Raw genomic sequence first — 72,089 nt, 5'->3', positions numbered from 1 at the left:
GCTCCCTCTGAAAAATAACTGTGTCTACACTTGAGAAACTATACTTCTTATCATTACCCATCACTATGAGTATCTGGAGATCTTTCTCCTCCAAAGTACTGAACAAACTCTTGTCGTCGGTCATGTGGAAAGAAGCTCCACTATCAAGAAACCAACCACTTCCCACCATGGACGAAACCATGCATGTGAAGAGTGTGAAATCCAACTCAAACTGTGAAGCAAGTGTTTCACCTTCAGATCCGTCCCCGGATCCCTTCTTGGATTTCCTCCATGGACAATTTTCAGCATAATCGCCCACCTCATGACAACGAAAGCATCACACTTTCTATTTTTCAACCTTCTTCCCATCATTGGAAGAACTGGATTCAGAAAGAGAAACCTTCTCCTTCCCCTTCTTCGCCTTACTCGCTAACACACAGTTCTCCTCATCATGCATGGATGAAGAACTATCTCTGGTGCTTCGTCTGATCTCCTCCTGCATCAAATCCAACCATAGTCATTCCCAATCTGGCTGTTTCTCCCTTCCATTCACTGAGTCCTGGTAGCTATGCCAGCTCTTAGGAAGGCCAAGGAGTGCTAGACTCACCATATCCTCATCTGATGCCACGACACCTACACTTGCAAGCTCATCCCTGCATGTGATGAGCTTGGTCAGATACATAGAGATCGTCTCATCCCTTTCACACTTGATTTTTCGAAGTTTTTCCTTTAGTGCCAGCTTCCTCTGATCACTGTTATTCTGATATAAATCTTTCAATGTTTTCCACATTGTATGCGGAGTATCCTTCCCATGGAGGCTCGAGACAATGTGATCTCACACTCCCTCCAAGAGAATTCTCTTAGCTCTAGCCACACACTTCCTCCATTCCACCTGCTTAGTCTTGTTAGTAGGCTTAGGGATTTCTTGGTCAATGAAATCCTTAACACCATTATCTTCCAAAACTGCCTCCATGCGATCCTTCCAAGCTATATAGTTTGAGCTGCCATCAAGGGCATACTCAAGCCTCAAACCATAGAATTCCATTGATGAAATAGATGTGATAAGAACTTGAGATCTATATCTCGAATAATAAACTTCGAATTTTCTCTTGCTAGTATATTGTTCTTGCTTGATCACTTGTGCTCCGATACCATGTAGAAATTTCACCTGTACAACAAACCGATATATGCAATGTCCTAAAGCATAATACTTGTTGTACTTCTACAAAACATTAAGCAGAAGCATAATCGAATTCATAAGCGACATCAAGTAGAAACATGCATAAATGATCAAGAGAAATAATCACACATAACACAAGATATATCCAGGGGAAAGCACCAGCATAAAACCCCAACCACGTATTATCAATCAATTGTAGATCCTCAACAACATACAAAAAGAATCAGCTCAATAGCTATCCTTCTCTCTCTGTAATCAGAATATCCTTATGATCTTCAATCAGAAGATGAAAATCATTGACTACCTAGGCCTCATTATATAGGCTAAAAATTGGCCTAATCATACTTTTTGTCACCTCAGGTCCAACCACGTAGTCATATAAGAAAATAGATTTCTTCCTCATGCAAGGAATACTTACTAGAAATATCCTAGCATCTAATAGTACATTGTCCCTCATCTGCTCTCAACTAGGTCTCTGACAGAACCGGCATGCAACGTTTATCCATGAGTGAATTCTCAGTTATCTAAAATAATAGTTGTCACATGCATGCAAGCATTAACAAACTATATTTTATTATTTTAACAACTTGTTAAAATAATCTAACTGGACTTGACTAGTTAGAACTAAGTCAACTGATTCTCTCATTATAGAACTCATACTTATTCCCTCAATCAGTGGAGGAAATTAAGGATAAATTCCTCAATCAGTGGGACAACTCATGTGCATGCTCACAAAGACTTCAAATTCGAATTCCTTTAACTAATTAACTCAACTGAATTAATTAATTAATATTTCCAACTACTATTAAGACCAAAATTAATTTTACTTCCTATAGATAGACTAGGGACAACTATAAATAGGAAGGTACCCAGAAATGCTATTTTTAGAACTTTCTATTTTTAGCAGTTTCACCTCTCACCCAATGTGGCCAATGACCTCGCTGACCAAACTGCTATTTTTAGACATGCTATTTTTAGCAAGTCTATTTTTAGCACATTATAAATTTAGCATTTCTTGTTGCACACTTTTCAACACTCGGCTTCTTCTTCAAGTACACATGTATATCATGAGGCATGGTTTATTGACTCAGGTGCATCCTTTCACTTCACTCCCCATAGGGAGTGGTTTTGCGAGTATTAGAAATATGATGGTGGTGATATCTTATTAGGGGATGACAAGAATGCTAGAATCATGAGACGCAAAAAGGTCAAGCTGAAGTTGCAAGGTGGAAAGATTAGAACACTTCCTGGTGTTCTACATCTTCCTGCATTGGCCATAAATCTGATTTTTGTAAGCAAGATGGATGATGCAGGTGTAAAAATATTGTTCGAGAAAGATACCTGCAAGATGGTTCAGCGAGCACTGGTATTAATGGAGGGAGTTCGAATTGGAACTTCGTGCAGGCTTCTAGGTAGCACTTTTATTGATTGGTGCAATAGTTTTGTAGTTCCTAAAAGTGGAACAGAAAATCTAGTGGCCTATGGAGAAAAGACCATGTTATGGCATCAAAGGCTTGGACATAATGGAGAGAAGGACCTTCAAATACTTCATGGTAATGGTATGGTAGAAGGTATGTCTAATTTCTCTTTGGATTTCGATTTATGTGAACATTGTGTATATGGGAAGCAGAATCAGGTGAGTTTCCCCTTTGGTGCTAAGAGGGCGAAAGGGATATTATAACTTGCGCACGATGATGTGTTTGGACCTGTGTCGGTTCCATCACTGGGTAAGTATGTGTACTATGTATCATTTATATATGATTTCTCAAGGAATACATGGATATATTTCCGTAGGAAGAAATTATAAGTCTTTGACATGTTTAAAGAATTTAAGGCTCTGGTGGAAAACCAGACAGAGAAGAAGATAAAGATGTTGAGGGCAGATAATGGTGGAGAGTTCTACAAGAAGGAATTTGAAGAATTATGTAAGAAGTGTGGCATAGCACAACAAAAGACTACTCCATACACACCTCAACAAAATAGAGTTGCAGAAAGAATGAATAGGATGTTGATGGAAAAGGCAAGAAGCATGCTCAATGGTGCCAGGTTAGGGCAGGAATTCTAGGCAGAGGCGGTGGAGACTGTATGTTACCTGGTTAATAGATAACCTTCATCATCGTTGGAGGATAAGTCTCCACAAGAGGTATGGACTGGTAAGAAACCCTCTCTTTCACATCTGAGGGTATTTGGCTGTGATGCATATGTACATGTTCCAAAGGAGGAAAGAACCAAGTTGGACAGTAAATTTGAAAGGTGCATCTTTACTGGGTATAAGGATGATTTAAAAGGTTATAATGTTTGGAACCAGAAACAAAGAAGGTTGTGTACAGCCAAGATGTTGTGTTTAGAAAGGTGAAATATGTTATTAAACATGAAGTCCTACCAAAGGAACTTGACAAGGTAGAGTTTGAGCTAAAGGAGGAAGAATCAGACTCTACAGCAGAAGCAGAATCAGAATATGAAGAGCCACAAACTCCAGCTGTGAGAAGACCAGTCTAAGAAAGAAGGTAGCTAGAAATTTATAGTCCATCCACATTTTGTTCAAAATTTGATTTACTATTATTGATGATGATCTGAGAACTATCAGGGAGGCACTATATTCAGAGGATGGAAAAGTCTTGAAAGAGGCCATGGTTGATGAAATGGCATATTTGGACAAAAATAAGGCTTGGGATCTGCTAGAGTTGTCGGTGGAAGGAAACCCATTGGAAGCAAATGGGTGTTTAAGAAGAAAATGAACGCAGAAGGCAAGGTGGAGAAATATTGGTAGAAAAAGGTTATTCCCAGGTGTCAAGAATTGATTTTGGTAATATTTTTTCTCTTGTTGCTAAGGTAGCTTCTGGTATATTACTTTTATCTATTGCTGCTGCTTTTGATTTTGAGGTAGACCAAATGGATGTGAAGACAACATTTCTTCACGGGGATCTAGAAGAAGAGATCTACATGAAACAACCTAAAGGCTTTGCGATGAAGGGTAAGAAAGAATTGGTATGCAGGTTAAAAAAGTTTATGTATGGGCTAAAACAGTCACCAAGGATGTCGTGTCAGAAATTTGATACATATATATGGCAACTTGGCTTAACCAGAATCAAAGCGAATCACTGTGTATATTTTAAATTAATTGGTGATCATGTTATTTATTTGGTCTTGTATGTGGATGATACATTGATATGTCGTTGATTGGAAATGACAGAAATTATCCAGGAATTGAAGACCCAATTATCCTCCAAATTAGACATGAAATATCTTGGTGTTGCAAACTATATTTTGAGCATGGAAATTAGACGAGATCGGGCAAAGAGGAAGTTATGGTTAAACCAAAGGAAGCATGTAGAGACAATAATGCATAAGTTTAATATGCATGATAGTAAATAGGTGAAGGTTCCTATTCCTGTAGGTGTAAAGTTATTTGTTGAACAGTGTCCCAAGACACAAGAAGAGGAAGAGGACATGTCCCATGTTCCATACGCAAGTGCAGTCGGTACCCTGATGTATGCAATGGTCTGTTGATCCGAAAATCACTCGTGAGTGATCTCAGTTAAATGATTAATGAATGAAGGTATTACAGACTCATATGCTAGTGTGTGTCTATGTTATTTTAGTCAACGGATCAATAAGATTACAAAATACACAAACACTAGAAAATGGAAAACAGTAAGGGAAACACAGTAAGAAAATACAAGAACACAGCACATTAATAAGGAGTTCACCCTATTCTCCAGGGCTACGTCTCCGTTCTAGCTTTTAGTGGTGGCCTTCTTTTATTATGTCTTAAAGTAGAAATTTACAATGAGGAGCTCAACTTGAGTCTCCTCAAACAAATAATGCTTGGTAGGGTGGTTCTTGGATTTCCCAAGCCACTAGAGTGCACAAACTCTTTCCTTACCAAATCTAGACCTCTCTGGTCTTCAATGGGATGAGTCCAATGTGGTGCTTAATTCCCGACGGATGTCCTAATAGGGATCGCTTGAACCTCTCAAGCCTTCTGTCTGCTCGATGCTGCCTTAGGCTGTAGGCTGTAGGTCATCTCGGCTCTCTGTTTCTTTTCTGCCTCTTGCTTTACTGTCTCTCTCTTCTTTTCTTCCATTGTTCTCTTCTCTGATTCTTCCTTGTTCTATTTTCTGTATGTTCATGGCTTAAAGCCAATCTATTCTTGATTGTTCGCTTCCTCTTCTGCCCCTTCGGATTGCCTGTTGTTGTTCGTTTGGAGTTCCCTTCCTCTGCATCATCACCAACGTCCCACAGGGAAGTGGCCACTTGTCCTCTCACGAACTGCACTAGCTCTTCCTCAATGGTTCAATATTTCAGTTATGCTGTGTAATGATTCATATGCCAACTCAGCGGTCAAATCGAACTTCAGACTTTTATATGTTGCGGCTTAATTCTTCCTCCAGATCTAGTCATTCATCGGGCACAATCTCCACTGTTAGATATGGGGCCCTCAGATCCTACGGTTCTCGCTCATATCGCACGGTTGACTTGCTCGGACATTGGCCCATGATGAGAGGCATTTTTCTCTCTCATCCGTTGGACACGCATCGTGCAATGTATGGAATCGCTCGTTCTCCTGCCAAATATGCTTACCCCCCAACATGCCTCTGATATTCCACCGGTTTTGGAGCACGGGGCCCGCCTTTTGCTTGAGCGCTTTTCCCACAGTTTTTAGCTTTTCCTTGTGACCAAGCGCTCGTGGCCTTTCCATTTCGAGGGTTTTTGCCCAGCGATGCGCGATTAGCACTTTAGCGCTAATCACACATCAGAAATGGCCTCCGTTTTCTGATCCGGACTTCCTAACTGCCAGTTTGCATCCTGCGCGGTCTCCATGGGCCTCAGTCAGCATGCTTTGACCGAGGTCCTTGTCGTTCCTTGTTGGCTACAAATTGCCACTGTCCAGAGGTCTTCCTGATAGCTCTTCATTCACAAGTTTTTGAAGTCTGTCCTGATTTGATATAGTCATAGAACTCTAATAATTTTCATGGATCCAATTCAGATCATGGCCTTCCCACTGAAAAAGCTTTTGGATCACCAAAAGTTGGTTTTCAAGCATCGACTAAGTGAGGGTACAATTGTCTCACTTGTCCAATCTCTATCCACTTTTCACTGCTCGGCTTTGAACCCTTGAGCCCAATTCTGAGGTACTCAACATCTTTCCTGCGCGTCATCCTCACCTTCCTGTCCAAAACTGTGTCTTCCTGAAATTCATTAAGATATTCAGATAGCAAGTCATCAATAGAAGGCAATTTACTCTACTCTTCAGGATCTTCAATCAGCGAAGGTTCAAACAATCTCAAGCAATCTGAATTTACAATTGAGTAGATGTGCATGTAAGCTGGTAGATCAAGGTGAAAATCATTCTCACCAATCTTCTCAAGTATCTTCAAGGGTCCATACCTGATAGGCTTTAGCTTTTTACCTTCAAATTTCATCCTGTCTTTGCTGATATACAACTAGACTTGGTCACCAACTTGGAAACTATGCTTCATCCAATGCTTGTCATGCCTTGCTTTATATTTGGCTTGGCTCCTTTCCAGCTGTTCCTGTACTGCCTGGTGGATCTCTTGGATCTATTCAATGAACCTAGTTACCCTATCCACATCACTATGTCCCTCAAATTTGGTGTCTTAACCAAAGACAAAATCCAAAGGAGACCTTGGTGTGAAACCAAAACAGGTCTCAAAAGGAGATCTCTGTGTAGAAGAATGTTTTGCTCTGTTGTAAGCATGCTGCACATAACATAAATGTTCATCCCAAAGCTGAGGATGCTTGTTGCAATATCCCCTGAGTAATTGGATCATTGTCCCGTTAACTACTTCTGTCTGGCCATCAGTTTGTGGATGATAAGTTGTGCTTTTCTTCAATTTGGTGTCCATCAGTTCCCACAGACTTGACCAAAAATTCCCCACAAATCGGGTGTCTCGATCAGATACAATGGAAGTGGGTAATCCAAAATGAACCCATACATGTTGAAAGAAAAGTTTTCCAGTTTGTTCAGCTGTAATCTGTTTATTACAAGGTATCAAAATACACATTTTGTTGAACCTGTCCACAACAACATATAGATAATCATGACCTTTCCTAGATTTAGGTAGTACTCCAACAAAATCCATGGAAATAGTTTCCCAAGGGTGAGAAGGAATGGTAATGGAGTGTACTAGCCTAGTTTTCTATTGTTGGGCTTGCTTTTAGCACACATAGTACAGCCTCTTACATATCTAGAAACTGTCTCATTCATTTTTGGCCAATAACAAAATCTTTGTAGTTGTGCAATTGTTTTACTTACCCCAAAGTGACCAGATTATAGAGAAGTGTGTGCTTCTCAAATTATCTTTACTCTTTCAGTTTGTGGAATGCATAACTTCCCACAATGATATAAAAATCGATCCTTTACATGATAATCCAATTCTTCTACTCGTTTTCCTTGATTTAAAGTTGTATATACATCTTTAAAGTCTATATCTTGAGCATATTTTTCAATGTAACTCTCATGTAACAGAAAATTATGCTTAAGTATAGTAGATGCATTTGTAATGGGTCTAGATAACATATCTGCAACTTTGTTATGTATGCCCTTTTTATATATGATGACTAAATGAAACTGTTGTAGAAAACCCATCCATCTATAGTGTCTTGATTGCTGCAACTTAGTTTGGGAGTGTGGATATTGAAGTGGTTGATGATCAGTATGTATTACTGTCTCTTTGCCCATTAAGTAATGTTTCCACTTATTCACACTCTGTACTAATGCATACAATTCTTTATCATATGTAGGATAGTTAGCTACTGCAGAATTAAATGTCTCAGAATGGTAACATATGGGTTTACTGTGCTGTGTCAAGACTGCTCCCATGGCATAGTCATTGGCATCCGTTTGGACCTCAAATGGTTTTTGAAGATCAGGCAGTGCTAGTACAGGTGTTGTACTAATCTTTTCTTTCAAGGTGTCGAAGGCTTTCTGCTGTTTGCCTCCCCACTAAAACACCTTGTTCAATCCTGTTAAAGCATGTAAGAGAGCTTCAATTAAGGAAAAGTTAGAAATGAACTTTCTCCAATATTGTGCTGCTCCTAAGAAGCTTCTAACTTTTGTAGCAAATTTGGGTTTAGGCTAGTTCACAATGATTGCCACTTTAGAGGGCTCTATCTTCAATTCACCACCCCCTACTATATGACCCAAATAATTCAGAGATGTTTTGCCAAATTCACATTTTGAGAGTTTAACATAAATTTTTTCTCTTTTCAAAACATCTAGTGTCTGCATAACATGCTTTAAGTGTTCTTCCCACGTTTTGCTAAATATCAGAATGTCATCCAGATACACAATAACAAAATCATCAAGAAAAGGTCTGAGTACATCATTCATTAATCTCATGAAATTAGCAAGAGCATTAGTTAAGCCAAAAGGCATAACCGGCCACTCATACAATCCCTGCTTTGTTTTGAAAGCAGTCTTCCATGCATCTTGTTCTGCAACTCTGACCTGATGGTATCCACTATGCAAGTCTAGCTTGGAGAAATAAATAACTTCTTTCAATTGATCTAAAAGATCATCGATGCAAGGAAGGGGATAACGATTTTTTATTGTTATCTTATTCAGTGCTCGGTAATCAATGCACATTCTCCACGAGCCATCTTTCTTTCTCACCAAAATGATTGGTGACCCACATGGTGATGCACTAGGTCTGATGAACCCCTTCTTGAGCATCCCCTGCACTTGCTTCTTGATTTTTGCGGTCTCTAAAGCAGACAACCTCTTATACCTATGGCTGCAATAGTTGTTTCATCTCCTGAGTTTGACCCCAAATATTTCTGAATAGCTGCAACAGTCTTGTTCTTCTTGCCCTCGAACTTCTTAGGTCTCAACTCCGAATGCAGAATCTAGCAGTGCTCATCATCATGCCCATCCTTTTTACAGTGAGTGCATGAAGCCTTACTTTTCTGTGCAATGTTAGCCTTCCTTGCTTTCCATTTTTGCTTTATTTTCTCCTTATTCTTGCTTGCAGTGGGTTGGGATGATCCCCCAACTTCTGGAATTCCATTATGTCCTCTAGCGTCTAGATGAGTAGCTTGTACAGATACCTCATCTATACTAGTGGGATTAAACATGAGGATAGTGTGCCTCATGTAGTTGTGTAGACCACCAATGTACTTCAACAGAGTCTTAGGTGAGTCTAATGAGATTCCTAGAATCAATGCTCTCTTTCTAAATTCTTGAGTGTATCCCTGTACACTTTTTCCCTTTGAATTGTCGAAGAGTTTGCCAGCTCATCATGGCTTGCTGCATGTAGGCCAATGGATAGAACTACTTTTTGATTGCAAAAAAAAAATCACTCCAGACAGAGATAGTCTTACCATGTCTTTTCATGTCAGCTTGGGTCCTGCCTTCCCACCAAACCAAGGCAATGCCTCCAAGGCGTAGGCTTGCCAGCTGAATCTTGCTCTTGTCTGAATCGATATTTTGCACTCTGCAATAAACATCAATTTGTCTAATCCAATTGTCCAGCTTTTCTGCATTCAACTCTCCATCATATATAGGTAAATCAAATTTAACATCCAGTTTAATCAAAGATGCCTTCTTTTTATTTTCAGGGCTATTAGGAGGTGGGAGAAAGCTTTCTTCTTTCCCCTTGCCTTTTGAGTGGTCATGGAAGTGAGACTCATCTTCTCCTTTATCCTGTCTAGAGCCTCATGAATCTTCATCCTTATGTTTTCTAAAGTCCCTATACATTTCCTCCACCATGGACCTTATGGCTAGGAAACTATCTAGGAATTGAGGGTCTAGCCCCATAAAACCTTCCTCTGACATTGTCTTCTGAGGATAGTGTTAGCCTCTTGTTGCAACAGGTGTTCATTTTTCATGATTGACAGTTTTACATGCCAAATATGTCATTTTTTGCATGCTGCAATGCTCCATATTTCCAGATGGCCTGAGAAGTATCCATGAGAGTGTGCTAGTCTAAATGCCACCGTTGTATTCCAATTTTGATCAGTTATCCATTTTGAAGAGTTTCAGTTAGAGGGAAGGCCAAACAGCTTAATCTTGGCCTCCCCAGGTTTCAATTTCCTGTTGTAGAATATAGAGAATCATTATCTGTCCAAACAGTTTAATCTTGGCAGATTTATAGATAGGTAGAGAAGCAAGGGTGCTCAATAGCTTAATCTGAGCCCCTGGATGAAATAAGTGTAGATGTAGATAGGAGGACAGTGAAAGAAAAAGTTGAAAAGCTGGGTTTGCTAGTTCAAGCGCACCCAAACCAAAAAGAAGAAAAAATGCTAGGTAAGTAGGCTGGGTAAGTAGCTTTGTGGTTGCAGAATCAAGTTATGTGATCCAGGTCATGTTTTCAAGTGTCATATTTATTCAGATCACAGTTTTGAGGCATTTTTCAGCTGGTTCAGATCAAGCGAGGCATGTCTAATTCCCCTTTCTTATCATTTCCTGAGTCACTTACTAACTTCCCCTAAAGAGGTCAAGATCTGCTTGATACCTCTCAGTCTCATCATCTTCACATCAAATTGCCTTGGTAAAGATCTGCTTTACTCAAGAAATGTTCATACTTCCTCTACTAGTCTTATTTCTTCCCTATAGCCTAAGATGTTTAAAGCTTAGCGCTCTTTCTTCATAAATTCATATTAAACCCTAACTCTATTATCTAACTCCCTAGATTATTCCCTTATCCCCTATTATGCAAAAGCTATATAAAAATCCAAAAATATAATAATACCCCCCCCCCCTTGGCACTATAGCCATATCTTCCTAAGTCTGGGAAATAACAGTCCATCTGGGGCTGTTATTGGCCCATCCGTGTCCTAACTGGAGTTAGTATGACATCTGGTCAGACTAACAACCTTTTCCCCTAACCCTAACCCTACAGTACCCATGTTCCGCCCTTATTCTAAAGTCTCACATGTAAGTCCCGCTCGCATATTAACCCAAAACCCATTTTCCTAAAGTTCCTCCCCCCCCCCCCGTCGTATGAATAAATTAATTTAAAAAACGCGTGGGCCCCGTCCCTTATCCCTCCACCGCCTTACCTATTCTGCCAGCCGTCCGATCATCCGCGCCCGAGATCAATGGTGGGCCGGCCTTTTCCCCTCCGGACCTGCCGATGGTTAGCGTCCGGGAGATGGGCGATTTTCCCGTCGTACTCCCGCCACGCGTCACCCTCTCGGTTGTGGCGGAGCCCCCTCCTCCCAAACCGCCTTCTGCTCAAAGGTGGTGCGACGCAAACCGGAAACCACCCTCCGTACCCTCAAGCTAGCGTGACGTCACCCTGCCACGTCATCCACCGTACTGGGTCCCACTTTTCTGCGTCATGCTGACGTCACCGCAAAAAAATGGCGTTAAAGGCGAAATCGTGACTTAGGAAGCCCAGAATCAGATTCTGAGGTAGTTTTTGATGCGCGCTAAAGGGCCAAAATGGAAAGCCCCTATCCAGTGCAGGTTTGTAGCAGTCGTTTTGCCCGAAATAAGACAGAAAGCAGCCATTAGCAGTTTTTGAATACCAGAGAAGCAGATAAAGCCAAAATTCGTGTCAAAGAGTATCAGGATGCGGCAAAGAGTATCAGTAAGGATTTTTTCAGCGGCTCGAGGCAGATTGAACATTAAAGAGCCCCCCAGCAAAGTCAATAAAACATTAAAGGCCATTTAAAGGCTCTCAAATCACAGTTAATGCACATCAAAGTCACATGATATCAGTGGATCAAAGCTCAAAGCATAGTTATTGCAGAAGCATTACACCAAGCCACCAAAGGACGACATATTAACTCATTTTTGCGGCTGCCTCCGGCGCAGCTCAATAGATATTTTTGGCATTTAATTTCAGTCCAAGTTTAGATTAAAAAGTCTTTTTCCCGCGGACCTGTTGTAGGTCAGATGTAATAAATATTTTGATGTTTTGTTCTATATAAACCACCCGAGTTCATTGTTTAAGGGTTGGTTGTTGGTCAGTTGGGTAACGCACTCCAAGAGAGACTCGCTCTGTATCTGATATGTTTACTTAATCAAAGATTGTTGAAAGCTTGGAGAATGGACTGTTGATGTGTTGTTAATGGTTGTAATGAGTGAATGATGAAATTCTTGTGCTGCCACATGAATCAATAAGTGTTTCTTCCCTCTGTTATTTCAATTTCACATATGCTCAAGTCACAGAACGAAAGTCTGGTTTAGAATTTGCATAAATGCACTCTATGCTCAATTTCTGTGGTTTCTTAATGTTTTTTTCTTTGATTTAGGCATAAATATGGATTCCTTATGGCTCATATTTGCCCTAATTCACCTATGAGTGACTGTTATTTAGGAATTCTTAGCTGCTCCTAGATAGGGCTCGTTCATTTTCCCTCTGCTAACCTGATTGAGAGATTCTCTGTTGCCTCTCATTCCTTAGCATTCAATCCATCTCCATTTAGCTTGAATGTTGTTTCCTAAGTAGCTACCTTGCTTCCTATTCCTCTTGTGACCAAGAAAACGCATCAGCAGTCCTACTCCTTGACTCCATGCCTAATGGTTTGAAACTTACCTCACTATGCATTGCCTCTCTACTTGAAAGCATCCCCTCTCCACCTTCCCACCAAAACATAAACAAAATCCCGTGAACCCAATAACTAGCCTAAAATCATTATCAACAAAGCTAAATCCTAAAGAGAGAGCCCTCTCTGATTGCAGGTGGGCTAGAACCTACAGTCCAAAGATTGGTCTATGGTTACCTTAGCCGTATCCCTTAAGGAGTTTAGGGACAACCTGAGTGATAACATTATGGTGACCCCACTGGGGACCATCCTAATATAATCTCACGAATCAGGTGTAAAACTCCACTAAGGAAGAATTTGACCCTGCAAAAGTTTCTTTCTAATCCATATATTCTTAGAAAAATCCCCAAAAACTAGCTAGAAGTTGGCTCCCAAGAAGAATTCACGTTATACAAGATCAAATCAAGACCCACGTCCTCCAGCTGTTTTTGAGAACCCAAACTTAATCTCTAGAAATTTTAACAAACAAAAACAAGAAGACTGTATTGCTTCTAGTCCTGAAACCATTCGGCCTAGTTGTGTTCCAACCCCTGTCAAAGTTTTGTTTCGTTCAAACCCTACTTCCCCTTGTTCATCATCCACTTCTCCAAGCACCGTTTCCACACCCTCATTCACTCCACACACTACCACCACTACTCCTATTATCTCAGTTGTTCCAGTCGTTCCATTTATCCCTGTTGTTCCACTTATCCCTGCAAATATGGCTAACATATATGCACCTTTGCAATTGCCTGCTAATCCCAGGGCTATGCCTCAGGATTACCAGACTAAAATTGTTGGCATTATGTTTTCTGGTATGACTGTATGTTACAGATGTTGTACTTGATGGCAACTCCAATGGTAAGGCTCTCAGTTTGTTGGAAATTAAGAAGGACGCGGGAAATCGGTTTAGAAAGTGCGTCGCCGCAGGTATACCATGCAGAACCCGCGTCCAGGGACGCCGGCCAGCCGTTCAGGGGGTGCGTCTACCCAGTGCACACATTTCAAGGCAGAGAAAAAGCACGTGGGGGTTTCTTGTGTGATATCTAGCCGACGGTTTTGTGTTTCTATGGTGTCGGCTCGTGGTATTGTTCCATGTTTTGGGGAGGAGCTTGCCTATATAAAGCAAAGGAGTTCATTTGATTTGAGCATCGTCTTTGGTTGAATATCTTATTTGGTGAGATCTAGTCCAGATCTAAGAGGGCGAATCTTCTAATGGACTGTGATCTCTATGGCGCATTATCAGATCTGTAGATCTGACTGTTTGGGTTAGTCTTGAAGTCTTCATATCATTTATATCTGAAGGGACGCAGGTTCAGTAGAAGAAAAGTGCGCCGGGACGCAGGTACTGTAAAGGGCAAGTGCGCCGAGACGCAGCACAGTAGAAATAGACCTGCGTGGGGACGCAGGGCGATCAAGGTTCAGGTGCGTCTCTGAAGTAGAAGGACGCGGCGCGATAGTGTTTTCAGGTGCGTCTCTGTAGCGAAAGACGCGGCGCGATAGTATCTTTGGGTGCGTCCCTGAAGCAACAGAACGCAGAGCAGTCAAAGGAACAGTGTGTGGGCACGCAGCGGAGCAGAAGGATATCTGCGTGTGGACACAGAGTAGCAGAAGGTTAACGGCGTCTGGTCGCAGGCCACAGAAAGAAAAACTGCGTCTCTGTTTTTAAGATGTTCTGTTGATTGAATTTCTCTATTGATAAGGTGTTCTGGGTTAGTTCTGTTGTTGCTGATCTGATATCTGTAGTGATCTATATCTGTTATGTACTTGTTGATTATCTGATGCTTTATAAAAAGAAGTAGGGGGTTGTAGCTCCCTTCCAGGAGTAGACTGGAAAACGAGAGAGAGAGAGAGAGTTGTAGCTCTCTGCAGGTTGCAGCCTGCGTACTGGTAAAGGACTGCACCAGTACAAAATCATTGTAAAAGAAATTTCTAAATTGAAAGAAGATAGAGACATATTGCAGCAGGTGGTTTTCACCCACATTGGGTTTCCACCTTACATCTTGTGTTCTTTGGTGTGACTATCTGTTTTTCATGCTCATTATTTTATGGTACTGACATGCAAAAATAATTCAAAGATCAAATAAGGAAGATTTATTAAATTGCTAGATAATACTGATTCACCCCCCCCTCTCAGTATTATTTCCAACAATTGGTATCAGAGCCGGTCCTTCAGAGAAGCTTGATCGCTTGAAGGTAGATCGTTCATCATGAGCAACTACGAGAGAGAAGCATCAATCAGGCCACCGATTTTTGATGGGACAAACTTCAATTATTGGAAGGTAAGAGTTACTGCATATCTTCAATCTCTTGGTACAGAAGTTTGGGACATTGTAGAAACAGGCTATGCTTTTCCTTCAGCTACTCCTACAGATCCAGCTGAGAAAAAGAAGTATGAAACAAATGCAAAAGCAGTCAGTACTCTATTAGGAAGTATATCCCAAACAGAATTCATGAAGGTAATGCACTTCAAATCAGCAAAAGAGATATGGGACAAAATGGTCACGAGCTATGAAGGAGATGAACAGGTAAAACAAGCCAAACTTCAAACTCTCAGGATTCAATATGAGACTCTCAAGATGTATAATGATGAAAGTGTTGCTAATTATTTTCTTCGGGTAGATGAGATTGTTAATTGTATGAAAAATCTGGGTGAAGAAATAAAAGAGGCTATAGTAGTTCAAAAGATTCTAAGATCATTATCCCCCAAGTTTGAATCTAAAGTATCTGCAATAGAAGAAAAGGAAAATCTCCGTGTTCTCACTATGTCTCAGTTACATGGAATTCTAACTGCTTATGAAATGAGAAAGGGAGGTCCATCAGACAGAAGGGAAGCTGCTTTTAAGGCATCAGGCAAAGAAGATTACTATGAAGCAAGCCATGTTCCAGAAGAAGAGGAAGAAGAATCAAATTTCGTCAGAAATCTTCAAAGGGGTTCTGGAAGGTTCAGAGGTAAGCTACCTTTCAAATGCTTTGCTTGTGGAAGAGTAGGTCATTATGCTGCAAAATGTCCTTATAAGGATAAAGGAAAAGAACCTGCTAGATGGAACAGGAAACAAAGTGCAAATAAGAAAAGCTACTACACCCATGAAGATAGTGATGGCTTATCAAACAGTGATGAAGATGAACAAGGTAATAAATATAAGTTGTTAATGGCATTTGAAGATGATGATTATGAGGATGCTGTAAATGTGGATAATCTCTATGATGAAATTACTAGACTCAAGAGATGCATAGAAGAAAAGAATGTGATCATTGATACTTTGCAATTTCAAATTGATGAAAAGGAAAAACATCTTGAAAAACTAGAAGGTGAAATTGTTGGTCTCAGAAAAGAAATTGAGAAAACAAAAGCTATTAATCTTAAGTTTGTCAAAGGATCTGAAACTTTGGATGAGATTATCAATGTGCAGCGGTCTCCTCTAAACAAGACAGGTTTGGGCTATAATGGAGAAACCTCTCAAGCATCCACCTCAAAAAGTTATCTTGATGCAGCAAGAAGAAATGAGCAGAAGAACAATGAAGATAATCAGATAAAGCAGGGACGAATTACAAACAGAAACTATCAGGGACAATCCATCCTAAGGGTGAACCAGCCACAGGTAAAATCTTCTCAGTTTGGTTCAAGAATAGATGAAAATAGAAATTACAATCAGTTGGCTGGTAGATTCAATAACCGCAGAAGCTTCTTCAATGGACAATGCTTTTCTTGCCATAACTTTGGTCACAAAGCAGCTCAATGTGTTGCATATAAAACAATCATGACTAGGGAAGCTCAAAAACAAAGAAGTATGACAGGGATTACAAAGAGGACCTATAACAACTTTTCGGTTCTTGAAAATGAAGTTGAATGTTCTATTTGCAATAATTTTGGTCATGAAGACTCTGAATGCAGGAGCAGGTTTCAGGAGAAAAAGGAACAAGCCACAAGCACCAAAACATGGAGAATAAAGGAACCTCAAACTGAAAGATGTGGGATAGCATTTTATGCAGAAGGACAGGAAAATCTATGGTACATTGACAGTGGATGTTCGAAACATATGACAGGTGATAAAGAAAAACTTGAATCTTATTCTACTTTAGAAAAGGGAAAGAAAGTTTCTTTTGGAAATGATACTCCTGCAACTATAAAAGGAAAAGGTATTGCTCCTTTGAAAGAAAAGGTCAAGGCTGGAAATGTTTTGTATGTTGATGGATTGAAGCATAATCTACTAAGTGTCAGCCAGATGTGTGATCAAAAAACCGAGGTTATTTTCAGATCGAATGGATGTCTTGTTCGTGATCTTGATACAGGTAAAACAGTACTCAAAGGCAAAAGAACTCCAAATAATCTGTACATATTTGAAGAAGGAGAACAACAATGCTATCTTAGCAAGGATGAAGAGCACTGGTTATGCCATCGAAGGTTGGGACATCTAAGCTTCTCACAAATAAGGAAAGCATGCAAATATCAGGCAGTTCGCGATCTTCCAGATATCAAAATTCCTGACAACACCATATGCAGATCATGTCAGTTTGGAAAACAAACCAGGACTAACTTTCCAGAGAAAGAGGGATCAACTAGCATGCCTCTTGAGCTAGTACATACAGATACATGTGGCCCATTCAGAAAAAGAACACCTAGAGGAGAGGAATACTTGATATTATTTATTGACGATTTCTCCAGGTTTGTCTGGTTAGGACTTATGAAGCACAAAGATGAAGCATTCGAAAAATTCAAGACCTTCAAAGCCTTGGTTGAAAATGAATTAGGTCACAAAATTAAGTGCCTCAGATCCGACAGAGGTGGGGAATTTACTTCAAATGAATTTTTCGATTTCTGTGATGAACATGGGATAAGGAGAGAATTCTCTACAGCTAGAACTCCTCAGCAAAATGGAGTTGTTGAAAGAATGAACAGAACAATCCAACAAATGGCTCGTGCTATGCTTGATGAATCAGTAACTCCCGCAACTTTCTGGGGTGAAGCTGCACATGCTGCGGTTATTATTCTCAACAAAACAAATGTCCGGGTGAACAGCACTCAAACTCCTCATGAGCTCTGGAGTGGTAAAACTCCTTCGGTAAAGCACTTCAAAATCTTTGGGAGCAAATGCTATATCAAGAATACTGATGAGCAGCTTGGCAAACTTGAACCTAGAGCAGATGAAGGCATTCTTCTTGGCTATTCTCCACATAGCAAAGCATACAAATGCTACAATAAAAGACTTGGCAGAATTGTTGACAGCATTGATGTAGTGATTGATGAGAAGGGATATATTCCTAGGCAAGTACATCATGAAGATATAGAAGAAGATGAAGGCTACCCTCAAAGACAGAATGATGAAGAAGAAGAAGAACCCCAAGGAGAACCTCAAGAAGAACCAGAGGAGCAGACAAGAATAGAAGAGAAAACTCCATCTAGATATGTTCAGAAGAATCATCCAGAATCTCAGATTGTGGGGCAGAAAGAAGCAGGTGTACAAACAAGAAGAACAGTTGCAGAAGCCTCAAGCTATTTGGCATTACTCTCCTCTACTGAACCACAAAATGTGAAAGAAGCATGCAAAGATGAATGTTGGGTAAAAGCAATGGATGAAGAACTTGAGCAAATCGAAAAGAACAACACTTGGGAGCTGGTTCCTAGACCAAAGGATAAGAATGTTATCGGAACAAAATGGGTCTTCAAAAATAAATTGAATGAAAATGGAGAAGTAATCAGAAACAAAGCCAGACTTGTTTGTAAAGGGTATGCGCAGCAAGAAGGAATAGACTTTGAAGAAACTTTTGCTCCTGTTGCAAGACTTGAGGCCATCCGAATGTTCCTTGCTCTCTCAAGTTTTCAAAACTTCAAAGTATTTCAAATGGACGTGAAATCAGCCTTTCTGAATGGAGACTTGGAAGAAGAAGTGTACATTGAACAGCCAGATGGGTTCATTCTTGGAAATGATCCAAATCTTGTATGCCGATTGAAAAAGGCTCTCTATGGTCTCAAACAAGCTCCAAGGGCTTGGTACTACCGGTTGGACAAATATCTTCATCAACAAGGCTTCTCAAAAGGTTCAGCAGATAGCAATCTGTATATAAAAATTGAAAATGACAAATTACTAATACTTGTTGTGTATGTAGATGACATTATTTTTGGTAGCAATGAAGAAGCTATGAGTCAAAACTTTGCCTCGGTCATGCAGAAAGAATTTGAAATGTCCTTGCTAGGAGAACTGACATATTTCCTTGGTTTGCAAATCCAACAAAAGGAAGGAGGAATCCTTTTATCTCAAACCAAGTATCTCAAGCAGATTTTGAAGAAATATGGCATGGAAGATGCAAAACCAGTATGTACACCCATGGTCACAGGATGTAGTCTCAGTGCAAATGATGAATCTGCAGCAGTACATCAACCAACCTACAGATCTATGATTGGAAGTTTACTATATTTGACAGGTACCCGACCAGACATCATGCATGCAGTTGGAATAGTTGGAAGATTTCAGGCAAATCCGAAGGAGACTCATCTTCAGGCAGTAAAGAGAATTTTCAAATATCTTCAAGGGACTCAAAATTTTGGCTTATGGTATCCTAGAGATACAGATCTTACTCTTCATGCTTATACAGATGCAGATTGGGCCGGAAGCGTGGATGACAGGAAAAGCACAAGTGGTGGTGCGTTCTTTATGGGTTCCAGACTGGTATCTTGGTTCAGCAAGAAACAGAGTTCGATTGCCTTGTCTACAGCTGAAGCAGAATATGTTGCTGCTGCATCTTGTTGCACTCAACTCCTTTGGATGATGCAGACTTTGCAGGATTTTCAAATCACTTGTACACCACCTATCCCCATCTTATGTGATAACACAAGTGCAATCAGCATCTCAAAGAATCCGGTTATGCATTCAAAAACCAAGCACATACCAATCAAGTACCATTTTCTCCGGGAACAAGTGCTTGAACAGAAAGTCAAGTTGGAGTATGTTCCTTCCAAGGAACAAGTTGCTGATATTCTTACCAAACCATTGCCCAGGGACACGTTTGAATACCTCAGGCAAAAGCTGGGGGTTTTTGATGCATCATCTTGTTGAACTTCTTCTTATTGGTGGTACAGGCTCAGGGGGAGCACATAATGCATTGTTGGCATTATGGAGAAGGAGATCTTGGAAATAGCTGCAATATGTCTCTATCTCTTTCATGGTGGTGCGTTGCTGCAGATCTGGTTCATATTCAGGGGGAGCATGAGCTTAGGGGGAGCATACCCTTTGCCCTTGATGTCAAAGGGGGAGAATGAAGTTGAAGTTTGTAAGGTTGCCATCAAGTCCAAAGGGGGAGATTGTTGGCATTATGTTTTCTGGTATGACTGTATGTTACAGATGTTGTACTTGATGGCAACTCCAATGGTAAGGCTCTCAGTTTGTTGGAAATTAAGAAGGACGCGGGAAATCGGTTTAGAAAGTGCGTCCCCGCAGGTATACCATGCAGAACCCGCGTCCAGGGACGCCGGCCAGCCGTTCAGGGGGTGCGTCTACCCAGTGCACACATTTCAAGGCAGAGAAAAAGCACGTGGGGGTTTCTTGTGTGATATCTAGCCGACGGTTTTGTGTTTCTATGGTGTCGGCTCGTGGTATTGTTCCATGTTTTGGGGAGGAGCTTGCCTATATAAAGCAAAGGAGTTCATTTGATTTGAGCATCGTCTTTGGTTGAATATCTTATTTGGTGAGATCTAGTCCAGATCTAAGAGGGCGAATCTTCTAATGGACTGTGATCTCTATGGCGCATTATCAGATCTGTAGATCTAACTGTTTGGGTTAGTCTTGAAGTCTTCATATCATTTATATCTGAAGGGACGCAGGTTCAGTAGAAGAAAAGTGCGCCGGGACGCAGGTACTGTAAAGGGCAAGTGCGCCGAGACGCAGCACAGTAGAAATAGACCTGCGTGGGGACGCAGGGCGATCAAGGTTCAGGTGCATCTCTGAAGTAGAAGGACGCGGCGCGATAGTGTTTTCAGGTGCGTCTCTGTAGCGAAAGACGCGGCGCGATAGTATCTTTGGGTGCGTCCCTGAAGCAACAAAACGCAGAGCAGTCAAAGGAACAGTGCGTGGGCACGCAGCGGAGCAGAAGGATATCTGCGTGTGGACGCAGAGTAGCAGAAGGTTAACGGCGTCTGGTCGCAGGCCACAGAAAGAAAAACTGCGTCTCTGTTTTTAAGATGTTCTGTTGATTGAATTTCTATATTGATAAGGTGTTCTGGGTTAGTTCTGTTGTTGCTGATCTGATATCTGTAGTGATCTATATCTGTTATGTACTTGTTGATTATCTGATGCTTTATAAAAAGAAGTAGGGGGTTGTAGCTCCCTTCCAGGAGTAGACTGGAAAACGAGAGAGAGAGAGAGAGTTGTAGCTCTCTGCAGGTTGCGGCCTGCGTACTGGTAAAGGACTGCACCAGTACAAAATCATTGTAAAAGAAATTTCTAAATTGAAAGAAGATAGAGACATATTGCAGCAGGTGGTTTTCACCCACATTGGGTTTCCACCTTACATCTTGTGTTCTTTGGTGTGACTATCTGTTTTTCATGCTCATTATTTTATGGTACTGACATGCAAAAATAATTCAAAGATCAAATAAGGAAGATTTATTAAATTGCTAGATAATACTGATTCACCCCCCCCTCTCAGTATTATTTCCAACAAAAATAACCTATTTTGATGGCACAAGTTCCTGCACAACCCTTCAGCATACAAAGAAAATGCAGGATTACTTTGAAATCTATGAGATTGATGATGATAGTGTCAGAATGAAAATTTTTGTCCAAAGTTTGACCGATGATGTCAAAACTTGGTTTAGAGCACTCCAAGCCAATTCCATAGCAGACCCAGAAGCCTTGTACCAGTCGTTTATCAACAGATGGGAGAAAAAGAAAGACCCCTTGCACATAGTAGCTTAATATGATACAATTAAAAGAGGCCCCCAAGAAACTGTTTTGGACTATTGTGCAAGATTCAATAACGTCTATAACACAATACCTCAGAACTTAAGACCTCCACCTAACCTAGCTTTGTATAAATTCTCTGATGCATTCGACCCAAACATGGCCTACCAGTTAAAGGAAAGGGCCCCTAACAACCTTGCTGAGATGCAAAATTTGGCTGTTACTGTGGAGGCAAATTTAATTGCCAAAAGAAACAGAGCTAGAAATGAGAGAAGAACCACCTTCAAGGAAGAACCCTCAGCCTTACAACAAAAGTTGGATGCTATTATTAATGGCATGCATAGGCTGGGAGACAGAGTAGAGAGCGTTGAGAGGAAATCATCATGGGAAGGACAGTAGCCAAATACCATAAGGAGCCCCAATTTCAGAAAGAATCAAAACCCAAACTTTGGGAGGGCTAGTCCCGACCATGATATTAGGCCTCCTTTTCAAGAAAACTACACAGAAGCATCCACATCTAGTGAGCCAACAGAAGAGACTCACATGAAATTGATAGATTTGAAGGGTGAGCAACAAGTTTTTCTGACCCAAGAAGACCAAGATAACCATGAGATAAATCAATTTCAGACTAATTCTGGAGAGTCTTTTGATTTTAAGCAAGGATATGATCCCGCTGTATATGAGGTCCACAAACAGTATAAGCTAAGAACTAGAACCATTGATATCCCTGCATCTAGCAAGCCAAAAGAGAATAAACATCCCAACAAGATTAAAGGCAAGGCTATTATAACAGAACCAGTTGATATAACTGTCCCAAGCCCACATCAAGTGACTGTAGAGGACATAACAGACATGCAACCTTCTATTGATCAGCCTCTGCCTCCCTCCTCCTCAGAAGAAAATTTGAACAACACTCCTAAAAACCTTCCCAAAACAGAAATACCACAGACTACCATTCACCAAAACGCTGATGATCAAAAGGAGAACATAGAAAATACACTTGAAAAGGAGAAATCTACTACTGCTAACACAAAGATTTCACTGGAGAAACCATTTAACTTAGAAGCAGAGATTGGAAAACTCAAGATATCTATCCCCCTCTCAGAACTTGTAAAACATGATGTTTATAGGCAGCAAATTCAAAAATCACTTCAAATGCCAGAGCTCAAAGACAGTGTAAATGTTTTAGATGATATCCTTGAGTTGTTGTTCGATCCAGAAGTTAATGGAAAATCAACATGCGGATCTGTTCTACCCTTTTATGTTAGTGTGCACATACATGACAAAATCTTGCATAATGCTATGTTTGACTCAGGTGCCTCGCACAACCTTATGCCCAAAGCTGTAATGGAAAAACTAAATCTTGATATAACAAGACCCTACAAATATCTATTCTCCTTTGACTCAAGTCAGGTCAAGTGTTTAGGCTTAATCAAAGACCTTTGTGTGTCTTTAGTCCAATTTCCCAACAAAACAATCCTAATGGACGTAGTGGTTGCTGACATTCCAACAAAATATGGCATGCTCCTATCAAGATCATGGGGAGGAAAACTTCAAGGATCTCTCCAATTAGACCTCTCTTATGCCACTATATCTGTCTTTGGGCAACCAAAGAGACTGTATAGGGAAACACTGATGAAATATGTAGTAACCAGTGAGGAAATGCCCCAAAACTTCCCTATCTACTCAATCCATACTGATATGGATTCATTTATTTTGTTCAATGATGATAGTTGCTCTTTAACTGATGACAAGCCTTTGGCTTTAGAGCAGCAAGTACATATCAATCAAGAATCGGTTGCACACACTCAACAAATTGTCACAACAACCAATACAACCAGCATGCAAGAAAAACCTCCCCAAATAGAACATTCAAATCTTCCCAATCCTAAAATGACTGAAACTCTCAATACAAATCCCAAGCAAGAAATCACATGGTATTTAGAGTTTGATGGTTCTGCTAATAAATTAGGAGCAGGGGCAAGTGTATGGATTCATAATTCTCATAACAATCATGCAGAAGGCCATGCCTATAGACTAAATTTCAGATGCACCAATAACATGGCAGAGTATGAGGCTCTCCTTCTAGGCCTCAAATTGCTCAAAGTTCTAGGGGCTACAAAAGTGTCCATCCTGGGTGACTCTGATTTAGTCATACAACAAATGAAAGGTAACTTTGTTACTAACGACAGTAGAATGAGAGCCTATATGACTGCAGCCACTAATATACTCAATGCATTCACTGAAACCAATCTGGCCAAGATTTCAAGAGATCATAACATTCATGCACACATCCTAGCCACTTTTGCTAGTACATGCAAGCTTCCCTTCGACCCAAATCACCATTTTACTGCTGAGAAAAAACACAGGGCTACTATCCCAAACAATGTTAAAGATTGGCAAGTGTTCGAAAATGATGCCCAGATTAACAATTTTCTCACTCTTGAGGGTGAGCTTTCAAATATAAACATTGACATGGATGCCATGGATGATCCCCTACAACAAACAAATGAAAATCAGCAGGCTGTAACAGCTGCAACAGCAAAACAAATCCTCCACCCAACTGTTTTTGACAATGCAAACATAGAAAAGCTGAAAAAGACGCATTTGGAGGAAATAGCTAAAACAGAAGCCGAGATCATTGATCTGAAGGATAACTTTCTCCCCGCTGGCCTAACTCCATTAGAAGATATGTTTGATGCCAATGACATCCCTAAAAAGCCTAAAATGGAGCCTTTGAACGCTGCCATAGAAGAACACAACATAGGGACAGTAGAGAAGCCCAAAATGATCAAATTGTCCAAAAATCTGCCACCTGATCAAAATCCAAAGTATATTGATCTATTCAAAGAGTTTCAAGATGTATTTGCGTGGAGTTATGAGGACCTGAAGTCCTATGACACCTCAGTGATTCAACATACCATTCCCTTAAAACCAAATCAAAAACCATTCAAGCAGAAACTTAGAAGAATTAACCCAATGCTTCTTCTTTTGATTGAGAAGGAAGTAAAGAAAATGTTTGAAGTAGGTATCATAGCACCCATCAGATTTTCTGAATGGGTATCCAACCTTGTTCCCACAAGAAATAAATCAGGTGAGATCAGACTGTGTGTAGACCTAAGAAATCTAAACCAAGTCTCCCTAAAAGACCACTATCCTTTTCCCAAAATGGATCACATCCTACAAAGAGTAGTGGGGTCATCTAGAATCTCTTTGCTACATGGTTTTTCAGGTTTCAATCAAATACTTGTTCACCCAGATGACCAAGACAAGACAGCCTTTACCACACCATGGGGAACATTTAAATATGTTAAAATGCCTTTCGGACTAAAGAACGTTGGTGCTACCTTTCAAAGGGCAATGGATATTGCATTTGCCAAAGAATTACATGATTTCCTAGTGGTCTACCTCGATGACCTCACCCCTTTCTCCAAATCTGATCAAGAGCACCTCAAACACTTAAGGCAAATATTCATGACATGTAGGAAATATGGCATTTCCTTAGATCCCAAGAAATATCTGTTTGGCCTTGAGGAAGGTAAACTATTAGGCCACATCATTTCAAAAGACGGTATCAGAATTGATCCGGAAAGGATCCAAGCCATTCTCCAAATACCCTATCCAAGAAACATAAAAGAGCTGCAGGCATTCCTTGGAAAGATCAATTTCCTAAGGAGATTTATCCCAAATCTAGCTGATCTAATAAGACTATTAAGTAACATGTTAAAAAAGGATGCCAAGGTAAAATGGTCTCTTGAAAACAAGCAAGCTTTTGAGACTATCAAAACTGCCTTGACTCAAACGCCTGTCCTCACTAGTCCATAGTTTGACAAAGATTTTATCATTTTTTCATTTGCATCTGAGCACACCATAGCTGTTGTCCTTTTGCAAAAAGATGATCAAGGAAATGAAAAACCAATTGCATTTTTCAGCCGAGCCTTAAGAGATGCACCATTGAAGTACCAGATCATGGAAAAATAGGCCTATGCCCTGGTCAAGGCCATCAAAGACTTCAGAGTTTACATTCTATACTCCCATGTGATTGCGTATGTCCCAAACTCTGTTGTGAAAGACATATTAACTCAAGAGGGACTTGAAGGCAAGAGAGGCAAGTGGATTGCCAACATTCTTGAATATGACATAGAAATAAAACCCACCAAGCTGATAAAGGGACAAGGTTTAGCCAAACTCATGTCCGAAACAAATTTTCAGGCCTTAGACATTAACCAACTGGACAATGAACAGGAGCTGGCGACTCCACAGATCAGTGAAACCTTTTTGCAATCCTCATGTTATGTTGATATTTGCTTTGTATTGTAAAACCTGTGTGCTCCCCGAGGATTGTCTAGAACCAAGAAAAGATTTTTGAAAATGAAAGCTTCAAGGTTTTGTGTCCTAGACGGTGCCTTATTTTGGAAAAATCATGAAGGCATATTAATCAATTGCTTGACTATGAACGAAACTAACAGTATCATAAAATAATTCCATGCTGGAGACTGCGGAGGGCATTTATATTGGAAATCCACTGCTGATAATATTTTAAGTGTTGGTTACTATTGGCCCTCTCTCTTTGCAGATGTCAAGAAATTTGATGTTTCATGTCACAAATGCCAAATCTTTGAAGGGAAAAGAAAGCTTTTGCCTTTGCCCGTTAAGCCCATCTCAACCGAAAAGCCTTTTCAACAATGGGGTATTAACTTCATTGGAGAAATCCATCCTTCTTCTTCAGGCCAACACAAGTGGATTCTAATAGCCATCGACTACTTCACCAAGTGGATTTAAGCCATCCCATGTAGGCAAGCCAATGACACCACCATCATCCAATTCCTTGAGTGCAATATCCTTTCTAGATTTGGCTGCCCTGAGAAAATCATCACTGACAACGCCACTGCCTTCAAATCCAAAAAGATGATCAATTTCTGCCATAAATTCCACATTACCTTGGGCCACTCCACAGCCTATTACCCTCAAGGCAATGGCTTGGCCGAGTCATCCAACAAAAGCCTCATCAACATCATAAAGAAAATGCTGGAAGAAAACAAAAAGAACTGGCTTAAAAGACTCACAAGTGCCCTATGGGCAGACAGACTTTCAACCAAGAGATCCATTGGTATGAGCCCTTATGAGCTAGTATATGGCATGGAGGCCAGATTTCCTTCATCCTTGGGATTTCCTACTATCAAGCTGTTACAGGAGATTCAGGATGAACCAAATGACATTCAACGAAGAATCAACCAGACCATCTATCTTTAGCAAACCAGAGAGCAAGTGTATGATAGAGCTCAAATTTTGCAAGAGAAGCTAAAAAAGATGTTTGATAAGAGAGCTAAGGCTGAAGATTTCTGCATTGGCAACAAAGTTCTAAGGTGGGATTTGGTGGGCTCCAGTATTGTAGCAATAATGCTACAACTCCTGGAGCTTCCTTCTCTAATTTTATCAACCCGGTAGTTCGTAACAAACTTGGAAGCGACGGTGCTGTATGCACAAGTACTAGCTCTTGCTGCAGCTATCACTTGGTCAGCTGGCACAAGTCCGCTAGGAGCTTAAGCCAACTTCTATGAGCTCTTAGAAGAAGCTTTTTAATTGATGGATGAAAGCTAACTCGAAGGAAGCTAATCTAATTGCGAAAAGAAACTGAAAGCCAAAAAGAAACGCAAACCCTAGCAAACCCTAATTCTACCAGCTAGTCCTACTGATGCAAAGGAGAGAATGCAAACTATGAAAAGAGATGCCATTACTTCTAGGAAGGTAAAATGCATGTGTCTAAGTTATCACTATCTGAAGAAAACATCTTTTTGTATTTTTGATTAAGTTATTAGAATTATCATGCATGTGCTTTTAACTGGCTTTTCACTGTGCAGAGGTGGATCAAGGAGGAGAAATGCATGGAAGAGGTCAGGAAGGTACAGAGAGGGTCTAAGGGATCCCTAACATTCTTTCCGAGAGTTTCACAAAGTTTGGATGCCATGCAACCGTGTTTATGAACTTCTACAGGAAGTCTGCAAGGGTTTCTACAGGATGTTCTGTAATTCTTCTACAGGATGTTTCGAAATGGGATTTTGGAGCATGGATGGAGGGAAAAATATGGAGGAATGAGTATGGAGGTGAAATAGGGGTGTGAAGAGGTCTAGGACTTGGTGGATGAGGCTAAGGAGCGATTGGATTTGTTCAAGGATGGATGAAGCGATGTTGCACAAGAAGATGAGTATCATGGCAAAGTAAGCGGATGAGGCAAATGTAAGGTAAGGTTTATAAGTGAAGGATGAAGCAGGTAGGTTGGATGGAGTATGGGCAGGTAAGGAAGGATAACAGGTACTCTGCAAGTGGTTTTTCAAACTGAACAAACAAAGACATGCAAGAAAACAAAGATCTAGTTATGCTACCCTAATATGATCTAGCTAACAGTAACAAGAATGGACAGCAGCTTTATTTGCAAGGAAACCATGTACAACACGTGAGCAAGAACAGTCCAAAAGATCTGAATGCATGAATAAATCCTACCACTCTATTCCAAACATAAAAAGCTAGTTTAACCATCAAAAGAAATCTAAATAACAAAGAAAGATCTAAATCTAGATAGCAGATTTTATTTTAAGAACGTAGCAAAACACATAAAGATAAACAAAGGAGGTATTGGGCGCTTGAGATGGGCCCAACCCCAAGAGCTACAGCCTCCCAAGAGAGATTTAGAGCTGGTGCAAAGCTGGATTCATCTTTATCAATCAAGAATGAAGAGTTACATCAAAACTGTCCACAAGGAGAGTTTGAGAATGAGCTGAAAGCAAAGCTAATCTATTGCCTACAAATCGAATTACAAAATGACTACAACAAGGCTATGAAATGACTAACTACTAGCTACTATCTACTGGCTAACTAGCTAACATCCACTGGCTAACAAAATGACTAACTGGCTAACCAAAATGAGGCCCTAAGCCTTCTTATTTATACAAATTGAGGACCCAACAGTCCTCCTAAACTTTAGGGACTCGGCTGCCCAAAACTTGGAGTTAACAGCAGTCCTACTTGACTTGCTTGGCTGCCCTTGTGTTGATTGATTTGGTGGCCTTTGAACTCTGAGCTGATGGTGGAGAATTCGAGGTAAGGGCCCATAAATGAAGGGGACACCTTCCTACAAATCCTCTAGCTTGTTCTCCCACGAATTTGGCTGCCAAGTGCTCGTTAAGACCTTCAATTTTGTCTCCAAGTTGACCAAAAAGGCTACACAAAGCACCCATTAGACTTGTTGGCATGATGACTAACCAAATTCACTCTATTAACATAAATATAATAAAAAACATGCAATAAACTAATGAGAATGGTGGATTAAGTCAAATTAGGAGGTTGAATGAGCCCAAATAATTGTCCATTTTTGGGGCTCATCATCACCCCCCTACTGAAAGTGTTGCTCATCCTCTGAGCAACCAATCTCTCTCCTCATCTTTGATGGCCCTGGTGGCCTCCTTGGCTAAAATCTCGGCCGATTTCTCCTTTGGCTTCCCTCTTTTCAAACTTCCTGTAGAAACAGTTCGCTGGCTTCCTGTAGAAACAGTCCTCTGTCTTCCTGTAGAAACAGTCTGCTAACTTCCTGCTTGGCTGTGGGCGATTTTCCTTTCAGCTTGGCTGTGGCAACCTTCATCTTCTCCCCCTTTCTGCTCTTCTTCCTCACTGTCTGCTGCTTTTCCTAGTGAATTCTCAGCCTTGTTATGAGTGTGCAAGTATATGCAATCATATGGAAGAAATGGTGGCCTTGGCATTTCCCAAAAACCCAATGACGAGGCTCATCAATATGCTGATAGGCCTGATGGATATGCTGAGAAACAAATTGGTGGTGGTGCAGAGGCTGGTACTTGTGGCCTTGGACTATGATATGAGTTCAGGCTTCGATAGTCTATTCCATAAGTTGTCTGCATTTGTGGAGATACTACAGGTTGTGATGATAAATTGTCCTTCTGACCATCAACTGCAAGTTTCACAGTAGCAATCCTTCCATCAATGGTTTTGTTTGGTTCCTTACGGGCTCACTTAGTAGCCTCCACAGTCTTAAAAGTCACAAATGCAAATCCCTTGTTGGTGAAAAATACATACAACATTAACCAAGACAAATACAGCCAAACAATCTAGGCCTCGGAAAAACATGCATAAATCTCTAAGAATAGAGACATTTTAAACTGCCCATCATAAAGAAATCTGATGTATCTTAGATTTGTAACCTAGATTTGCTGGTATTCTTATCATATGCAACTGAACCTTCTTCCATCTCTCCATATTTGGAAGAAAACTTCTAGAATATTATCATTGGCCATGTCATATGAAAAACGACCAATGTAAAGTTTCCTTTGAGCTTGATTTGCACTTTAACCAGGACCTGTTCCCACCACTGACTAATTTCTTAGAGTAATCCCGCTCTTTCTTCAAGCTTCGAACTGGATGAAGAAAAACTTGGGCTTCTCTGCTCTGGAAGACTCTGTTGTACTTTCATGTAAAACATCTTCCTGTAGAAACGCCTGTAGGTTGTGATAGGTGGGAGATTTTTTTAAAAACGACAGAAATCTAAGAAATCAGGAAGAAAACTTGTAGAGGACCATTGGTTAACTGATCTGGAAGTGGTGGATGCGTGCTCCAGTTGTAACTGCAGTTGAACAGAGGGTGTGAGAGTCAGCCGAGCGTCATTTAATTTTGGCGTGATTCATGGTGAGGGAGTGCAGTGTCCAAGCATACGTGGACACATGCAGACGGCAGTGCTGTGATGAGCTGCATGGCCTCTTTCCGTTAATCAGTTGCACTGGAGTTACCACTGTCTGTTTTTTTTATTTTATTTAAAAAAAAAAAATTAATTCCCCGTGACTGACTACACACATGCGTTGATGATCCCTGGATGAGTGCAATCAGACTTGCTACCTTTCTAACTGAATCTCACCATCTCATTCATTCATGCAATGCTTTAGATTAGATCTATGCAAACAGAGGAACAAGTTTAGTCAGGTACCTGCAAGTCGTGCGTGGTTGCTTTGCTGCATGCATGTGTTGATCTTCATTTGCTGCATGCATGTGTTGATGTAGTTGCATGGTGGCTTGATTGATGATTCATGGTTGTTTTTTCTTGTGCAGGTGTCCTCTGACCAGAGCTAAGCTGCATGCATTTGTTTCCACATTCAAATCTGCACCTTCAAGCTACTGCTGCTGCAATGTCACAGAACCAGAACTTGTTTTCGCCATTTCTCCCAAACGGTAAAGAGGATTGGTCTAAAACTTGCTGAGCATGTTTCTATCATCATGATGCATCTCCCATAGCAAAATCGTGATCAATGGATGCACGGATTTCGAGAAAAATGGAAAATGGCTGAAGATTTCAGAGATTGATTTCTCGGAAACCGTGCATCGGAATCGGCTGAAACTGCTTGGGTAGGTTACCATCACTCATATTCATTTTCCCATGAAACAAGTTTTGAAATGGATGCACGGTTATGGAGAAAATGCAAAAATGGCTGATGGTGATGGAGGCTGATTTCTTGGAAACCGTGCATCGGAATTGGCTGAAACTGCTCAAGCATGTTGCCATCACCCTTGTACAATTCCCCATAAAACGGTTTGTCAAATGGATGCATGGTTTTCAAGTTATGGCAAAAACAAATTTTGTTCTATGTGTTTTTGCTTCAAGGCACTTTGCATGTGTTTGCATGGAAGGGAAAACTGAGCTTGGGCTGTGATGGAGGTATGGAGATGATGGAGGAGGAGTTGGAAGATTGCATGAGGGCTTCTAAACCCTTGAGGAAGCTACAATTTTCGCCAAACCACTTTTTGAAATCGATGTCTAGTTTCCCACAATTTCTACAGGAAGTTCCTGTAGAAGCACAATGAGAAGCACAATGAGGTGGAAAAAATGATGGAGAAAGGCAAGGGATGGACACACAAGTGCTTGTAGGCCTAATCAACAGATTCCCACCATCAGATTCCATTTTAGACTTGAATTTGGTTCGTCCAAAGGTTCTACAGGATGTTTCCTGTAGAAATACAGAGCTTCTTGTAGAAGGCACAAGAAAGATTCCTTTAACCTTGATTTGAGTGCTCCTCCTGTCATGAAACGTCCTTCTTGCAACCTGCAATGTCATTGCTGCAACATGAAATTATTCAATGGAGATTAGCTTTATTTTTCTTTTCCTTTTTCTCCTTTTTTTTTTTTTTGAAAAACAACTAGGGCGCCTCATGGAGGTTTTCACCCTAATTGCTTGCCTTAGGCGCCTCCAAGGGAGGTTTTCACCCAAAGATCTTATTCTCTTTTCTCTTTTTTTCCAACCCATTGACCGCCTCATGGAGGTTTTCAATCAATGAGCCAATCTAAGGAGCCTCCGAGGAGGTTTTCACCTTAGATTTCTATTTTCCTCTTTTTCATTTTTTTTTATTTTTCTTTTTTCTCTTTTTTTTTTTCTTTGTTCTACCCTACCCTACTTGAAAAACAAAATCATTCTCAAGTATAAGAATACTTCCAATGGAGCCATGTGCACATCGAGATTAGAGAAAAAATGATGTGAAGACTCGAAATGCATGCTTGGACAACTATCCAGATCTCAGAGGCCAAATGATCTGGCGTTGAAGGGATCAAACAAAGTTGAGGAAGAAAGTACCGCTGCAACTTAGTGACCTTCTGAAACCATATCTCAATATAGCTTTGATATCCTTGGTCGTCTTGCTGATTTGGATCATTGTTCATGTCACCTTCTATCATGACCTTCTGATCTTCCTCTTTTTGTTGATCTTTCTCTTGAATACATGGAAGATTTGATGATAACCATGAGGGAACTCTCTCGATCTCTGATTTTTATCTCTTCCCTTCATCAAGTGCAGCCCATGGTTCTTTGATCTTTTCTTTTGAATCTTCTTCTACTGGATGTGGTCCTTCAATGCTTGCAATATAGTCTCTTTTTTGCAATACTCTTCCTGAGCTTTGGTGAACATCATTGAGCTCAAAAGGAGTCATTTGCACATGTTGTGCCTCAGCTTTGCAATTGGGTTGAGCTACTCCATTGTATGGCTTTGGAAATGGTACGGGTAGTTGAGTGGAGGTGTGAAATTGAGATGGAGATGGATGGCATTGTGGTTGGGTAGGCATTTGGGGTTGCCTTGGTGGAGGAGGAGGCGATGGTTGTGGATGAGCAGGTGGTGGAGGACAATGAGCGGGATGAGAGTTGTACTGGGGCCTCCACTCCTGATAAGGTGCATTCCACTGAGGCTGTGGCTGAGCATAAGAGTGAAATGAATGAGCAACTGGTTGGGCATAATATGGATCTGTGAAGGAACAAGGAGAATATGACCAAGGAGGAGGTGTAGACCAGGAAGGATGAGCAGGGGGACCCCAAGAAGGCATGAAAGTGGCTTGGTAGGGGTCATAATAGGTCTCAGGTGTCCCTTGCAGTTCCTGCTAGTAAGATCTAGGTCCATGTGGCCTCCTTGGGTTCATATCATGGAGTGGTTCAGTGGCTCCTTTGGCTCTCTGATATGCAACTTTAAGTCCAGGCAAGGAAGGGCACTGATTTGTAGGATTGTATTCTTCACAGATGAAACACACTTCTAGGGAGTGCATTGGACATTCGTTCCTAGGATGCTTTCTAGTGCACCTAGGACAAAAAATGGCCAAAGCCCTCTTGGCTTCTTCTTGCTTCTTTTGGATTCGCAAGGAATCCAGTTGCATGGCAAGAAACTGCCTCATATCACTCTTGAAATCTTCGATCTGATTTGCAAATTCATTTTTGGATAAGGTACTGCTCCCAACATTTCTGCTTGTAGCCATTTGCTCCAGAGGAATGGTTTCTTCTTCTTCTTCCCTAGAGGTTCTTTAAATATGCCTTGATGTCCACCCAGGGGTTCTTTAATCACAGCCATCGAAGAAGAGAGAATGTTGGCTGTGTGAAGCAGTGGGGGTGTTGTGCAATCATTTTTCTAACTTATCTCTACTCCTACAAGGCATGAAATGAAATCTTTTTGGTTGATTTTTGTTTTTTTCTTCTTGTACCTGCAAAACTAAAATAGATAGAACTGAAACTAACTATCTTGCTGAAATGAAAATGCGGAATTGAAATGAAAGCAGGAAAGGACTAATCTATTGGCTCAAATGAAATTGCAAGAATGAAATGCTAGTCTACGCTTGCGGAATTGAAATGCTAATCTACGCTTGCAGAAATGAAATTGCGGAATTGAAATGCTAATCTATGAAAGCGGGAAATGCTAATCTACTTTTGCATAAACGAAATTGCATAATGGAAATGAAATAAATTACTTAGCAGAAGATTGTAGTGGAAAATAGAAGAAAAGAGACAATCTCCAATACTCTGACGCTTCCCCGGCAACGACGCCAAAAAGGTGGTGGGCTCCAGTATTGTAGCAATAATGCTACAACTCCTGGAGCTTCCTTCTCTAATTTTATCAACCCGGTAGTTCGTAACAAACTTGGAAGCGACGGTGTTGTATGCACAAGTACTAGCTCTTGCCGCAGCTGTCACTTGGTCAGCTGGCACAAGTCCGCTAGGAGCTTAAGCCAACTTCTATGAGCTCTTAGAAGAAGCTTTTTAATTGATGGATGAAAGCTAACTCGAAGGAAGCTAATCTAATTGCGAAAAGAAACTGAAAGCCAAAAGGAAACGCAAACCCTAGCAAACCCTAATTCTACCAACTAGTCCTACTGATGCAAAGGAGAGAATGCAAACTACGAAAAGAGATGCCATTACTTCTAGGAAGGTAAAATGCATGTGTCTAAGTTATCACTATCTGAAGAAAACATCTTTTTGTATTTTTGATTAAGTTATTAGAATTATCATGCATGTGCTTTTAACTGGCTTTTCACTGTGCAGAGGTGGATCAAGGAGGAGAAATGCATGGAAGAGGTCAGGAAGGTACAGAGAGGGTCTAAGGGATCCCTAACATTCTTTCTAAGAGTTTCACAAAGTCTGGATGCCATGCAACCGTGTTTATGAACTTCTACAGGAAGTCTGCAGGGGTTTCTACAGGATGTTCTGTAATTCTTCTACAAGATGTTTCGAAATGGGATTTTGGAGCATGAATGGAGGGAAAAAGATGGAGGAATGAGGATGGAGGTGAAATAGGGGTGTGAAGAGGTCTAGGACTTGGTGGATGATGCTAAGGAGCGATTGGATTTGTTCAAGGATGGATGAAGCGATGTTGCACAAGAAGATGAGAATCATGGCAAAGTAAGCGGATGAGGCAAATGTAAGGTAAGGTTTATAAGTGAAGGATGAAGCAGGTAGGTTGGATGGAGTATGGGCAGGTAAGGAAGGATAACAGGTACTCTGCAAGTGGTTTTTCAAACTGAACAAACAAAGACATGCAAGAAAACAAAGATCTAGTTATGCTACCCTAATATGATCTAGCTAACAGTAACAAGACTGGACAACAGCTTTATTTGCAAGGAAACCATGTACAACACGTGAGCAAGAACAATCCAAAAGATCTGAATGCATGACTAAATCCTACCACTCTATTCCAAACATAAAAAGCTACTTTAACCATCAAAATAAATCTAAATAACAAAGAAAGATCTAAATCTGGATAGCAGATTTTATTTTAAGAACGCAGCAAAACACATAAAGATAAACAAAGGAGGTACTAGGCGCTTGAGATGGGCCCAACCCCAAGAGCTACAGCCTCCCAAGAGAGATTTAGAGCTGGTGCAAAGCTGGACTCATCTTTATTAATCAAGAATGAAGAGTTACATCAAAACTGTCCACAAGGAGAGCTTGAGAATGAGTTGAAAGCAAAGCTAATCTATTGCCTACAAATCGAATTACAAAATGACTACAACAAGGCTATGAAATGACTAACTACTAGCTACTATCTACTGGCTAACTAGCTAACATCCACTGGCTAACAAAATGACTAACTGGCTAACCAAAATGAGGCCCTAAGCCTTCTTATTTATACAAATTGAGGACCCAATAGTCCTCCTAAACTTTAGGGACTCGGCTGCCCAAAACTTGGAGTTAACAGCAGTCCTACTTGACTTGCTTGGCTGCCCTTGTGTTGATTGATTCGGTGGCCCTTGAACTCCGAGCTGATGGTGGAGAATTTGAGGTAAGGGCCCATAAATGAAGGGGACACTTTCCTACAAATCCTCTAACTTGCTCTCCCACGAATTTGGCTGCCAAGTGGTCATTAAGACCTTCAATTTTGTCTCCAAGTTGACCAAAAAGGCTACACAAAGCACCCATTAGACTCGTTGGAATGATGACTAACCAAATTCACTCTATTAACTTAAATATAATCAAAAACATGCAATAAACTAATGAGAATGGTGGATTAAGTCAAATTAGGAGGTTGAATGAGCCCAAATAATTGTCCATTTTTGGGGCTCATCAGGATTCACGAAGAGATGACAAAGGCAAACATGCGAAATTTGACTTCTTGTGGAAAGGTCCATTTGTTATCAGTGTTGTGCAAGGCAATAACACATACTTTCTCAAGTCTACAGATGCAGCACAGCTGAAGAAGGCCCTGTAAATGGCCGAATGTTGAAACATTACCTTGATCCAGTTTTTTGAGAAGTAACACACTTGTGTATACTTGTATATAAGTGATTGTATATATCTGAAGCTTTCTTTTTATGTTTGAATAAGCAAATCCGATTGCTCCAGTTTTGTATCCAGTTTTGTTTCCCGATGTTGTGTTTATTTCAAAGACAAGTTCTCAGGCACAAGTGCATATAATGATAGAGCACGCAGAAGAAAGAAGGTAGTGCTGCTATTGGATAAGAATTCAGTTTATGAGAATGATGTGTTATGGTTTCAGAGGTTTCAAATCATTTTAGCAGAAGAAAGTTTCAGTCTACAGCAACAACAGAAGATCAAGGCAGTCTGACCTGCTGCTCTTGGCTTTCCAAGGAGAAGCCATCCCAAAGTGGAGCCACTGTTAGCCTCCTGTTGCAACAGGTGTTCATTTTTCATGATTGACAGTTTTACATGCCAAATATGTCATTCTTTGCATGCTGCAATGCTCCATATTTCCAGATGGCCTGAGAAGTATCCATGAGAGTGTGCTAGTCTAAATGCCACCGCTATATTCCAATTTTGATCAGTTATCCATTTTGAAGAGTTTCAGTTAGAGGGAAGGCCAAATAGCTTAAACTTGGCCTCCCTAGGTTTCAATTTCCTATTGTAGAATATAGAGAATCATTATTTGTCCAAACAGTTTAATATTGGCAGATTTGTAGATAGGTAGAGAAGCAAGGGTGCTCAACAGCTTAATCTGAGCCCCTGAATGAAATAAGTGTAGAAGTAGATAGGAGGACAGTGAAAGAAAAAGTTGAAAAGTTGGGTTTGCTAGTTCAAGTGCACCCAAACCAAAAAGAAGAAAAAATGCTAGGTAAGTAGGCTAGGTAAGTAGCTTTGTGGTTGCAGAATCAAGTTATGTGATCCAGGTCATGTTTTCAAGTGTCATATTTATTTAGATCACAGTTTTGAGGCATTTTTCAACTGGTTCAGATAAAGTGAGGCATGTCTAATTCCCCTTTCTTCTCATTTCCCGAGTCACTTACTAACTTCCCCTAAAGAAGTCAAGATCTGCTTGATACCTCTCAGTCTCATCATCTTCACATCAAATTTCCTTGGTAAAGATCTGCTTTACTCAAGAAATGTTCATACTTCCTCTACTAGTCCTATTTCTTCCCTATAGCCTAAGATGTTTAAATCTTAGCGCTCTTTCTTCATAAATTCATATTAACCCCTAGCTCTATTATATAACTCCCTAGATTATTCCCTTATCCCCTATTATGCAAAAGCTATATAAAAATCCCAAAATATAATAATACCCCCCCCCCCCTTGGCACTATAGCCATATCTTCCTAAGTCTAGGAAATAACAATCCATCTGGGGTTGTTATTAGCCTATCCGTGTCCTAACTGGAGTTAGTCTGACATCTGGTCAGACTAACAACCTTTTCCCCTAACCCTAACCCTACAGTACCCATGTTCCGCCCTTATTCTAAAGTCTCACATGTAAGTCCCGCTCGCATATTAACCCAAAACCCATTTTCCTAAAGTTTCCCCCCCCCCACCGTATGAATAAATTAATTTAATAAACGTGTGGGCCCCGTCCCTTATCCCTCTGCCGCCTTACCTGTTCCGCCAGCCGTCCGATCGTTCGCACCCGAGATCAATGGTGGGCGGGCCTTTTCCCCTCCGGACCTGTTGATGGTTAGCGTCCGGGAGATGGGTGGTTTTCCCGTCGTACTCCCGCCACGCGTCACCCTCTCAGATGTGGCAGAGCCCCCTCCTCCCAAACTGCCTTCTACTCAAAGGTGGTGCGACGCAAACCGGAAACCACCCTCCGTACCCTCAAGCCAGTGTGATGTCACCGTGCCACGTCACCCTGCCACGTCATCTGCTGTACTGGGTCCCACTTGTCTGCTTCATGCTGACGTCACCGCAAAAAAATGGCGCGAAAGGAGAAATCGCGACTTAGGAAGCCCGGAATCAGATTCTGAGGCAGTTTTTTAATCGCGCATCGCTAAGGGAAAAGGGCCAAAATGGAAAGCCCCTATCCAGTGTGGGTTTGCAGTAGTCGTTTTGCCTGAAATAAGCCAGAAAGAAGCCATTTAGGAGTTTTTGAATACCAGAGAAGCAGATAAAGCCAAAATTCGTGTCAAAGAGTATCAGTAAGGATTTTTTCAGCGGCTCGAGGCAGATTGAACATTAAAGAGCCCCCCAACAAAGTCAATAAAACATTAAAGTCCATTTAAAGGCTCTCAAATCACAGTTAATGCACATCAAAGTCACATGAGATCAATGGATCAAAGCCCAAAGCACAGTTATTGCAGAAGCATTACACCAATCCACCAAAGGACGCCATATTAACTCATTTTTGCGGCTGCCTCCGGCGTAGCTCAATAGATATTTTTGGCATTTAATTTCAGCGCAAGTTTAGATTAAAAAGTCTTTTTCCCGCAGACCTGTTGTAGGTCAGATGTAATAAATATTTTTGATGTTTTGTTCTATGTAAACCACTCAAGTTCATTGTTTAAGGGTTGGTTGTTGGTCAGTTGGGTAACGCACTCCAAGAGAGACTCGCTCTGTATCTGATATGTTTACTTAATCAAAGATTGCTGAAGCTTGGAGAATGGACTGTTGATGTGTTGTTAATGGTTGTAATGAGTGAACGATGAAATTCTTGTGCTGCCACATGAATCAATAAGTGTTTCTTCCCTCTGTTATTTCAATTTCATATATGCTCAAGTCACAGAACGAAAATCTGGTTTAGAATTTGCATAAATGCACTCTATGCTCAGTTTCTATGGTTTCTTAATGTTTTCCTCTTTGATTTAGGTATAAATATGGATTCCTTATGGCTCATATTTGCCCTAATTCACCTATGAGTGACTGTTATCTGGGAATTCTTAGCTGCTCCTAGATAGGGCTCGTTCATCTTCCCTCTGCTAACCTAATTGAGAGATTCTCTGTTGCCTCTCATTCCTTAGCATTCAATCCATCTCCATTTAGCTTGAATGTTGTTTCCTGAGCAGCTACCTTGGTTCCTATTCCTCTTATGACCAAGAAAACGCATCAGCAGTCCTACTCCTTGACTCCACGCCCAATGGTTTGAAACTTACCTCACTATGCATTGCCTCTCTACTTGAAAGCATCCCCTCTCCACCTTCCCACCAAAACATAAACAAAATCCCGTGAACCCAATAACTAGCCTAAAATCATTATCAACAAAGCTAAATCCTAAAGAGAGAGCCCTCTCTGATTGCAGGTGGGCTAGAACCTGCAGTCCAAAGATTGGTCTGTGGTTACCTCAGCCGTATCCCTTAAGGAGTTTAGGGACAACCTGAGTGATAACAGATAGACTCTCCCAATTTCAGGATGAGTTTTGACCAACTCTCCTTCTCCTAATTTGGGCTTTGATATAGTTAGCATTCAACAGCTAAATCCAACACAAGCTTGTCTAACCTTAACAACCTAGAGCTCTGATAACACTTGATCTGAAAATCACTCATGAGTGATCTCAGTTAAATAATTAATGAATGAAGGTATTACAGACTAATGCGCTGGTGTGTGTCTATGTTATTTTAGGCAATGGATCGATCAGATTGCAAAATACACAGACACTGGAAAATGGAAAACAGTAAGGGAAACACAGTAAGAAAATACAAGAACACAACACATTAATAAGGAGTTCACCCTATTCTCCAGGGCTACGTCTCCAGTCCAGCTTTCAGTGGTGGCCTTCTTTTATTGTGTCTTTAAAGTAGAGTTTTACAATGAGAAGCTCAACTTGAGTCTCCTGAAACAGATAATGCTTGGTAGGGTGGTTCTTGGATTCCCCAAGCCACTAGAGTGCACAAACTCTTTCCTTACCAAGTCTCGACCTCTCTGGTCTTCAATGGTATGAGTCTGATGTGGTGCTCAATTCCTGACAGATGTCCTCACAGGGATCGCTTGAACCTCTCAAGCCTTTTGTCTACTCGATGCTGCCTTACGCTACAGGTCAACTTGGCTCTCTATTTCTTTTCTGCCTCTTGCTTTATTGTCTCTCTCGTGTTTTTTTCCACTGTTCTCTTCTCTGATTCTTCCTTGTTTTATTTTCTGTCTATTCATGGCTTAAAGCCAATCTATTGTTGACTGTTCACTTCCTCTTCTACCCCTTCGGATCGTCTGCTGATGTTTGTTTAGAGTTCCTTGCCTTTGCATCATCACCAACATCCCACAAGGAAGTGGCCACTTTTCCTCTCACAAACTATGTCAGCTCTTCCTCAACAGTTCGGTATCTCAGTTACGTTGTGTAATGATTCATCCGCCAACTCAGCGGTCAAATCAGACTTCAGAATTTTATATGCCACGGCTTAATTCTTCCTCTAGATCTAGTCATTCATCGGGCGTAATCTCCGCCATTAGATCTGGGGCCCCCAGATCCTACAGTTATCGCTCATATCACGTGGTTGACTTGCTCGGATGTTAGCCCGCAATGAGAGGTGGTTTTCTCTCTCATCCGTTGGACACACATTATGTAATGTATGGAATCGCTTGTTCTCCTACCAAATCTGCTTACCGCCCAACATGCCTCTGACATTCCGTCGGTTTTGGAGTGAGGGGGCCACCTTTTGCTTTAGCGCTTTTCCCACGGTTTTCAGCTTTTCCTTGTGACCGAGCGCTCAAGGCCTTTCCATTTCAAGGGGTTTTGCCCAACGATGCGCGATTAACGGCCTCTGTTTTCTAATCTAGACTTCTTAACTGCCAGTTTACATCCTGGGCAGTCTCCATGGGCCTCGATCAACGCGCTTTGACCGAGGTCCTCGTTGTTCCTTGCTGGCTACAAATTGCCACTGTCTAGAGGTCTTCCTGATAGCTCTTCGTTCACAAGTTTTTGAAGTCTGTCTTGATTTGATACAGTCATAGAACTCTAATAATTTTCATGGATCCAATTCGGATCATCTGTACTAGACCAAACATTGCACATGCAGTGGGAGTATTGTGCAGTTTTATGTTAAGACCAAGGAAGGAGCATTGGACAACAGTGAAACACATTTCAGGTATTTGTGTGGCACTAGTGATTATGGTTTGTGCTACCAAGGAAGACTAGGATTGGATAGAGTTTTGGACATTTGTGGCTTTCTTGATGTAGACTGGGCTGGAGATCTGGATCAGGGAATATCTATAGGTGGGTATGTATTCAACCAATTTGGAGGTGCAATCAGTTGGATGAGCAAGAGACATTTTGTAGTGGCACTTTCAACTACAGAAGCAAAATACATGGCAGCAACTCATGCAAGCAAGGAAGCAGTTTGTTTGCAGAGATTGTGTTCAAGTATGGCGTTAGTACATCGAGCTATAAGGATAGACTATGATAGCCAAAGTGAAATTTTATTGGCAAAGAACCCTACTTATCATTCAAAGAAAAAGCACATTGATGTTTAGTATCACTTTGTGAGGGATATGGTTTAGGACAAAAAGGTGTTGTTAGTAAAGGTGGACATTATGAAGAATGTTGCAGATGCATTGGCAAAGTGTATGAGCAATAAGAAATTTCCTTGGTGTAGAGAAACAATAGGCATTGTAGGGTTGCAATAATGACTAAGATCTGTTGTGACACCCTATGTGGAAAGAAAATAACAAGTGAGAGAATATTGGGTGTGCCTTATATTATTTCCACAACTAGCCCCACACGAAACAGGGGGGTCATAGGGGGGCGACAATGCCCTGGGGAATTTTTTGGGACCCTATATTAAGTAGGAAGACTTTCCTATGGTTTTGTGCATGGGTTTTGCACATGGTTTTGGGAATTATGGTTTTCTTCCCATAGTATCTTGTATATCCAGTTAAGGGAACTACGGTTATGCTCTAATCCAAGGTTAATGGATTGGGGTTTATGAATGTTTCGGCATGTATATATATGTACTGTAACATTGAAAGGAATATAATGAAAAGTCAATTCGGTAGTCCCAATTTTGGGTTCTAGGGGAAAATATCTGTGTATTTGTTTTTTGTTTATCGCCATTGTATAAATTCTGGTTTTTAAGAATTCGTTTGTAAGTAATTTCTCTACAGGGTTAAAACCTACAAATATGTAGTACTGAAGTTTAGTTTTGTTCCCATAGATTGTAAAAGGCTTTTACAAAATATGGAATTAAAACGTGCATCTCTATCCGATATTATTTTTTTGGGCACTCCATGAAGGCGAATTATTTCTTTTAGGAAAAATTGAGTAATAGATGGTGCCTCAAAGGTGCTCTTAAATGGAATTAAGTGAGAAATCTTATTTAATTTATCAACAATGACCATAATTTAGCCATGTCATTGGAATTCATAGGTAAGCCTCCAACAAAATCCATCGAAACAGCTTCCCAATTAGTTTCTAGTATATCATAGGGTTGTAAATGGCCTGCATACATTTTCTGGACTCCTAGATGTGCAACATATGGAGCTTGGTGGATTTCCTTCATTATTAATTTCCAAATTTCACCATCAATCGGCATGTACATCTTACCCTTATATCGTAGCAATCCATCATTATCTAAGGTGTATCCTTCCCACTTGGGTGCCACTGGTACTTCTTCCTGTAAGGCAAATTTTATTTGTTGGTATTATGGGTCCCCTATTAGGTGGTTTACAATCCAGCTTCTCAAGTCTATCTTCAATGACAGTATTGAATGAACTCTGGGTCTCGTTCTTAAAGCATCTACAACCTTATTTTCTTTTACCTTGATGTAGGATATCCTGAAATCATATTCACCAACTAGCTCACTCCAACATCGTTGTCGAGCATTAAGATCCTTTGGGTGAAGATATTCTCAAGAATTTTTATGATCTATTCTTAATTCAAATTGACGCCCCATCAAATAATGTCTCCATAGTCTTGAGGCATTACAACTACAATTAATTCTAGATCATGTGCGGAAAAATTGATTTCACGAGTCTTGAGTTTACGTGAAGCATAAGTAATAACCCCTCCATCCTACATCAAGACTGCACCTAATCCTTCTCTTCATGCATCCGCGCATACATGAAAGTCCTTGTCCATGTTTAACACATTTAATATTTGGGTTGTTGTTAATCGTCATTTTAGCTCCTTAAATGCTCTCTCACACTCACTTGTCCATTCAAACTTGACTCCTTTATTTTGGAGCGTTGTGATGGGACTGGATATGCGTGATAATCCTTCTACAAATCTTCTATTATAGGTTGTCAACCCCATAAAGATGCATACTTCTTTGACATTCCTAGGAGTAGGCCAATCCATTACAATTTCAATCTTGTTGTGATCCACTAAAATGCCTTTCCCATTAATGGTATGGACTAGACATTGAATTTCCTTCTCAAAGAAAGAACACTTAGTAAGTTTCCCATATAGCTTATGTTTTCTAAGGCACTGAAGTACCAATCTCAAGTGCTCTTGATGCTCCTTCTCATTACAGGAATAAATGAGGATGTCATCTAATAACACTTGAACAAAACAATCCAGATATCTGCAGAAAACACTATTCATCAAGTTCATGAAGGTTGTCAGGGCATTAGTCAAACCAAATGATACAACAATAAACTCATAGTGTCCATATCATATTCTAGATGTTATCTTGGTTGTGTCCTCCTATTTGATTCTTAGTTGATGGTAGCTTGACCATAGGTCTATCTTGGAAAATAATAAAGATCCTTTTAGTTCATCAAAGATGTCATCTAAGCGAGTGATCCAAGTGGATCTCTAAAAAGTACAGTGGCATGGTAAAAAGGCTCAAAAATAAAAGTGGCATAAACTCTATTAACTTAGGATCGGATCGAAGTTCTCATCCTCCTGATTGCAACGGTGTGAATGGAACTCAAATCTGAGTTCATATGAAGAAGTTAGAGTAGGTCAAAGATCAATTTTTACTTGGAGGAAGTGACGTGGCAAAACTTTCTGCGAATGGGGAAGCGCCAAGTGGCAAGCTTCCATTGGTCCCGCATTTCGCTAATCGCAAAAGGCAGAGGTCTGCGGGTTAAGGAATCGGCCCCCAAAACTACCAGGTTGCAATTCTGATATTGCAATCACAGATCAGAGGCGAATCAACCGTTTTAAATTGGCCCTAGGCAACAAAAGTTGTGATGTGATAATTGCATATCGCAATCACAAAGGATAAGTGCTTTACGAATCAACCCCCGACAGCATCAGGGTGTGATGCAATAATTGCAAAGGGAAGTAGTCACATATTGTACCAATCTTGGTTCCCGCCGATTGCGATTTGCAATGTGAGCTTTCGAACCCAATATATTATATATTGTGTGTAATAGCCTGTCATGTCCACGGTTATCGCAAGGCGCTTGTTGTAAGGGCTTGGGTATGTCCGTCAATTGGAAACACCGATGGGAAATGCCAATAGTAAAATTTGTCGAGTTAAAATGCGCATTAAGGAAGTTTTTCCATGTTTGAAAGGTTTGTTGCTGCATACTATATGGGACCTGAGAATCTTTGTCTTAAAACAAACCCGCCTATAAACTTTATCGTTTGTTTAGAACTGCCTAAGAATTGAGGAGATTAGCCGTCAGATTATATATAGGACTATTCACATTGGAAAAAGGGGAGACTAGCACAATAATTCATAATATCAGTGCGTACATCAGTAACTAGACTTGGCAGCAAGTCGGGACCTCACCTTGAGTAGTAGGGAGGTTGCGAAGAGGTGCAGAAGGCCTGATTATCCAAATTGGGTGTTCGGATAAGTGATTTTGCACGATTTTTCACCAGGATTTCAGTGGTACTATTTGTTTCTGAAGATGGGCTCTCCATCCTTCTTCCATATTCCATCTTCGAGGTATAAGGATTGTAAATGAATGTTGCTTATACTTTTATCTCTTTTATGCTACTTAATGAAAGAAGGTCTCCCCATTATTTAGTAGGGCCAGGAGATGTAGTCCAAATTGGACGAACTTCGTAATCAAATCTTTTTGTCATAATTTCTTGCTTATCATGTTATTTTGGCACTGTTTTATGTGCTTTTAAGTTCCATGGTTAATAAGATTTGTTTCATGTAATTCTGATGCATCTATAATTAAAATATCTTGGATCAAATTTGGTATTAGAGCATGTCTTTGTCGATGCGAATTACATGAGTATATGCTAACCCAGAACAAGTCACGAAAAGGTGAAGGAAATATTAAGTCCTTTGATCCTGAAGCGATATGTGCACAACGAAGAAGAAACATGGAAAATGAAGAAGCTTGTTGGGAAGAGAAACATAATTTCTGTAAGGTATTCTACAATATGGCAGATAAATTGGACAAGCTATTTCTAGAGTGTGAGAAGGCACTTGGGAACGAGAAGAAAGATGTCAATGACAATAGATCAACAAATCATGAAGGTGGTGGAGAAGATCCCCCTCCCTCTCCATCTTCAAGTGACAGTTTCGCTTCTTCTTCTCATCATTCTCGCAGACGTCATAGACATACATCTAAGAAATCGTTACCTAAACTAGATGTATAGTTTTAATTGACTACGTATGTTGGAGAATGTAATGTAGAAAATCCTCAACAATTGGATTATACAGATTGAGGTATACTGTTGGATCCAACAGATCAAGGAATACAAGGCAAAGATCCAGTTGGCATCCCTTCGACTGAGTGGCACCGCTCTCATTTGGTGGGAGAGAAAATTGCAAGGCATAGAAAATGTGGGTAACCTTCTCTCCTCATGGTTAAATTTTGTTTCTGCATTGAAGAACCAGTTTTACCCTTTGGGATATAAACAAAAAGCATTAATGGAATGGCAACACCTAAGGCAAGGTGAGGGGAAAAATGTGTAAAACTTCACCGAAGAATTTAGAAAACAAGCATTGAATTTGAGCATTCCATTAGATTCACCATAGATTGTGATCCATACCTAAATGTTACTTGTTTTGTGTTAATTTCAACTTCATATTTAAAAACAAATGCTTGTTCATTGCTTCATGTGCATACGTTTTCTTAGGTTTTTGTGAATCAAAATAGGTAAATTTATGTCAAGTTTTATGTTATAATCATGAGTAGAATGGCATGAAAGTAAAGTGTTGAATAGTAGCAAGCAAATGAACATCAAACCATAAAGAAGTTCTCTTAACACAGTGTTTTGATAAAGGAGTTCACCCCTCCTTAGCTACATCTCCTTGGTCCAACTTCCATGGCTTGGGCCTTTGTATTTGCCAAAAATGGAAAAAGGTACAGTTTACATTGCTCTACAGCTCCTGAAACCTACTTCAATGGACTCAGAGCATCCAAAAACCCCAAATATGACTCTCCAAACTATGCAAATGGACTACAATTGTTCTGGGCTTGACCTCCTTTCTTGGTCGCCCTAGGCTTCCTTAAACTTCAATGTGGAAAAATCACATACATAAGTGCCTCGTTGCCTTTGAAACTTGTTCCATTTTGTTTAGAGCCTCTAAATCATCTAGGAACACCTTTTCTTGAAATTCATTTGGTTGAATTTTGCCCAAGTTATGAGAGAAAAAGTTTTCCCTAGAAATCCTCCACTAAAATTGGAGGAACTCTAGTTAGCGCTGCTAATTTTGGAGGAATATCCAGATTTCCTGGAACCGCCAAAACTCTACCAGCCTTAACTATGAGTTAATTAATGGCTAAACTGGATTAATTAAATATTTTTGACACCTAATCATAGGGATTGGGCGAACAACTGTAATTAATGTAAATAAATAATAGAAAAGATGGAGAGTCACCGGGAGATGAAATGAATAGTCACTCCCTCTTGTATATAATAATGAACAACCTGAATGAATAATATGATTTGATTTGAGGAGTTACCTCCTGGTCTGACATGGTATCAAAGCTAGCGCCATTTTTGGCTTCCCTCTTTAATTTGTAACTCCTATTCTGCCTATTCTACCTATGTTCTTAATCCTATGCAGACTAACATCTCTCTCACTATTATTCGGTTGATTCTGGTTAGCCTGGCATCCCTGATGCTACCTCCCATCCAAGAATACATAGTCATGGTACAATCGTGGTATAACACTTCAAAATCAAGCTGGAAGTTTTGGGTAATGGTATCACATGGTATCGTTGTGATGAACGCAGTGGAACCATAGTATTGATGTGGTGAACGCCGCTCCTCATTGAAAACTTCCTTCTACAGCACCCTCGGCCATACCCCATCTCACACCATCCTCCATGGTGAATGATTCCATGGCTAATACATAGTCGAATCTTCGCTCCACGTTGAACGCTGGTGCGGTGGCTGCTCCACGTTGAACACTAGTGCGGTAGCTACTCCATGGTGAACGCTTGGTATCAACATTCATACCTTTGATCACTGCTTCTAAAAACACCCTCATCCCATGCTACGCTGCTCCTCACACAATTTGGCTACTTCCATACAGCCCCTTCTACCACGTTGTCACTGCCCCTCTTAACTCGCAATGTCAGTCCCACCATTCGCAATGCCTCCATATAACTCATACACTGCTCCCAATCCATACAAATTCGCTCCTCCATATAAATAAATTTGAATTTTTTTTACCTTCACTTTATACATATCATATTGTAATTGTTTTACCACTAGAAGTACAATAATTTTTTTTTTAATTGAAAGCAGAAGCATTTTTAAAGTACTCAGATTTTATAATGCATTCAATCATATCTATTGTGGGAGTAGTTCTCATTGGCAAGGAGAACTATCCTGAGTGGTCCCGAAAGATAAAACACACCCTCGTTTTCAATGAGTTGTGGAAAAGAGTGTGTGTTGGAGATGTAGACAAAGAGCCAGAACAGCCTACCTCAGACAAGGAGTTTGCCATTTGGGAAATAAGAAGAACAAGGCTTATGCATTGATTACATCATCAATAAATGAAGAGGTGAGTCGCCATATTTCACCATTTTCAAATGCTTTCGAAGCCTTACAAAAATAGAAGGAACTCTATGACTCACACTCTGCACTTGAAGTTGTTAAACTCATGATTAAACTCTTCACCCTTGAATTACAAAATAATGATCCTCTTGCTCTTGCATCAGAAGTAAAATCTATAATGCATGATATCAAAGTCACTAATGTTGAACTGGATATTCCTCTGATAGCTTTTCTCAAGGCACTTTATCCCACTTACTCAAACTATCTTGAGTCATTGCAAGCAAATGTAAATCTCAAAGATATTACCTTTGACTCCCTTGTGAAAAAAAATTGTAAAAGAGAAAAAGCTTCTGGGAAGAAGACAACTCCTGAGCCTTTTGAAGAGGCTATGTGCCTTGCTCATAGAGAAAAGAATCTTGCTCGAGATTATTCCAGAGGAAGAGGTGGTCGAAGAGGAAGAGGAAGAAATTTTAGAAGGGGGGCAGACACTCTGTTGACACCTAATCATCAGGATTGGGTGAACATAATGTAAATAAATAAATAAGTAATGTGAACAGTCATCGGGAGATGAAGTGAACAGTCTCTCCCTCATGTATATAATGAAGACCAACCTAAAGGAATAAAATATACGAATCAATTTTTATTTGAGGAGTTACTGCCTGGCCTGGCATGGTATCAGAGCCAGCCCCCAAATGAGTTGTAACTCCCTTCTGCCATTTTCTTGCAGTCTGTCCAATGCCCCTATGGAGTCTATCTACTGCCCCCTCCACAGTCACTGCTGCAAATATCTGACAGTATCTGTGCCCTCTGCGCTCCCTGGGTTGTTCATAATTGTCCTCTCTGCCATAATCATTGTTGGCATGGTTTTCCCGTATAGATGTAACATTTCCTTACCCACTTCTGTCTCTCAGTTTTCCAAAAGATGAGAGTTGAATCTCTACATCTCTGCGCATTGAAACTCCTAGTTGGTTTCTCTGTGCATTGAGCTTTGAAGTTCGTTGTTGCATTGGTGGTCGTAGTCATCCATAGCTATCTCATTGTCTGTCATTCATCTGGTTACGTGTCGTGCCACTGATATCTCAGCTCTAGTGCTATTGTGTTTATACCTTTCATTCTAGTGCTTATCTCCTCTACCCCTGAGCACTTGGCTCTCGTAACAGCTCTATATTTTGGTTTATTTACCTGTTCCTTCTCTGTACCTGAACATTTTGAGAGCTAGTATCGTTTGTTGAGGATGATTCACGGCTTAAGAAGTGTTTGTTGACGGGTTCGCTTGGGTTTGCTTTGGCTTCATCTGCGGGTTCTCGAGTTTTTCAGAGGTTGACGACTACGGTCCCAAGATTGTGCAGGGATGAAATGATTGTTGCATTGGTGCATATGCCAACACCAATCTACAACAGTTCACTCCTACGTGAAGGACCACTATAGCAAGATAATGTTCACTTGTAGAAACCTCCCTTTGTATATTCCGATTTTGAACAAGTCTTCGAGTCGAGGCAAGTGTATTTTTGGCTTGAACAAGATTTTATATTTGTCTAATGATTCCATTATGTGACTGCGTTTGAGATTTCCTGAAAAGATTTTCTCATTCACTGTGGCATAATAACAAAAGAAAATATCTACTCTTGTCCGACTGTGTCTAGTAAATAATTTTGGGACCATTCTAGATACGAATCAATTTTGCTTTGAGGAGTTACTACCTGGCCGAGAAGTGGATTTTATTTTGGCATTCATAGAATGTGAAAATTTTGATGGAGTAAAGGAAGATGATTCAGTACTGATTCTTGTTGGTATCATGCTGCTGGAATGTTGTTGGTGTCAAAATGCTATTGGAACTCTGATATATACCTCTGTTGTAAGTGTTGTAAAGTTTTGTGTCCAACGTTGTACAGTTTTTTATATATTTATGGTATATTTAGGCTGCCATATATATATACACAGTCACTCACCATATATTTTGGCCGTCTCACCCATATATATTCTATACTTTAGTGTTGTCTAGATGAATGCCAATTGACATTTGAATTTGTTGTCTCATCATATCAAAATTATTTTTTTTTCCCATTAAGAGTAAAAGTTTTACAGCAGAAGTTTTTTTTGTTACATTATGCATTCAATCATATCCATCGTGGGAATAGTTCTCACTGGCAAAGAGAACTATCATGAGTGGTCCTGGATGATAAAATACACGCTCATTTTCAGTGAGTTGTGGAAAGGAGTGTGTGTTGGAGACGGAGACAAAGACCCAGAACAACCTACACCAAACATAGAGCTTGTCATTTGGGAAAACAAGAACAGCAAAGTTTATGCATTAATTGCAACATTTGTAAATGAAGAGGTGAGTTGCCATATTTCACCATTTTCAACTTCTTTTGAAACCTTACAAAAGCTGAAATAACTCTATGACTCACATTCTGCACTTGAAGTTGTTCAACTCATGATTAAACTCTTCACTCTCGAACTACAAAATAATGATCCTCTTTCTCTTGCATCTAAAGTAAAGTCTATAATGCATGATATCAAATCCACTAAGGTTGAATTGGATATTCCCCTTATTGCTTTTCTCAAGGAACTTTATCCTACTTACTCTAATTATCTTGAGTCATTGCAAGCAAATGGAAATCTCAAAGATATCACCTTTGACTCTCTTGTGAAAAAGTTTGCTGAAAGAGAGAAAGCTTTTGGAAAGAAGACAACCCCTAAATCTTTTGAAGAGGCTATGTGCCTTGTTCATAAAGAAAAGAATATTGCTAAAGATTCTTCTAGAGGAAGAGGTGGTCGAAGAGGAAGAGGAAGATATTTCAGAGGCGGGGGGGGGGGGGCAGACACTCTCAAGGAGAAAAGGCATATTTGCACTGCATATGCTGCAAAATAAATGGATCACATGATGCCTCTACATGCAAGTTACCATGGGACAAAATTGAGCAACAAATAAACCAACAGAAAGGTAAAACTGATGATACAGACAAAGGTAAAGCACCTGAATCCGCTCACTATGTTGTGACACAATGTAATATTGGAGTAAATGAAGATTTATTTAATGCGTCACTTGCTTCTTGGAAAAATGATTGGTTGCTTGATTCAGGAGCAACCTACCACATGACTCATAAAAAATATTTTTTTGAAAAATTTACTGACAATGTTGATGGAGCAGTATACTTTGCAGACCAATCAAAAATCAAGCCATCAGGGCTTGGCACAATCAAGCTTAAACTGCCTGGTCTTCTAGACTTTCTTCTGCATCATGTTCTATATCTCCCATAGCTCAAGAGAAACTTGTTGTCCTTGGTCCACATCTGCCAGCAAGGTCACTCCATTCATATGTTTGACGGCAAGCTTGAGGTAAGAAAAGCATCTAACCACTCACTCGTCATGAGGGGAATATAAGAAGAAAGGCTTCTCAAGCTACATGGTACCTCTACTAGTGCACAACATTTCTCATACAATTCTCATCATGAAGAAGGTAAACTTCCATCAAATTTATTATGGCATGCTAGATTTGGACATTTGAACTATGACAGCCTCCGCTTGTTGAAGAAAAATGGTGTTGTTGGTTTGCCTAGAATTCCTAGGAAATTTAAGCAATGTGATGCTTGTACTCTAGGAAAGCATAGCAAACAATCTTTTCATTATTCACATTCAAGAGCACATAGAAAACTTGAACTCATTCATTCATATTTATGTGGTCCAATGCCTATTCCTTCTGCAAATGGAAATAAATATATGATGACATTTATTGATGACTACACCAAAATGTGTTGGGGTTATTTATTGAAGAACAAATCTGATGCTTTTCAAACATTCAAAAACTTTCATAAGTGGATTGTAAATGATGCACAATCTCATATAGGGTCTATTTTCACTGATAATGGAAGAGAATACACATCAAATGAATTTGAAAACTATCTTCGCCAACATGGGATCAAACATCAATCAATTGTACCTTATAATGCCCAACAGAATGGTGTAGCTGAAAGAATGAATAGGACAATCTTAAATATGGTACGATCCATGCTCTTCTTCAAAAATGTAAAGATAATGTTTTGGGTTGATGTTGTTCTATGTGTTGCATATATAAAGAATAGATGTCCATCTAATGTTATCAGAAACAAAGCCCCATATGAAATGTGGTATGGACATGTTCCTTCGGTAAAGCATCTCAGGGTCTCTGGTTCCACCTGTTATGCCTTGATACCAAAGGTGCATAGAAACAAACTTGGTGCAAGAAGTCGTAAGTGTATCTTCTTGGGGTATTCAAACACCTCCAAAGCATACCGTCTCTATGATGAAGTAAATAAAAAGTTTGTTGTATCTAGAGATGTATTTTTTCTTGAATCATCCAAAACTGACAATGTTGTTGAGCGGCAACTTGATCGCTTGGATATATTTGCAAAAGAAAAATCATTTCAAGAATTTGATAATCAGATTCCACATCTTGAAGGGGGGATTCTTATATGAGATCAACATGTGGAATCTTCTTCTGAAGAACACTCTCCCCCGAATGAAACTCCAACAACATATGATGCTTTAAGTGATGTGATTGATAGAATTGGGAGACTCAATCTTGATTCAGTCCCAACTCAATCAACGGAGCAGCCTAGACCATCTGAGAAAGGTCCCCCGAAAGGGCTGACAAAGACACTTGAAAGTGTTCATCCTGATGAGGTTGGAAAGACAGGAACTAGAAATTCAAACTAGCAAAATGGAGGTGATGTAGATGACTCTAACTCACCTGTTGATATGGATGTTTCTTATGATTGTGAATTGAACTTGTCTATAGATTTTGAACCAACTTCCTTCAAAGAAGTTGCTTCTCATGATGAATGGAAAGAAGCGATGCAAAAGGAGTATGATGCCCTCATAAAGACTGGCACTTGGAAGCTGGTTGATCCTCCATTAGGAACCAAACCAATTGGCTACAAGTGGGTCTACAAGAACAAGTATAAAGTTGATGGCTCACTTGACAAGCACAAAGCTAGGCTTGTGGCAAAAGGTTTTGCACAGAAGGAAGGGGTCAATTATGAGGAGACTTTTTCCCCCACAACAAAATGGGCTACCATCCGCACACTCTTTACCCTAGCAGCTCAGAACGGTTAGAAAGTCCATCAAATGGATGTAAAAACTTCTTTCTTGAAAGGAGATCTAAAAGAGAATGTTTTTATGTCCCAGCATGAAGGATTTGTTGTGAAAGGACATGAACATAAAGTATGCAAACTGGTGAAGTCCTTGTATGACCTCAAACAAGCACCGCGAGCCTGGTATGAAAAACTAACTGAGCATCTTCTAAAACTCAATTTCAAACATTATGATCTTGATGATGCAACTTTATTTGTCAAGAAACTTGGCAAAACATTTGTATATCTTATGGTATATGTAGATGATATTTTAATGACAGGGAATAAGGAAAGCTACATTGCATCCATAAAGAAGGAATTGGGGAAAAGTTTTGAAATGACTGATTTGGGCTATGTTCATTACTATCTTGGTATTGAAGTAACCCAACATCCGAGGTCCATATTTCTTTCTCAAAAGAAATACATTGGAGATCTGTTGAACAAGTTTTGCATGACAGAATGCAATCCTCTTATTACTCTAATGGAACAAAACTTAAAGCTCACATCTATTTAAGGAAAAGAATTTGAGGATGCAACAAAGTATAGACAGCTTGTAGGAAGTCTCAACTACCTAACTACTACCAGACCAGACATTTCGTTTGTTGTTGGAATCCTCTCCGGGTTTATGCAAAAGCCTTGTGAGGGACATTGGTCTGCTGCAAAAAGAGTTCTAAGGTACTTGAAGGGAACTCAAGACTTTGGAATCAAGTATACACAGGTGGACGACTTTAGCTTGATTGGATACTCTGATTCAAACTTTGATGGAGATAAAGAAACTGGGGTATCTACTTCAGAATATGCTATGAGTCTTGGATCAGGAGCTGTCTCCTAGAGATCACACAAACAATCAGTTCCAGTAGATTCCACAACAAAAGAAGAATACGTGGCAGCAGCTGAAGCAACAAAATAAATTGTGTGGCTCAGGAAAATTCTTGAAGATTTGCAGGTAAAACAAGTACAATCAACCCCACTCATGATTGACAATACCTCTGCAATAATTTTTTCCAAGAACCCAAAGTTCCATGATCGAACGAAGCATATTAATACTAAATATCATCTGATTCGACATCATGTTGAGGCCAAAACAATATATCTCCATCATTGTTCCACTAATGAGAAAATTGCAGACATATTCACCAAAGCGCTTGGAAGAGAAAAACTTGAATGATTCAAAATGATGCTTGGATTCACCAACATCCTTTCAGATTAAGGGGGGAGTGTTGACACCTAATCATCAAGATTGGGTTAACATAATGTAAATAAATAAATAAGTAATGTGAACAGTCATCGGGAGATGAAGTGAATAGTCTCTCCCTCCTATATATAATGAAGACCAACCCTGAAGGAATAAAATATACGAATCAATTTTTCTTTGAGGAGTTACTGCCTGGCCTGACACACTCTCAAGAAGAAAAGTAAAATTTGCATTGCATATGTTGCAAAAGAGATGGATCACATGATGCATCCACGTGCAAGCTGCCTTGGGAGAGAATTGACCAGGAAAGAAACCAAACCAAAGGTAAGACTAATGATAGAGAGAAAGGTAAGGCACCTGAATCCACTCACTATGTTGTGGCACACTGTAATATTGGAGTAAATGAAGACTTATTTAATGCTTCACTTGCTTCTTGGAAAAATGATTGCCTGCTTGATTCAGGAGCAACTTGTCACGTGACTTTTAGAAAAGATTTTTTTGAAGAATTTACTGACAATGTTGATGGAGCAATATACTTTACAGACAAATCAAAACTCAAGCCATCAAGGCTTGGCACAATCAGGCTTAAATTTCCTGGCCTTCCAGGCTTTCTTCTGCATCATGTTCTATATCTCCCACAGCCAAGGAGAAACTTTCTGTCCTTGGTCCACATCTGCCAGCAAGGACACTCCATTCATATATTTGATGGCAAGCTTGAGGTGAGAAAAGCATCAGACCACTCACTTGTCATGACGGTGATAGAAGAAGAAAGGCTTCTCAAGCTGCAAGGTACCTCTGCTCGTGCACAAAATTTCTCATACAATTCTCATTATGAAGAAGGTACATTTCCATTATGTTTATTATGGCATGCTAGATTTGGACACTTGAACTATGACAGCCTCCGCTTGTTGAAGAAAGATGGTGTTACTGGTCTACCTACAATTCCCAGGAAACTTAAGCAATGTGATGCTTACATACTAGGAAATCATAGCAAACAATCTTTCCATGTTTCAAATTCAAGAGCACATAGAAAACTTGAACTCATTCATTCAGATTTATGTGGTCCAATGCATGTTCCTTCTGCAAATGGAAATAAATATATGATGACATTTATTGATGACTACACGAGAATGTGTTGGGTTTATTTATTGAAGAACAAATCTGATGCTTTTCAAACATTCAAGAACTTTCATACATGGATTGAAAATGATGCACAATCTCATATTGGCTCTATTTGCACTGATAATGGAAAAGAATACATTTCAAATGAATTTGAAAACTATCTTTGCCAACATGGGATCAAACATCAAACGACTGTGCCTTATAATCCCCAACAGAACGAAGTGGTTGAAAGAATGAATAGGACAATATTAAATATGGTACGCTCCATGATGTTTTTCAAAAATGTAAAATTGATGTTTTGGGCCGATGCAGTTCTATGTGTTGTATATGTAAGGAATAGATTTCCATCTAATGCTATTAGAAACAAGACTCCTTATGAAATGTGGTATGGGCACATTCCTTTGGTAAAGCATCTCAGGGTCTTTGGTTCCAAATGTTATGCCTTGATACCAAAGGTACATAGAAACAAACTTGGTGCAAGAAGTCATAAGTGTATCTTCCTGGGGTATTCAAACACCTCCAAAGCATACCGTCTCTATGATGAAGTCAATAAAAATTTTGTTGTATCTAGAGATGTAATCTTTCTTGAATCATCCAAAACTGACAATGTTGCTGAGTTTCAACTTGATCGCTTGGATAGATTCGCAAATGCAAAATCATTTCAAGAATTTGATAATCAGATTCCACATCTTGAAGGGGGGTTCCTATACTAGGTAAACCTATGGAATCTTCTTCTGAAGCACTCTCTCCCCCACATGAAACTCCAACAACGGATAATACTTTAAGTGATGTGATTGACAGAATTGGGAGAATCAATCTTGATTCAGTCCCAACTCAGTCAACAAAGCAGCCTGGACCATCTGAGAAAGGTCCCCCAAAGTGGCTAACAAAGACACTTGAAAGTGTTCATCCTGATGAGGTTGGAAAGACAGGAACTAGAAACTCAAACTGACAAAATGGAGGTGATGTAGATGACTCTGATTCACCTATTAATATGGATGTTTCTTATGATTGTGAATTGAATTTGTCTACATATTTTGAACCAACTTCCTTCAAATAAGTTGCTTCTCATGATGAATGGAAAGAAGCGATGCAAAAGGAGTATGATGTCCTAATAAAGAATGACACTTGGAAGCTGGTTGATCCTCCATTAGGAACCAAACCAATTGGTTGCAAGTGGGTCTACAAGAACAAGTATAAAGCTGATGGCTCACTTGATAAGCACAAAGCCAAGCTTGTGGAAAATGTTTTGCATAGAAGGGAGGGGTCGATTATGAGGAGACTTTTGCCCCCACAGCAAAATGGGTTACCATCCAGACACTCTTTGCCCTAGCAGCTCAGAGCGGTTGGAAAGTTCATCAAATGGATGTAAAACTTCTTTCTTGAATGGAGATCTAAAAGAGAATGTTTTTATGTCCTAGACTTAAGGATTTGTTGTAAAAGGACATGCACATAAAGTATGCAAACTTGTGAAATCGTTGTATGGCCTCAAACAAGCACTGCGAGCCTGGTATGAAAAACTAACTGAGGATCTTCTGAAACTCAATTTCAAACATTATGATCTTGATGATGTAACTTTGTTTGTCAAGAAGGTTGGCAAAATAGTTGTATATCTTGTGGTATATGTAGATGATCTTTTGATGACAGGAAACAATGAGAGCTACAATGCATCCATAAAGAAGGAATTGAGAAAAGTTTTGAAATGACTGATTTGGGCTATGATCATTACTATCTTGGTATTGAAGTAACTCAACATCCGAAGTCTGTATTCCTATCTCAAAAGAAGTACATTGGAGATCTATTGAATAGGTTTGGCATGACTAAATGCAATCCTCTGACTACTCCAATGGAACAAATCTTAAATCTCACATCCATTGAAGGAAAATAATTTGAGGATGCAACAAAGTATAGACAACTTGTAGGAAGTCTCAACTACCTAACTACTACCAGACCAGACATTTCGTTTGTTGTTGGAATCCTCTCCAAGTTTATGCAAAAGCCTTGTGAGGGACATTGGTCTACTACAAAAAGAGTTCTAAAGTACTTGAAGGGAACTCGAGACTTTGGAATCAAGTATACACAGGTGGGTGACTTCAACTTGATTGGATACTCTGATTCAGACTTCAATGGAGATAAAGAAACTGGGGTATCTACTTTAGGTTATGTTATGAGTCTTGGATCAGGAGCTATCTCCTGGAGATCACGCAAACAATCAGTTCCAGCAGATTCCACAACAGAGGCAGAATATGTGCCAGCAGCTGAGGCAACAAAAGAAATTGTGTGGCTGGGGAAAATTATTGAAGATTTGCAGGTAAAACAAGTACAATCAACTCCACTCATGATTGACAATACCTCAGCAATAAAGTTGGCCAGAACCCAAAGTTCCATGATCGAACAAAGCACATCAATACTAAATATCGTCTTATTCGACATCATGTTGTGGCCAAAAAAAAGCATCTCTGCCATTGTTCCACTAATGAGCAAATTATAGACATCTTCACCAAAGCACTTGGAAGAGAAAAGTTTGAAAGATTCAAAATGATGCTTGGACTCACCAACATCCCTTCAGATTAAGGGGGGGAAGTTGACACCTAATCAGAGGGATTGGGTGAACAACTGTAATTAATGTAAATAAATAATAGAAAAGATGGAGAGTCACTGGGAGATGAAATGAACAGCCACTCCCTCTTGTATATAATAATGAACAACCTGAATGAATAATATGATTTGATTTGAGGAGTTACCTCTTGGTCTGACAAATACTAATCATGGATTAGTGCTACCCCACAGTTTTACTAACCATAACTCTGGCTATCTTGGTGGAGTGGTCACATGGACTTGGTATAAATGTTAATGGTCAGTGAATCCGCACGGTTTTCGGAGCAGTCAAAATTAATGTCTTGAAGTTTGCGGTTATCTTTAACTTCTTTCTAGTGTTTTGGATAGTCGTAACCGTAGCTGTTACATTATGGCGTAATCACATGGGAGGGTTGGCCCGCGCGTTGGCCCTCCTTAACGCCAACTCCAAAATAGTTCAACATTAAATATATGTGGTGACCCTTAGTGGTTAAGAACCAACGTATAGCAGAGATGGTATGTCGTGTGCACTATAGAAAGGAGGTCGTGGGGTCAAAGCCCGGTGCCTCCATAAAATTTTAATACACCATTGTAGGGGCATGTGGTGGCCTCCAAACTTGTCATGTGTCGCCTTCACATTGGTTCTTCCACAACCAATCATAAGGAACCACATCACCAAGATGCAAACCAATTAAACAGTGACATTTGGCAACCCCTCATTGGGCGTAGACCCTATTAACCTACAAAGTCACCTTCTCTGTCATCTGCCACGTTAGCAGTATAGACTACTAACTAGGCAGTACTTGCAAAAAAAAAATTGTTGTTTGGTGAAACGGTTATCAAGCTCTAACTTCCTCATACGAACTCTGTTTTGAACGAAATGAGTTGTGTTGGGATCGTATCACCAAGATGGACGTGGTCGTTCAACTTTCGATCGACTCCGAGCACTTTGAGTTTTGAGCTAATTCTTGCCCCTAATCAATATTTCAATCACTTCTTCCCACTGACAGGATTTTGGATCCACAAAAGTTGTTTGTTTGATTAGATTTGAATACTCTTCTCTTTCCCAAGTCCAATCAAATAATTATACTTGAAAGGTCTCCATGAAAATCACTTCGGTACACTGACATGCCTTGCATTGCAAATGGATATCTCCCTGTTACACTAAAAAATGTCACCATGACTACTTACAGTTAGTATGGCTCAAATCAACAGTCATGCTACCCTCTTAGGCAAGTCTTATGCCTCCGCTATCCATCTCAAACTCAAAGAAGAGAGAAAGTCTTGTAAAAAATATGTTTATCTCTGGGGTCGCAGGTTCTCTCTAGCCTTACCTGCGGGGACGCTCACCATGTTCACAAAAGTTGCGTCCATGGACGCTCTGTATGTTAAGGGACAGGTGCGTCCTTCTGTAAAAGGCAAAATGCGCGAGTTTCATCTTAAAAAAGTTACTTGTGGTTACTTCTAGAACCTTCTAGAGGTCATTTTGATGAAATGGATGCGCCTCCAGTTGGTTCATGTATCTCTATTAAGGGGGAACTTATCCCATCAATAAGGGAGCTATCCCACCCAAAGAGGGGGATTATCCCATTGATGGTGGACCTGAATAACCTCTTTACAGCACTATAAATAAAGACATTGAGCCAGAAGGAGGAGAGGTTGGAGCTATACATTTTCTTTGGGTAAACGCTGCAGGAATTAGGACTCCCATTTAGAACCTTGTGAGGAGAGATTATCTTTGCTTGATTCTACTTGGAAGTGGGTGAGCTTTGTCAAAGTAGAGGAAAACCCTTGATGGACCCTGGGAGGAACTTGCACAACACCAAGGCCAGGTTGTAAGAGTTTCTTTGTTTCGTTATTAATACAAACTGGTTTATTTTTCTCAATAGCTTGTGTTAATGAGTTATTTCATGTGTTCCTTGGTCTGCATGTTGAATATATGTTTTATTATATGAAATGCAAGTGCTTGGTAATTGTTTGATTGTTTGTGGTTGCAGGAATTGACATGAAGGAGGAGCTCATCCGGATCGGCAAGGATGGACTACAACAACAGCGTTTTGGAATAAGGTAAGCCTAAACACTTGTAGTTTTCATGTTTTAAAAGGTATATTTAGAGAAAGATCACTCCATTTTGTCTTGTTTGTCGCTAGAGAGTTTAGACTCCTAGGGAGGTCAGTTGTGTCCGCACAAACGACTTTTTCCGCCACGACAAATTGGCGACTCCACTGGGGAATCCATTAATGAGAGAGTCTTTTCCTTTGTGTGAACTTTGCTCGGAGAAAATCATTTTTATTTTCTGGTTTTTGACTGTGAGAATTAGTATTTGGGTGGCTTAGCTTTAGATTTAGTTAGATTTGGTTTTTCTTAATTTTTCCAGAAGGACGCACCCTCTGAGTACTGCACAGTGCGTCTTTGGACGCGTTGTTGCCGTTTGCACAGAGCGGGCCCGCACCTGTTATAACGGGTTGCCTGCGTCTTCCTGTAAAATTTAGGAAAATTCCATTTTTTGCTTTAATTGCTTTTAGATTTTGATTTTTCTTAGTATTTTCTGCCCAGATCCTTTAGTACCCTGTCAAAAATTTTCACCTGAACTTGTTTTGTGAGCTTTGAGTGTTTTAGTGGATTTCAACGAAGTTTAGACCTAGGCTTTGATTTTTGGATAGGTCCTGTAGTGACTTTGACGGTAGAAAGTTGTCCAGCCTTAGATCTCTCTGGTTAGTCAGCCTTCTTAGAAGTCGGTCCTGTCGTAAAGTCTCCTTGTGTGAGCAGCTTGCCATTTAAGTTGTTTTGGGTCAAATTTCGAATTACTTGTTTATAAAGTGTTGATTTCCATTTTACAAAAGAACAAAAAGATTAGAGTTTTGTTTTGGCTAGTTTTTGGTTCTGCAATAAGCTAGTCCTTGATTTGATTGTGATCAAGTAAAACACCTTAGAATAATCATTGTTAGTTTTGGCCTCGTTAAGATTGCTTAGAGTAAATTTACCTTTTAGTTTGCTTATGAGTGAATTTTCGTAGATTTTAATAGTTGTTAAGATTGATTTTTGGTTATATTAGATTTATTTGCTTTATTAAAAGAAAAATACAAAAACATCTTCTTTAAAAGTCTTGTTTCAAGTAGCTTTTTGTTTTTGAAAGAGGAAAAGAGTTTTTTTTTCGTGCATGTAAAGAGCGGTCATGTTTTTATGCTTGGAAAAGACAAACGAATTGTTTCTTTGATTGTCTTCAATTAAGAAGTTGCTTTTATAAAGATTGCATTCTCTCAACTTTTTAGTTAAGCAATTCATCGAAAAAGTAAAGTAGTGGGTAAATCATCCTAGGTGCATTTTGTAGTGGTTTCGAGTCGAGTCAACACACCACTGGTTTCACTTCCATCACCTTTTGACTTAAGAAACAACCTTAAAAGTAACGCTTAAATTAAAATCAATCTAGTAATTTTTATTTTTCTAGGGCTCTGAAACACCAACATAGCTTAGGCTAGGGTCTTGGAGTAGGTGAGTACTTAACTCTCCAAGACTACAAAACCAAACAGATAATTTATCTTGAGTAGATTAAATCCAATTGTTTCAGTTACACTCTGGGAAAGCTCCTCTTAAAGGAGAAGCACGAGCTCGTGTCCGAACCAGTGAGGGGATCATTCGTCCCTCGTTGGGAACGACGCCAGACAGTACGTATTACAAACGGTAAACCTCGGATTAACCATTGTCGAGGAGCCAGGGGTCACTTATCGGTAAACCTTGGATTATTGTCAAGGACCCGGTAAGGGGATTGAGCTTGTTACTCTGCCCTTGCGTGCTATCGGAGTTTAGACTGTTCCCCCAGGTGTAATTGTTGTGATTGGTAACCTTAGTGACCATAATCTCTAGGATTCTACCCAAGGTGACGGTGGAGGGAAGGTCCCACTGTACCTGGAGCAGACGTCGGCTATACTCACTTGGATTTTCTGGGGGGTTCACTTCACTTCGAGACGGTTAAAGTGGAGGAACTTGGTCCAGTCTATTCATTAAGCAGGTTGTCGGCGTAACTGTTCCACCCGCCATTTCTGTACTGAATCCTGCGAGGTTGGACCTAATCACCAACTAGCGCTTTTGGTCCGGAAGATACTGTTTGTGTTTGGTTTGACGCTCTAGATTCTTTAGGCGTGTGCTTCAAATTTGTTTGCTTCTTTAGAAGACTTTAGGTGGTTTGATTTGAAATTTTTACTTTGTTTTCGTGTGTTGTAGTTAAAAATCACTAATTGTGGCGGAATTACCGAGACAGTCCCGTCGACTTCGGGGCAAGTCTCCTGAGATTGTTACCGGAATAGATTTGTTAAGAAAACTCCGTAAATCGCGGGGTGAATCTCCTGAAGATATTCCGGGTCAGTACGAAGGGTTAAAGGTCCTTGTAACTCCTCCTAGTGACAGTAAAGTAGGTTCACCTGAAGAAGGAGAATCTTCCTTGGTAGTCCATCCAAATTACCAAAGTTTAGAAACAGGTTACAAGCCCGAAACTGTTACAGTTTCCGAGCTTGCTGGTAGTTTTTCATCTGCCAGTGAAACAGGCGAAGAACCTGAAATTTCCGAACCTGTTACTCCAACTCCTAGTGTTCCCAATTCACCAAGAATAGAAAGAATTATCACCGAAAATCTTCCTGTTGGTTTAATTGCTATAGAAGAACTTGTTCCAGAGGAAGAAATAGGCGTCTCTGATCCTGAAGATCAAATTACCCTTGATCTAAGGGAGCGTGAATCCATCTTTTACAGTCCTCCTAGAAGTACTTCTTGGTACCTTGCGTTAACCAATTTTTTAGACAACTCAGTAGGTTTTTCTACACCTCGTACTCCTTTTCCACCTAGAGGAATTCATACTCCTGTAAATATGTCTGGTCAGTCATCTGTGTTTACACAAAGTCCTGAATCGTTTTTACATGGCGGTCCTTCTGTTCCTACTGGGTATCAATCTCTTTCTGGTACCTTTGCGGGAGCATCTCCTCAACCCATTGATCATGGGTTATTAGTTGGAAACAGTGGTAATGTACCATTGAGTATAGGTGACATTTACATGATGTCAGGTTCAGTTCCCGTTACCCAACCTCAAGGTGGCCAATTACCGCCTGGGGGGCAACCTTCGTTAATGCCTGGGGGGCAACCTCAAGCTACTTCATTCGTGTCTGGGGGGCAACCTCAAGGTCAGTACGCTCCTATGGGGCAATACATACCTCAAGGTCAACCCCAGCCTCAATATGTACCCCAAAGTCAATCTCAGTATCAATATACCCCTCAAGGATGGCAACCCCAAGGGTATCAACCCCAAGGGTATCAACCTCAAGGATACCAACCTCAAGGTCAAGGTCAACCCCAGTACCCGTATTTACCTCAAGGTTATCAACCTACGAGTCAATACTCTGGTCAAAGTTATCAACCACCTCAAGGGCAATCATATGGGACTGCACCTTACAATTATCAACCCTATCCTCAATCCGGCTATGGATCTCAGTATCCTCAACCTGTTACGGGTCAGTACCCTGGAATGTTAGTGTGGGATCCGTCACAGGGTCAACATATGTCGCAACCAAGTATACAGTCGGTACCTCAAGCAGGACAACCTGTAGTTCCTGGTCCACCCCAGCAACCGCAACCTGTCCAGTCAAGTGTTCAGACCCCTGTAACTTCGGTAGTTACTCAGCCACCAGTTGCACCTGGTACTCCATCTCAAACGGCTGTAGCAACTACCGCCACATCTACCATACTTACTTCTGGAGTATCGGCAGCTCCGGTTTCTACTGTCCCTGTAACCACTCCTCAGACATCTGTACCGTTGTCTGGATCTACGATTCAAACCACAGTCCAGATGCCTGTAGGCCAACCTAGTACAAGTACGGTTGTTACTACTCAACCTCAATTTGTTCAACCTCCGTACCAGGGACAGTATCAACCTGGGCAAGCTGCCCAACAACCGGTTTACCAGTATCAACCGTATCCTGGGTACACTTACCAACAACCTCAGCAACCCCAGTACGGTCCGATTAATCCTGGTTTTCCAGGAGGATATAATATCCCAAATGCGACTCCTGTTCCTAGTTATCCTGGATATCCTCCTCCTGGGGCTGGTATTGTGACCCAGAGTTTTAGAGATCCTAACCGGCAGTTACCGTTTATTGCAACTTTGGATTTACCCGACTTGACGCGCCTAACGAACGATCCAATTCAATATCTTCAGTTCTGGCCGCCAATGCCAAATAAGTTGCCCAGCGATATACCCAAGTTTGAAGGTAAGTCTGGAGAGGATCCGTCCAATCATGTGATGACTTACCACCTCTGGTGTGCTTCAAATTCCATCTCGGATGCTTCGATCCGTTTACGTCTTTTTCAGCGTACGCTCATTGGTCTCGCGGCCAAGTGGTACATTGAGTTACCACGGGCCTCTTTTTACAACTTTAGCCAGTTAGCTACCTCGTTCTTAACTCATTTTCAGTTACCAGTCAGATACGATAACGGTACAGAGTTATTAACTTCACTAAAACAATCGACCTCCACGTATATTTCAGATCACATCCATGAGTGGAGACGTCGAAGAAGACTAGTGAAAGTTTTTATCCCGGACCAAATCTTAGCTGAATGGTTTGTTAAATCACTATTACCAAGAATTACTGAAGATGTAGCTAAGGCCGGAGTAGTTACTGAGGAGCAAGTCATTGCTCAGGCACAATACCTTGACTTAGTTTACACGCAGTCGGGTACATTACACGAGAAGATTCCGGATCTTCCAAAGTCGAACCAAATCGCTGCTACTCCTTCGGGATCTCATGCCGCTGATGGTATGATTGGTATCGTGACTACAAAGAGCAAGAAGAAGTCTTCCAAGGCTTCAACTACTCCTATTATCACTTTGCCCGATTCCCCGACAGGAGAGTCTTCTCCTGAACTTACCGCCGATATTCACGCTGTAGAATCATCTACGGCCAAATCAAAAAACGGTGGGAAGAAGAAAGGAAAGAAGAAGGCTAAAGCAGACAAGGCTCCGAAGGAGAAAACTGAAAAGTCGGAAACCAATGACGAAAAACGCAAACCTCGATATCCTTGTCTTATTTGTGAAGAGGATCATTTTACGAGAGATTGCCCTCATCGGGCCGAGGTTGTAAAAATATTCAAAGGTTCTCCCACTCCTGCTGTGTTAAAGAATCCATTTCCAGAGCAGGAGAATAAGATGATAGGTTCTTCTTCGAATGCCAGTGAAGAACCCATTTTGATGATGTCTCATGTGAGGATTGCGACTCGATCGCAAGATTATGGTAGTAAGGCTCCTGTTGATGGCAAGGAAGCAGAATCTTCTCACTCTAACCCATCAACCTCAGCTCCTGGTTCCGATCCACTACAGATCGAAAAACCTAACCCAGACTTAGTGATTAAGCCGCCCGCCAAGGGTGTACTTCGAAGGTCTGCTTTCAATCCACATGCGAGAGCAGCCCAGAATTACAACATTGTTGAGGACTTAGCTATTTCACCTTCAGCAATGTCGGCACTCGAAGTGCTGCAATCATGTCCAGCACAACGAAAATTGCTTTTGTCGGCTATCGGAGCTGTCGATGTTCAGGACCCGAACCTAATGATCTTTGATCTAGAAAATAGTACGCCACGTCTCCCCCATCAAATGGCTTTCCAAATTCCAGTGATAGTAAAAAACAGGCCTATTCATCGGACTGTGATTGATGAGGGAGCTTCTACGTGTATTATGTCGATTCAATGTTGGAGATCGCTTGGTTCTCCTTCGTTGAACCAATCCCCCACCATCCTTAAGGCCTTTGATGGCCGTGGGTTCCGTCCGTTTGGTATTCTACAAGAATTGCCTATAGGGGTCGAAGGTAAAACCGTCAGTCTGGATGTGGAAGTGGTTGATGCCCCTCTAGACTACAACCTTCTTTTGGGTCGAAGTTGGTCATATGCTATGACAGCGGTCGTTTCATCGGTCTTCAGAGTAATTAAGTTTCCACATAACGGTAAGATCGTGACTATTGATCAGCTGACATACTTTTCATCCGACCCAGCCCCTTCAGAGAGTATCCAACATGTTGGTAAGACGACAATCCCTTATAAGGACGTTGGTGTAGGTTTAGTTAAGGATTCCGGTTTACTGGGAACTTTTCCTCTCCCTCCGCTCAGCGTAGAACCTTCGTTTGCAACAATTCATATGATCACGTCAGAAAACATTATTTATGATGATCCTTGGTATGTTCCATCTGACTCTGAGATAGACTCATTCGGTGATGTTATGCCGTTGAGTCCGTATGAAATTGCTTATGAAGCTCTTATGTCTTTTACCGACTTTCATTCAACCAAAGCCGACTAAATGAATGTGGTCAGTGAAGAATCACTTTTCACCTCACCCTTAGAATGGATAACGTTTCCCGAAGTCGTGTCATCTGACGAACAACTTCGCGAAATCCTAAGTGTAGATGATCTACCATGGGAAGATCTTCATCACAGATCTTCGTTTTTACCTAAGGACGATGCATTCGAAAATGATTTTTCATCTATCTTTACCGCTTAATATGTCAAAGACGCTCAGGATCCAACGAAACATTCTGATTCAGAGTTGAATTTAGGGAATATTTCTCGTACTATTCCCATTGATATTTCAGTGAAGCCCGGAATCGAGGAAAACATTCATATAGGTGCCGCATGTACTGAAGAAGAAATCCAAACTTACAAGGCCCTATTCCAAGAATTCCGCGACGTGTTTGCCTGGTCTTACGAGGAAATGCCGGGAATCAACCCTGCCATTGTTGTTCATGAAATCAAAACCTACCCGGATGCTAAACCCATTCGGCAACGGTTGCGTCAGATTCACCCTCGAAAAGCGGCTGCGATTAAAGCAGAAGTCGAAAAGCTGTTGAAAGCAGGTTTCATTTATCCGATCCCGTTAACGGATTGGGTATCGAATATTGTTCCCGTCAATAAAAAACAAGGAACAATAAGAATCTGTATCGACTATAGGGATATCAATCGAGCTTGTCCAAAAGACAACTATCCTACGCCTTATATCGATCAAATTATTGATGATTGTGCCGGAAGTGAACTGTTTTCCTTCATGGATGGTTTCTCGGGCTATAATCAAATCAATATTCTACCTGCCGACCAACCAAAAACGGCATTCATTTGTCCATGGGGGACATTTGCTTATTGCAAATTACCTTTTGGGCTTAAGAATGCCGGCGCTACTTTTCAACGGGCGATGTCTTATGCATTTCATGACATCAAGCACATTGTGCAACCCTATCTCGATGATTTGCCTGCTCATTCTTTACATCGAGCTGATCACCTTGTCCACCTACGAGCAATCTTTATGAGGTGTAGGCATTATCGAATTCGGTTGAATCCCCACAAGTGTGTTTTCTGTATAGAAACAGGTCGATTGCTGGGATTTGTTGTTTCAAAAGCCGGCATTCGCGTCGATCCCTCGAAAGTCGAGGCTATCATCAAATTGCCTCCTCCTTCGAGTTTACGCCAACTCCAAAGTTTGCAAGGGAAAGCGAACTTTTTACGCCGATTCATCCCAAACTACGCCGAGGTCACTAAAGGTTTTACACGGTTGTTGAAACAGAACACACAATTCTTTTGGGACGAGATTGCCCAACAATCTTTTGATGCACTTAAACACGCGTTGACCCATGCACCGTTATTGCATCCTCCCAACTACAACCAGGACTACTTCTTATACCTCGCAGCTTCGCATTCCACCATTGGAATGGTGTTAGTTCAAGAAGATGAATTCGGAGCGGAGCATGTGATATATTATCTTAGTAGAACCTTGAATCCCACTGAGCTAAAATATTCGCATGTGGAGAAATTGGCCCTGGCAGCCGTTCAAGCTGTCCAGCGTTTCCGTCACTACATTCTTCTCCGTAAAACTACAGTTATTTCGGATTGCAACCCTATGATTTATATTTTGACAAAACAACTGCTAGGGGGCAAGTACTCTAAATGGATTGTCATCCTGCAAGAGTTCGACTTGGAGTTCGAGAGGTCCAAGTCTAAGAAATCCTTAGTTTTTGCGGAATTGATGTGTGATTTCTCGAGTGCTGACACAGAGACTGTGGCAGAGGAGTCCATTGCGGACGAATCTCTGTTTCTTATCAGTACTTTAGATCCGTGGTACGGGAATATAATCATTTATCTCCAAACCCAAACCTTTCGGCCTGAAGCTTCCAAAGCGGAACGTCGAAAAATTCGGTTTCAATCCCAGCCATACAAAATTATTGGAGATACACTTTATCGTCGGGGGGCAGACTTAGTTTTTCGACGTTGTTTAACTCACGAAGAGGCTGAGAGGGTTTTGAATGATTGTCACTCTGGAGCATGTGGCGGTCATATGTCTGGGTATGCCACAGCTCAGAAGGTGTTGCGCGCTGGCTATTTCTGGCCGTCTATGTTTAAGGATTGTATCATTGCAGTCAGGAAGTGCCACAACTGTCAAGTGTTTGATCGCAAGATGCGCGCTCCACCTGCTCCTCTCCACCCTATAATTGCCGTTGGTCCATTCGCCAAATGGGGTATCGACTTTATTACTTGTAACCCTCACTCGGCCGGGGGGCATGCGTATATCATCCTTGCGGTTGATTATTTTACTAAGTGGGCCGAGGCGATGCCTACATTCGACGCAAGCGGCAAAACAGCTGCAGTTTTCGTATTCAATCATATCATAACTAGGTTTGGTGTCCCACAAGCAATCATTACTGACCATGGGAGCCATTTTCGAAACGTCATGATGACTGAGCTTACAAGCCAGCTTGGTTTGCGCCACGATAGTTCTACTCCTTATTATCCGCAAGCCAACGGTTTGGTTGAGTCTATCAACAAAGTTCTAGTTATCATGATGACGAACCATTGGTGTTCATCGGTCGAATTGGCACAACATGTTATTTTCAGCGCTATGGGCATACCGAACCTCAGTGAAAAATTCAACAGGTTCACTCCTTTCCAGCTTGTTTATGGCTTAGAAGCTGTGTTACCCATTGAATGCGAAATCCCATCACTTCAAATGGCTGTCGAATTACTTCCAGCTACTTCCGAAGAGGAGAAACGTTTATTATACTTGGCTAAATTAGATGAGACTCGACGTGACGCTACATTGGCAATCGAGACTCACGCGAAACGAATGAAAGCTCAGTATGATAGAAATGTAACCCCTCGAAGTTTTTCGGAAGGAGACCTAGTACTATTATATGATCAAGCTAACGATAAGCTAGGTGCCGGAAAATTCGTTCCCATGTGGCATGGGCCCTACATTGTAAAGCGAAAGCTAGAAAAAGGGGCTTATGAGCTAGTTGACTTTGATGGGGACTCTTTGGGTAAACCCAGAAATGGACTTTACCTAAAGAGGTATTATGCTTAAAATGATGGGTATGGAGAAATTTTTAGATAGGTTAGATTTCCTTTTTAGCTAGCAAGTGTGTTAGTTTAGTCAGTGTGCTTAGCTTAGAGAGTGTGGTTTTTCGTCGTTATTCTGGCTTATCTTGGTTTTACTCTTGATATTGTAGATGTCGACGCCTCTCCAAACATACATTGGATTTGCTGATGGTGCTTGTCGTAGTACACGGGATATCTCTTCCGCAGCTTGGGTTATCTATTCACCCTCTGACGAGTTAGTTTCTATGCATGGGGTAAGCCTCGGTCAAACAACGAATAACATTGCAGAATACAGTGCAGTGGTTGAATTATTATCCGAATCTATTTCATTTGGAATTCGACGTTTGATAGTGAGGTTAGATTCTGAACTTTTTGTATTACAGCTTAATAGAGTTTATGCCATTAGAAATCCAGTGTTATTAAGGTTGTTTTTTAGAGTGCGTCTCTTGGAACGTGAATTTGATTACATTGAATATCAGCATATTCCAAGGTCCTTAAATACATTAGCAGATGCAATTGCTTCTCGAGTGTTGGACAGACATTTACGATAATCATGCAAGTAAATTTAAAAACATTTCATCATACATGTTAAACAAGATAAGCCGGTAATAGTGATATATATAGATAGAAGTGTGTCAAAAATATATACATCGTCTTCGATCATAGGTTGAAAACACCTTATGATCGGCAAAATGATAGTACAAAAAGTCAAAATGTCACATGTGACTACAAAAGTGACTAGTCAATCACTGGTGGTGCTCTCTGTATGACACCACTGCGCGGGCTACCTTACGCAAAAATCTCCTAAACGGTCCAGGGACCACGACTACGAAACGCTGAAGCCTGATAGGAATGTCGTCCATAGTAGTCTCAGGTATATCTGCCGTGAGACGCTCTAGATCATGCTCCAACTCAGCTAGTACTTCTGCTGCCGCGTCCTGTGGGGCCGGTACCGGTGCAGCTGGATGTAGTCTATCAAAAGGCCGGAGGTTGGCTGGACGCTGTGGACCAACATCTGCATTTTGAAAATTTTACTGTTAGTTTTGAGACGATATATATAAAAAAATAAAAAATACATAATTAGAAAACTTGTGAAAATAAAAGTACCTCTGTCGTCCCATTGTTCTCCCTGTGGAAAAACCATGTCCGGATCACCTCTAAAATCCATTCCGGCATACGGAAAGTCCTATATCGAAAAAACCTGGTCCTCTAACCAGTGAAAGTAACTATCTGAGAATCGAACCACTGTCGCACCCTCGTCAGGATGCCGGGCCATCACCGCAACCCATCGTATCAGCTTTGGCTCCCGAGGACCCAAGATATCAACAGTGAGTTGCTGAGGGATTAGCATTGGAACTCTCTCCAAGGCAGAGCTCACGACTATAGGCCCATATCCAAAAGTCTTTAGTCGTCCGTTCTTTGCCTTGGTCAGTTGGCTCTTCATATGAGCCGACACAGCTTCACACCAGTTGAAAATGGTGCCTTGGTAACAGTCAATTTCCATCCGCATTTGGGATCCGGAAGCAATGTGTAAAGCGGCCACGCCGCAAATTCTGGTAACCGTGAATGCTATGACTTTGAGCTCAGGCAGAGTGATGTGTTTTATCTCTATGCCTTTCGAATGGTGAGCCCCAGGTGTGCACCACTCGTCGCGGAGACTATCAAGGGATTGGCCACCCGGCCTAGTCCCCGCAAGACTGAGTTGCTCGCCTCTGTTTGGCAAGCCAGTGAGAAAGTATACATCCGAGGGCTCTATCTCGAGCTGGTGCCCTCCTATGTAAAAGCATTGTTCTTGAACGTTCCATCGCTCAACCAGCCATTCCAAGAATCTTACCTGGCCCCTCATGCCCGGTATGGTCCAATATTTGTATAATCCGCATGCTCTTAGGGCATCCAGGGAAGGTTGATGATTTATTGCAGCTTCATCTTCCTCTACATGCTCTCTTTCTCTCCAATCTAACATGGTTAATGCCCTGCACATCAGAAATAGCAATTAGAAATTGATTTGGGAATTTTTGGTAGTTTTTTGAAGGAGTTGGGGTTTTGAAATGCGCACTTCTCGGAAGACGCACCCCGGCTTTGTAGCACAGGGCGCCCGGACGCGGCTGGCCTGAAGGCGGGCCGCGTCTTCCGACCATTTTCCCGTATGAGAAAAAGTCGGGGGACGCGGGTCGCCCGAAGGGCACCTGCGTCCGCCGAGAGGCGCATTCCAAAACCAAAACCCCCCCAAAAAATGAAACTAAGACCTAAAAATTGATTCTAAACGGATAGAAATGCAGAGTAGGATGTGTAAAATACCTGGATAAGACGGCGTTTGATTCCGACGGTCGGATTTTCCGCAGCAACCACGGGAAGTTTCTTGTCAAAAGCTCCTTTTTCAACCTCAAAAGTCAAACGGTAAAAATGACATGGTAAAAGGTCTTTTTATAGGTTTTTTGGATGAATTAGTTCATTTTTTACCATGAAAAGATGTTTTTCGATGTATTTTTGCCTATTTTAAACAGGTATGAGTAATGTGTTGCCTTTGTGCAGGACAAAGGGATTTCGAGGGAAATTGTAAATTTTCACAAACAAAAATATCAGAGTCATCTTTTAAGCCCTTTTCTGACTCCTAAAACATGAAAAGATCGCCGAGTGTTTCTTTTACACTCGTTAAAACGGAATTAAAAGACGGTCCCCTTTTAGCTCTTTTCTGACCGCAAAATCAGGAAAAGATTGCCGGGTTTTTGTCGTTTCAAACTCGATAAGGAAATAAAACGACGTGTCCTTGATCGCCTTTTACTTTTCAGGTCAACGACACTATTATGAAAAGTACTCCTTGGTCGCAAGATCAAG

The sequence above is a fragment of the Pinus tabuliformis genome, chromosome 7 (genome assembly GCF_031772625.1).
Source record: "Pinus tabuliformis cultivar Carrire ecotype Pingquan chromosome 7, CPIR1, whole genome shotgun sequence".
NCBI lineage: Eukaryota > Viridiplantae > Streptophyta > Pinopsida > Pinales > Pinaceae > Pinus > Pinus tabuliformis.
The sequence above is the reverse complement of the archived record's forward strand: the minus strand, read 5'-3'. Positions refer to the sequence as shown.